Source organism: Arachis hypogaea, chromosome 14 (assembly GCF_003086295.3).
Source record: "Arachis hypogaea cultivar Tifrunner chromosome 14, arahy.Tifrunner.gnm2.J5K5, whole genome shotgun sequence".
NCBI lineage: Eukaryota > Viridiplantae > Streptophyta > Magnoliopsida > Fabales > Fabaceae > Arachis > Arachis hypogaea.
This window is the reverse complement of record NC_092049.1, coordinates 1054404-1113241: the sequence shown is the minus strand read 5'-3', so window position 1 is coordinate 1113241 and position 58838 is coordinate 1054404. Positions and strand designations below refer to the sequence as shown.

At 31.7% G+C, this 58838-nt stretch overlaps 3 protein-coding genes across 11 annotated transcripts in view; all 3 read left to right on the top strand.

Annotated features, from left to right (window-relative positions):
• The first annotated feature begins 3248 nt into the window (after positions 1-3248).
• Positions 3249-34025, top strand: LOC112740840 (serine carboxypeptidase-like 13). Of its 7 annotated transcripts, none has more exons than XM_025789491.3 (14): positions 3249-3381; positions 3631-3778; positions 6769-6914; positions 14666-14862; positions 21068-21170; positions 21255-21292; positions 21477-21578; positions 21805-21891; positions 22647-22763; positions 23412-23483; positions 24682-24800; positions 25394-25507; positions 33585-33642; positions 33769-34025. In XM_025789491.3, exons 2-14 carry the CDS (start codon positions 3645-3647, stop codon positions 33850-33852), a joined length of 1371 nt encoding a protein of 456 aa, XP_025645276.1. In that variant the 5' UTR covers positions 3249-3381; positions 3631-3644; the 3' UTR covers positions 33853-34025. The 7 variants fall into 7 exon arrangements, with proteins under 7 accessions (XP_025645276.1, XP_072069636.1, XP_072069633.1 ...); XM_072213536.1 differs by having other exon boundaries at positions 3276-3381; positions 14651-14862; XM_072213531.1 differs by having other exon boundaries at positions 3296-3381; positions 3608-3778.
• A 14459-nt stretch (positions 34026-48484) lies between these two features.
• On the top strand, positions 48485-52711 carry LOC112740838 (probable serine/threonine-protein kinase PBL2). 3 transcript variants are annotated; one of them, XM_025789487.3, is made up of 7 exons: positions 48541-48705; positions 48819-48843; positions 49276-49586; positions 49689-49824; positions 50682-50818; positions 50927-51050; positions 51939-52711. In XM_025789487.3, the coding sequence occupies exons 1-7, from the start codon at positions 48682-48684 to the stop codon at positions 52319-52321; spliced, it is 1140 nt and encodes a 379-aa protein (XP_025645272.1). In that variant the 5' UTR covers positions 48541-48681; the 3' UTR covers positions 52322-52711. The 3 variants fall into 3 exon arrangements, with proteins under 3 accessions (XP_025645271.1, XP_025645272.1, XP_072071476.1); XM_072215375.1 differs by having other exon boundaries at positions 48553-48705; positions 48819-48991; XM_025789486.2 differs by lacking the exon at positions 48819-48843 and having other exon boundaries at positions 48485-48705.
• Positions 52712-55335: 2624 nt separating this feature from the next.
• LOC112740837 (transcription factor MYB33-like) overlaps positions 55336-58838 on the top strand; it is a 3819-nt gene continuing 316 nt past the window's right edge. The window contains exons 1-4 of the mRNA XM_025789484.3: positions 55336-55599; positions 56085-56449; positions 57353-58136; positions 58744-58838. The exon at positions 58744-58838 is cut by the window's right edge and continues 316 nt beyond it. Of these exons, the coding sequence (XP_025645269.1) occupies positions 56099-56449; positions 57353-58136; positions 58744-58838 (1230 nt within the window). The 5' untranslated portion in view covers positions 55336-55599; positions 56085-56098. The remainder of the gene's footprint in view (positions 55600-56084; positions 56450-57352; positions 58137-58743) is intronic.

The following is a 58838-nucleotide window of genomic DNA, read 5'->3' as shown; positions in this document are numbered from 1 at the left end:
CTATAGCTGCTAGGATTCTATGTTTAGCTAGCCAATCTGGTAGCTTATTTGTCTCCCTTTGAAACAAGTTGAACCTAACATATCAACCCTACTGCAATTTTAGTTCAGACACCTTTTTGACTAAATCCAAATACGCATGAAATCAGGTGTTTTCCAATTATTCACTAAGAAAAAAGTTTTACTAGAATATGTCTCACACATAATCTAAGTAGCTTGCCAATCTCTTACCAAAATCAAATCACACCATATAGTCCATAATTCTGTTTAAAGAGGATTGCTTCCAGGGACTTTTTCAGAGCTTCTGCGCAACCAATTTTCAAGATGGTCTCAGATGAAGCAAGTAAAATGATTACTCATTATTTCAATATTTTCAATATTAAAATCAAATTAACCATTGGATTTAATGAATTTTATAAAACTTTTATTGTAATAACTACTATGTGTGTTTTCAATTTCTTTTAAATTATTTAATTTCTTTTATATATTTTTGCATATGATTCCGTCCAGGTAGGAGTGGCAACACTACCCGAATCTATGGGTACCCACCTCGCCCCTACCTGCTTGGGGCGGGTAATTACTCGTCTTCGCACCAGGACGGATTTTTAACGAAGCGGATTCTTGGGCGGGGCGGGACAAGAGTCGGGTTTAGGTTAAACCCGTCCCGGTATATATACTTTTACTGAGTTAAACCTCAAAGTGGTCCTTGATGTTACACTCGAGTGTCAAAGTAGTCCCTGAATTTAATAGTTACCCAATTTCATCTCTGAAGTTGTACGCTGAGACCCAAAGTCGTCCTTCTAGTAATTTTCGTCCACCTGGCTCCACCGAAAAGCTGATCTGTACTCCTTTGTGACACGCTAGCAAAGAGGAAACAATGTAGTATTGTTGTGGCGCATAAATGGAAGAAAACGACGTCGTTTCTCTTTCAAAACCCCACTCCCTCAACGTTAAATTAACATATTGCCTCCCCCTCTCAAAACACAACGCAAATAGAGCTGTTTTCTTTTCCCCTACCCTCATCAATGGCGTTTGGGCGATTGTTGTGGCCGCAACGATTCAGAAGGTGGAGACTTCTTCGAAGAAATGAAGACTCCTCCGAACTCTGAGGATGAGTTGGAGGAGGTTGATTCATATGAGGTCTTTTCTGTGCTCAGAGAAGGAAGAAGGTTTGGAGAGCTTACGCTTGAGGTTGAAATGACATTCACTACAAAGATGGAGTTCAAAGAGGCTATGCGTGAATATTGTATTCAGAAGGGTAGGAGAGTTTGGTTTAAGAAGAATGATAATGTAAGAATGAGAGCTGTGTGTAAGGATGAGAGTTGTGGTTGGCTGGTGTATGCTTCTAATAATACTGAGAATAATTTCTGGCAGATCAAGACGTTCATGGATGACCACACCTGTGCAAGAGAGACTAAACGCGAATCGCTGCAGTTACAACAATCGCACAAACCCCATTGATGAGGGTATGGGAGAAGAAAACAACTCTGTTTGTGTTGTGTTTTGAGAGTGGAAGGTAATACGTTAGTTAAACGTTGAAGGAGTGAGGTTTTGAGAGAGAAACGACGTTGTTTTCTTCCATTCATGCGCCACAACAATACTTCGTCCTTTTCTCTTTGCCAGCATATCACAGAGGAGTACAGATTAGCTTTCCGGTGGAGTCAGGTGGACAAAAATTGCTAGAAGGACGACTGTGGGTCCCGACAGATGAAATTAGGTAACTATTAAGTTCAGAGACTACATTGTGACTCGAGTGTAATTTCATGGACCACTTTAAGACTTAACTCATATATGTAATATATATAAAATAATTAGTAAAATAATTAATAATATTATATCATATTTAAATTTTTACTTTAATTTATATTATGTATGTAATGTTGGTTATATAAATTTTAAAATTTAATTTTATTTGTTAAATTTTAACAATGATAGGAGCAGGTAGGAGCGAAGCGGGTACCCGCAAGGACGGGTTAGAATTTAATTTTTTACTACCTATGGATAGAAATGAGACGAATTCGATGCGAGTTATTATAGGACAGAACAGGGTCGGATAGAGCAAAAACTCATCCCATTGCCACCTTACGTAGAAGTTGGGAAAACTCAACACAAGTTTAAAACAAGAACCTGTCTAACAGCGGAAGCACCAGAAATAATTTTTCCACAACCTGTGCGATTAAATGGACATACCAAAGATACTCCAAACAACAAATATAATGGCAGAAATTAAATAATCAGACACCAGAATTTTAACGTGGAAAAACCCCCAAAAGAGGAACAAAAAATCCACGGGATCTACTCCAGTAAAATCGTCCACTATCAGAATAATGGGTACACAAACAGTCTTCCTAGTGACACTAGGATATCTCAACAATCAACAAAATACATCATCAAAACTGATGGAATCAACATAAACCCTCCACTAAGTGGGTATCTCAAATTAGGCAAAAGAGAAAGCAATACAACTAGCAAGTTATATCCTAACGTTCATCTCTATACCAGAAATAACATACTAAAATTTCGTAAGAAATGGAACAAATTTACCCGTTCAATCGAATAAAAAATAGCTTGCCCTTTTCCCCCAATTTCTTCTTCTCCAACGCCGCTGAAAACCCTTCTCTCCCTTTCAGCTTTTTGGCGTGCTTCTCTCTCTCTCTCTCGGGTAGGGTTGCCAACCCGATCCGCAACGGGTAGGGTAGGGTGCGGGTAGGGTTCTCGTGCGGGTCGGATAGGGTGCGGGTTGAGCTTCAACCCTACCCGACCAACCCGCACTCTATATATGTTTATATTATATACTTATATAAAAATATGTTTTAAGTGGATGTTGAATCAAAAACCTCTCACTAAATGCAAAAGATCCTTAGCCACTAAAAGAAAATCATTAATTGATAATTTAATATATTTTTTTACATAAAAATCAGTTATATTTTAAATTATCATCAAGTTATATAATAATGTTGTATATTTTTTGTAACCCGCGAGTAGGGTCAGGTACCCGCAGGTTAAGAGCGGATAGGGTTAGGGTTGGGATATTCTCAATCCGCGAATAAGGTAGGGTTGAGCTTATATAAGAATCTCAACCTGCAGGTAAGATTAGGGTTGAATCCAAACCCTACTCTACCCTACCCATTGCCACCCCTAGTCTCGTGCTTCCCGTGTCTAATAGTCACTTTATTTCTTTCTTTTCTTGTTTCAAAAGTTGTGGGTCCCACTTGAGATTAGGGACCCACCAACAGTAGAGGACACGAGTAGATATGCTATAGCTGACAAAAATTGACAAGCAAAGTCATTATCTTCTCTCCATCCAGCTCGTCGTTAAGCTGAGTTCACAATAAATCCACTTTGCTTGCTTCAACTTCTGGTGGAAACTCAGGAACCTAACTGGTACTTGTTCAGTCTTCGCTCTCTATTTCTATGTTCCTAATTATCCATATTGTTCAAATAATGTTTCTTATTAACATACCCCTTTTCTATAACGAATCTAATATTTGATCAACGACCAATCTTGTATCTTTTGTAATTAGAATTATTGTCAAAATTCAGATTTTTTTACAATCAAGAATAGTAATTTAATTAATTATATAAAACCTATGTATAAATAAGACAAAAGCATGGAATGTTGATGATGTGTAGAGATCGAAGGAGGCATGGGTTGGAGATGTTGGTGTGTGGTTCTGGTTGTTCTTCTTCTTCAACCCGTCATAGATTCTGCTTCTGCGAGCTCTATTGTTAAGAACCTACCGGGTTATGACGCCCATCTTCCATTCAACCTTGAAACCGGGTCAGTACTTATAATTTATTTCAAGTGATTATCATAATAAGAAAGTATCGAGCCAACATTTTTATTAAAATTTATTCGGCATTTAATCATTAAAAAAATATATATAATATAATTATATATTATTAATTGTAATTTTATATTATTAAAAATATTAATAATAATTAAGTAATAACTATAAATTATAAAATTTTATTAATTTCTGTATTACAAATTTAGTGTGCTAATAGTGTTATATTTGTCCCTGTTTTGCAATACTTTTTCAAATTTTTCTTATATTTTTAGAATAAAAAAAAGAATATAATAAATTTATCTTTTAATATATATTAAAAAATTACTTTTAAAAGAATAAGTTCACATTTTTAATACAAAATTGGTGACAATTATAAGATATTCATCAAATATTGAATTAGTTTGAGAAAATTACCTACTCAATTTTAATGAACTGATCCAATTTTTCTATCGATATTTAATTTATAATTTATTTTGGTGATCCAATTTTACTTTATTTCATAATTAAAATGTCAATGTTTAAACCGTTTATAATAAAAATAATAAATAATTTATTTTTAAAATATATTAAAAAATAATACAAATATTATTTCTAAGTGAGATGAACAAATTATATTTATGACAATACAGAAAATTGACGATATGTTAAGTAGCTATACATTTGGATTTTTTAAAATAAATAAAATAAATATAAAATTTACATATATAGACAAAAATTTATGTTTTTCTGAGAGGACGATCATAGACGACATAATATATAATAAAAAAAGAGGAGTGCTACACATACAAGTCATTTTTGTTTACAAATTTTACAAGTTTGGTCTAACACACGCGTTACTGAATTATCTTCGCGTGTTTCATCTTTGTTTCCTTTTTTACGAAAAAAAAGAAGAGACACAGAGAAAGAAGAAGAGGCACAAAAAAACGTGAAAACAGCATGAATATAAATGACTTGTATGATTTATATGGAAAAGCGTTCACTCTTTGCCTTCGATCTCCTTCTATTTTTTTCGATTTTCATGGTTTCTGAAATCAAGCTTTGAAATTGTTTTGAAGATGATGGACTTCAGAAATACACCCGAACGATTACAAAAATACACCCAAACGATTACAGAAATACATCCAAAGGATTACAGAAATACACCCAAACAGTTACAGAAATAAACCAAACGATTACAGAAATACACCCAAAAAATTTAAGAAATACACCCAAAGAATTTAAGAAATACACCCAATATAGGGGGAGACAGTATATTTCTTTTTGAAATCTTTTAATGTTTTGCTGGTTAAGGATTAGGTACATGACAGAGACAATCTATAAAAAAAATCTAGAAGAACAGTAAAACAATACCTTGAATAATGTTTTTTTCGTTTTTTCTGGTGATTTTGATGAAGGAGAAAGAGAAAACGAAAAGAGAAAAAGAAATTTCAATAAAAAAAGAGGGAGGAAGAGGTGGTGTTGATGACGATGATAATGAGAAAGAGAAATTACGAAAAAGAAGAAAAAGAGACACGGAGAAAGAAGAAGAAGAAAAAAGAGGCACAAAAAAAATGTGAAACAGCGTGAATATAAATGACTTATATGACTTGTATTGAAAATCACTTGTACGTGGAGAATTACTCATTAAAAAAAACATAAATTTCTCTTAGCGTATCTATGTAAATTTTATATTTATTTTGAAAAATCCAAATGTATAACCACTTAACTTACGTTAATTTTCGGTATCGTCGTAAATATAATTTGTTCATCTCACCTAGAAATAATATTTGTATTACGTTCTTCACTCTGAATTAGGTTGTCAATGGGTAGGGTAGGGTAGGGTTTGGATTCTACCCTAATCTTACCTGCGGGTTGAAAATTTTATTAAAACTCTATCATATCCTATCCGTGGGTTGAGAATCTCTCAACCCCTAACTCTATCCACTCCCTAAAATTCTAAACTCTATCCTACCCTACCCTACCTGCAAAAATATCAAATTTTTTCAAAGTAAATATAAAATTCAATTATTTCAAGTTTTATACTTATTAATAACATAAAAAATAAAAAAACTAATACTTTAAATTATTAAATTAACTAATTAGTTTAGTGGTTGTTCACTTATTGTAAGTCATTACATAAGAAAAGTTGTGGGTTTTACTCTCACTTCCTTCGTTATATACCTATTTTTTAATAAAATATATATTATATATGAAATGCGGGTAGGATAGGATACGGGTTTGGATAACCTATCCTACTCGAACAGATTGGACCGAATTGGATACCCGCGAATAGGGTATGAATTGTCGGCCCTACCCATATCTTGTAACAATCCAATTTTTCAATAAACTGATTTTTGGGCTTTATATACTTTAATTCGCAAAAATCTGCGTGATACACTTTGCCCTAGATTAACTAGCCGGATCCGAATCTACAATAAAAATATAATAATAAAATATTATTAAAAAATTAACAAATTGGTCAAAAAATCAAAGATGATATTTTAACGAATTCAAAATTCAACCCACCACAAAAATTATTACCAGTATATTTTGAATAGTGTAAAAGAAATAGAATAAACTAGAGAATATTCTAAAGTAAAATTATGATATCAGGATTATTTATATTGATATATTAAATATTTGATCTGAAAAAATATATCTATATTTAATAATTATGATATTAGTACATGCAAAATTTTTTTGGAAATTTATCTTGTGTGCAATGAAAATTCGTGTTTTAAATTTTTACACGTATTTTGTTAACCGTACAAACAAAATATATCCATAATTATTTTGTTTTTTATACCAATAAAATATGTAATAAAGACGAAAAATATAATTATTTTTAAGTGTGTATATATTCGTAAATATTATATTTATTTTATTATAAATAAAAAATTCTCTATTGTGATCCTAAATTGTTTGATGCAAATCTTTTTTTGTTTAAAACAAAGAAATATAGGTCATGGGTGCAAATATTCAAGTCATTTTGTGTGTGTAGATATGTAGGGGTTGGGGAGGACGAAGCTGTGCAATTATTTTACTTGTTTGTGGAATCTGAAAGAAATCCTTTATTTGATCCACTTCTGCTGTGGTTTGTTGGAGGTCCTGGTTGCTCTGCATTTTCTGCATTCTTTTTCGAAAATGGTAAGTCACTTCGATTAAATTAGTATTTTTTTTAGTTAATAATATTAAAAAAATATAGCGAATGAGTTAGAACTTAAATGTCATAGTCTTTTCATACTTAATTAAGAGTTTGTGGGTTCGAGTCTCCTATTTTTGGTAAAAAAAAATATATATATATTAAAAGAATATAAATTTTTTTAAATTGTATCAATTTTATTTTGATATTATAGATTATGACACAAAAAAAATTTATAAAATCAAACTATTTTTATAAAAAAATTGTAAAAAATAAAAATTTTTGTCAACTTAGAAGATTAAGGTTTTTGTATATAAAAAATCAAATAATAAGATTTTTAATTATTATTTTCATATGAAAGAGTTTAATTTTTTACTAATAATTAATTTTAATATTTGTTATCTAAAACTTGAAAGAATTTAGTTATTTAATTGTTTATATTTGATTAGGTGTTAAATTTGTTGCACAAATAAAAATAATTAATTTTCATACTTGTTATTTAAAAATGATATTTTTCTCTTTTTCTATATATAAAAATATAATTAGATATTAGTATAAAAAAATTATATCAATAGTTATAAAATTAACTCAATTTTTTTTAAAAAATAATTGAATTTTAATTCTAATTATTAATCACAAGATTAGTATTCTCCCTAAATTATATATAATAAGTATATGAAAAAAATAAAAATATAAATTAAAAAGATAATTGATGAAAATTTAAAACTAAATTTAACCAGGAACTAATTTATCCAATAACCCATAATTTAAAAAGTATTTATACACTTCATATTACGTTAAAGATAAAAAGTCTAAGTCCACTAACACAAAATCCAATCTACTAATTAAATGAATAAAATAAAAATATATATAATTAATTAAATATTTTAATATTTAAAAATATAAATTAATAACTGCAAAATAATCCTTATATTTCTCATGTTATGATTTGAAGTACGTATTATTTTTCTCTTTTAAAAAAAGATCCATTTTTAAATCTTGTGGTTGAGAAAAATAGTGTAAAAAAAAGATGAATACAAAAAATAAAAGACAATTTTTTTTTCTTCTTTTTTTTGGTAAGAATGAAATCAACAAGATAGTTAAATATGGTATAAAGACAATAATAATAATAATAAAAGACAATAAGGAGAATATAAGGGCTGGAAAGAAGACGAATGATGTTTGGAACACTGGAAATTTTTATTTTATTAGGACATAAGAACAAATACAGACTAATAAAAATTAATTTAATATTTGAAATCTAATATTAAATGATAAACAAGAATAAAGTATTAAAATTAAATAAAACATATAAAATAGAATAATTTTATATCATTTAAGTTTTTTTATTAATCAAATTTAATTAAATTGGTCTAACATAACAAAAATCAATTATAGCTAATATTATTCTAAGTTTTATTATTTAATTTGGTTGGACTTGATTCATAAAAGAACTTAAATACGTAAATTACTCATAAATAAAATAAAATAGATTGATTGAAATTGAATAGAAAGGAATTACTCTTCTTTTTATACAATTTTTTGATGTAGCAATACTCATGCAATCTCACTTATCCACACTATAATTTGGAATAAATTAAAATTAGAATATATATCTAAATAGGTTCCTAGAAAATTTGTGCTTATTTCGTCCCCCAAAAAACTTTATTATGTTGAGATACTTAAACTTTACAAAAATAAGATATATAAGTCATTCCGCCATCACACTTTTGAGAGTCTATTTGACCAAATAAAAATAACAGGTTTGACTAAGGTAAGAACTTATATATTTTACTTTTATAATATTCAAAAACCTCAATATAATAAAATTTTTTTGGGAATGAAAACGTCCGACATAAAATTTCTTAAGGACTTATTCGAATATATACTCTTAAAATTAAATGGAAAAAATTACTCTATCTTCTATTTAATTTTCCAATATCACAAGAAAGGAATTCGTTCAATCTTACTTGTCCACATTATACTTTTATCATGAGACCAAAAGAGCTTTTTCACTCCTCTAATCTCTCTCTTCTCTCTCTCTCGGCTATAATAATTTAAGAAGTATTTATACACCTCATATTAGGTTAACGATACTCTAAGCTCACTAATAACATAAAGTCTAATATATTAACTGAATAAATAAAATAAAAATATAAATAAAATTAAACTGAACATTTTAACACTTAAAAATATAAACTAATACCTATAAAATAATACTTGTATTTCTCATGTTATGATTAGGAAGAGAGAGAAAAAAAGAGTTAAAAACATTATGAAAATTTTCAATATATTAAAATAGAGTAAAGTATCATTTTTGTCTCCAACGTTTGGGGTAAATCCTATTTGTGTCCCTAACGTTTAAATCATCCTATTTGTATCTCTAACGTTTGTAAAAGTGATTCAATGTTATCCTGCCGTCAATTACACATCATGAACGCTTTAGTTTGAGTTTTAAAAATCTCTTCTTGAAGTTAGAATAGAAATGTCTGGGATAGAATCGATAATCCACTCCAAAAAATAGCTCATCAAAAGTTAAAACTAATTCCTACAACATTTACATAATTCACTTTTGTAAAATTAGTAAAGCTAATTTTAGAAAATATATAAATAAATAATAACTAAATAAAATGAGAGGTAATAAACAATCTTAGTTTATAACCTTAGAATTTTAATGGTTGAAAAAGAGAAAAATTATATACCTCTAATTGACGGATGGTTCATATTGAAGAGACTCACCTATAAATTGAGCTTTTCTTTAATTCATTTCAATCAAGTCATCCAGATAGAATAACATAATATTTCTTTGAGTAGTTTTCTCCTATATATAGAGAGAGTGTTATTGTAATCTCCTTGTGATAGAGAGAAGTTGTAATTCTCAAAGAAAGTTATTCCATTGTTTCCATATTTTATACAAATTTCTAATTTTTCATCTCTATATTTTGCTGTGTCATTTGTCTGGTACCTAACAGTGGTATCAGAGCCAAAGGTTGCTGATTAATATATTTTTTTTTCGCTGCGAGTTACCGTCTAAAAAAAAATGGCAGCAAAATATGAAATTCCGAAATTCAGTGGGAGTAATTTTTCCATATGAAAATTGAAGATAAAAACCATTATGAGAAAAGACAATTGCGTGACAGCAATTGAAGGTAGACCCACTGGAATTACAGATGAAAAATGGAAGGAGATGGACAACAATGCTGTTGTAAACTTACACTTGGCACTAGCTGATTCAGTTTTATCAAGTGTAGCAGAGAAAAAGACAGCAAAGGAAATTTGGGATGCTCTCACCAAATTATATGAAGTCAAGTCACTTCACAACAAGATATTCTTGAAGAGAAGACTTTATACTCTTCGAATGAGTGAATCCACACCGGCAACGGATTACATCAACAATCTAAATACGTTATTTTCCCAACTCTCATCGTTGGAATATACCATAGCGAAAAACGAATGTGCAGAGCTCTTACTTCAAAGTCTACCAGATTCATATGATCAGCTTATCATTAACTTAACTAATAATGTTTTGACTGGTTATCTTTCTTTTGATGACATGGCTGCTGCGGTTCTTGAAGAAGAATCTAGGCGCAAGAATAAGGAAGATAGATTAGAAAGCTCAAAACAAGCAGAGGCTTTGTTGATGACAAGAGGGAGATCAATGGAGCGTGGTTTCAGTGGGAGTCAAAGTAGACCAAAGTCACAAAGTAAGAAGCAGGTCAAATGCTACAATTGTGGTAAGAGAGGGCACTTCAAGAAAGATTGTTGGAATAAGAAGAGTATAGAGAAGGTTTCAGAAGGATCAAGTTCTCAAGGATGTGTTGCAAGTACCTCTGATGATGGAGAAATCCTGTATGGCGAAGCAACAATTGGTTCTAAAGGCAGTAAACAGCTCACTGATGTTTGGATTGTTGATTCAGGAGCAACATGGCACATGACTCCTCATCGTGATTGGTTTTGTACATATGAACCTGTCTCGGAAGGATCGGTATTTATGGGAAACGATCATGCCTTAGAAATTGTTGGAATGGGTACTGTCAAAATAAAAATGTTTGACGGTTCTATTCGTTCACTTCAAGGGGTAAGACACGTGAAAGGCTTGAAGAAGAATTTGTTGTCGATTGGACAATTGGATGAACTTGGATGCAAGACCCATATTGAAGGTGGGATCTTGAAAGTTGTTAAAGGAGCTCTTGTGGTAATAAAAGCAGAAAAAATTGCAGCAAATCTATACATGCTTATGGGAGATACTTTGCAAGAGGCAGAGGCATCAGTTGCTTCAACAAGCCAAGAAGAAATGACGATGATATGGCATTGCAAACTAGGCCACATGTCAGAACGATGCTTGAAGATTCTTGTAGAACGTAATCTCATTCCCGGGCTCAAATCGGTAAACTTACCATTTTGTAAGCACTGCGTTACAAGCAAACAACATAGATTGACGTTTGGTAGATCAACTGCTCGGAGCAAGCACATATTGGAGTTGATTCATTCTGATGTGTGGGAATCGCCGGAGATATCCCTAGGAGGAGCAAAATATCTTGTATCATTTATTGATGATTACTCTAGGAGGCTATGGGTGTACCCGATCAAGAAAAAGTCAGACGTGTTTGCGATGTTCAAAGAGTTCAAAGCAAAGTTAGAACTTGAATCTGGAAAGAAGATCAAGTGTTTAAGGACAGATAATGGAGGAGAATATGTCGATGGTGATTTCCTAACATTTTGCAAGCAAGCAGGTATTCAACGGCAATTCACAGTTGCATATACGCCTCAGCAAAATGGTGTAGCAGAGCGGATGAATAGGACTCTCCTAGAAAGAGCACGAGCTATGTTGCAAACTGCAGGTTTAGCCAAGTCTTTTTGGGCAGAAGCTGTTAAAACCGCTTGTTATGTGATAAATCGGTCACTATCAACTGCAATTGGGTTAAAGACACCAATGGAGATGTGGCAAGGTAAGCCACCTAATTATTCTTCTTTACATATATTTGGTTGTCCTGTGTACGTGATGTACAATTCCCAGGAAAGAACAAAGCTAGATCCAAAGTCTAGAAAATGTATATTCTTGGATTATACTGACGGAGTTAAGGGGTATCGCCTGTGGGATCCCACTGCCCGCAAGGTAGTTGTCAGTAGAGATGTAATATTTGCAGAAGATGAATTGCAAAAGGAACAAGAAAATGACAGCACTGTTAAAGAGATAACCACTGTTCAAATAGATGAAAAATGCAGAGAAGATGATCTTTTTGAAGTAGAACCACAGCACGAAGAACAAGAAGCAGAGGCCAATGACATAGAAGTTCGTCGATCCACTCGACAAAGAAGAACCCCATCATGGCACTCAAATTATGTTTTAACAAACCATGATGCATATTGTCTTTTGACAGAAGATGGAGAGCCAACAACTTTTATGGAGGCTATGCGCATTCCAGACGCTTCTATGTGGATGACAGCAATGCAAGAAGAAATTGAGGCATTACATAGAAACCATACCTGGAAACTTGTTGAACTTCCAGCAGGTCGGAAAGCCGTTGGTAACAAATGGGTTTACAAGATCAAACGAGATAGTAATGATCAGGTGGAACGATATCGTGCAAGATTGGTTGTCAAGGGATATGCTCAGAAAGAAGGTATTGACTTCAATGAAATATTTTCTCCGGTGGTGAGACTAACTACTATTAGAGTAGTTTTGGCTATGTGTGCTACATTTGATTTACATCTAGAGCAATTAGATGTAAAGACTGCTTTTCTTCATGGAGAACTTGAAGAAGAGATATATATGCTCCAACCAGAAGGTTTTGAAGAACAAGGAAAAGAAAACTTGGTTTGCAGGTTAACTAAATCTCTGTACGGTCTAAAGCAGGCGCCAAGGTGTTGGTACAAGAGATTTGATTCTTTCATTATTAGCCTTGGATACAACAGACTTAGTTCAAATCATTGTACTTATTACAAGAGGTCTGGTGATAATGATTTCATCATTCTACTGTTGTATGTGGATGACATGTTGGTGGTAGGTCCCAACAAAGATCAAATCCAAGAATTGAAGGCACAGTTGGCTAGGGAGTTTGATATGAAAGACTTGGGACCAGCAAACAAGATTTTAGGGATGCAAATTCACCGAGACAAAAAGGATAGGAAGATTTGGCTAATGCAAAAGAATTATTTGAAGAAGATCTTGCAACGCTTCAACATGCAAGAATGCAAGCCAATTTCAACCCCACTTCCTATTAATTTTAAATTATCCTCAAGTATGTGCCCTAGTAGTGAAGCAGAGAGGATGGAAATGTCTCGAGTACCGTATGCATCAGCAGTGGGAAGCCTTATGTATGCCATGATCTGTACAAGACCAGGTATCGCTCAAACAGTTGCGGTGGTAAGTCGATTCATGGCAGATCCGGGTAAAGAGCATTGGAATGTTGTTAAGAGGATCTTGAGATACATCAAAGGGACCTCGAATGTTGCATTATGTTTTGGAGGATCGAAATTCATTGTCAATGGATATGTCGACTCAGATTTTGCAGGTGATCTTGATAAACGAAAATCTACTACAGGATATGTATTTACACTTGCAGGAGGAGCTGTGAGCTGGCTATCTAAATTACAGACTGTTGTAGTTTTATCTACTACAGAAGCTGAATATATGGCAGCAACACAAGCATGCAAGGAAGCTATTTGGATCCAAAGGTTGATAGAAGAACTCGGGCACAAACAACAGAAGATTTCTGTGTATTGTGACAGTCAAAGTGCCTTGCACATTGCAAGGAATCCTGCCTTTCATTCAAGAACAAAACACATTGGAGTACAATATCACTTTGTTCGGGAAGTAGTAGAAGAAGGAAGTGTTGATATGCAGAAGATTCACACTAAAGATAACCTAGCAGATGCCATGACAAAACCAATCAACACAGAAAAGTTTGAATGGTGTAGATCCTCATACGGCCTAAGGAATACATGAGCAACATAAATTTTGAAAATTTATCAAAAATTAGCTTTAAGTGGGAGATTGTAAAATTAGTAAAGCTAATTTTAGAAAATATATAAATAAATAATAACTAAATAAAATGAGAGGTAATAAACAATCTTAGTTTATAACCTTAGAATTTTAATGGTTGAAAAAGAGAAAAATTATATACCTCTAATTGACGGATGGTTCATATTGAAGAGACTCACCTATAAATTGAGCTTTTCTTTAATTCATTTCAATCAAGTCATCCAGATAGAATAACATAATATTTATTTGAGTAGTTTTCTCCTATATATAGAGAGAGAAGTGTGTTCTCCTTTTGTCAAGAGAGAGTGTTATTGTAATCTCCTTGTGATAGAGAGAAGTTATAATTCTCAAAGAAAGTTATTCAATTGTTTCCATATTTTATACAAATTTCTAATTTTTCATCTCTATATTTTGCTGTGTCATTTGTCTGGTACCTAACAACTTTTTTAGGGACATAATTGAATCTAAACACAAATAGTGGGTATAATATTAAAATCGAACACATCCAAATGAGAACAATTGAAAAATATAATCTGATTTGTTAGTATAATTGATAATAGAATAACATTGAATCACTTTTATAAACATTAGGGATACAAATAGGACGATTTAAACGTTAGGGACACAAATAGGACTTATTCCAAACGTTGGAGACAAAAACGATACTTTACTCTACCAAAATACATGAAGGTCTAACTTTTTAAAAACTTATCTTGTGTGCAATGAAAATAGGTGAGCTAATTAATTTGCTAATAGGTTAACCATTTGCAGGACCTCTAAGAATGGATCGAAATATGAGTGGAAATATCCCAAAACTTGAGCTGAACCCATACTCATGGGCCCATATGTTGAACATGTTATACATAGATATCCCGGTGGGCACTGGATTTTCTTACTCAAAAACGCAACAAGGTTACTATAGCAGTGACACATTATGGGTTGAGCATACGTATGCTTTTCTACAAAAGGTAAAGAATTCTTATACATTGATACTTCATAAGAATGTACCTATGAAGCACGTACACTTCGCTAAGTTATCGTGTCTGTGTCGGATACATTTCAGACACGACATTTACTGACACTCGTCCGACACGCATATCTGCGGTGTCCAACCGTGTCTTAATAAAAAATAAAAAATTTTTCTCCGGACACGCCTGGACACACCTAAATACCATCACGTGTCCGCGTGTCCAGTCTTATTCTTAACATATATTCTTAAAATAAATTTATATATAGTATATATTATTATTTATTAAAATAAAAAATATTTTAAATACTTGATATAATTAAAATAAGACATTAAAAATAATTAAAAATTTTAATTTATATTTTAATATTAATAAAATATCAAAATATCATTACAATTTATCTAAAAAATACTTTATATTTTATATATATATGTGTGTCCCCGTGTCATGTAAGATTTTAAAATTCGCGTGTCGGCATGTTTCGTGTTGTGTCGTGTCCCGTGTCCGTTCATCATAGGAATGTACATAATTTGGCATCTATTTATAGCAGGATACGTTCATATGGATTTGGATCCTCTAAAGTTTGAATTTCACTTTAAAGAGTAAAGTGTGATCTTTCACCATTAATTTTATAGATGGAACCGAGAATAAATATAAAAGAGAAACTATTCAAAGATAGAATATCACACTTTACTCTCTAAAGTAAAATTCAAATTTTAGAGGATCCAAATTCATTCATATGGTAGGATCATCAATACTATGGTTGAATGGAAAGTTAAGGATGAATATAAAAAAAAAAATTAACTACTTTTTATTATGAAAAAATTAACGGTATACCTACAATTAAAATTTATTTGAAATATTAGAAATAAAATTTAATCATCTTAAATATTAGGAATAATTTTATAAAAAAAGTTAATTAATAAAATATAAAATTTATAAAAATGTGTAATATACTAATATGTAAAAAATTACTATTTTAAATAAATGTTACACATCTCGAGTATATAATTTCAAAAACTAATAAAAACACAAGACGGGTATTATGTATCCGAGACATGATATAAGTAGAGGAAAAAAAGAAATTAGTTGCACTTGCATCCAAGATATGACATAATTAGGTTGTTATATATAAATCGGGTGTTGAGTACTCGATATATGATCAGTTAAAAATTTACGCAAGTGTATCTAAGATATACATATAATTATCTAAGTGTCTCTGTATTTTAGATAACTACATAAAAAAAATTTATATAAAGATCTACTTGGCTCAATCATTAGTCACACTATATTCATCTTTCTACTCTATTTTCCTTATCTTTTTTTTTTATACACATGGCTAATAATCAATTTTTTTGTATGTGGTAATTTATTCCAATAAAATAATAAAAAACAGTGAAAAAGAATGATATTTAAGTACAATTTACCTGTGATGTTGTATACTTATTATATTAATTTTCTAGATGTACTAAAAAATGTCATATTGTACAACGTGGGGGCAATAAGTTACAAGGAAATTGGGAGAATTGCATATAAATTTCTATCAGCGCTGGCAAGTGGAGGGTTTATTAACATGACATTTTGTGTCGAAGATAACCAGCATGTGAGGATAATGCTCGACGTATATGTTAGACTAATGCCGCCACATGTGATGGAGTGGTATGCTACGGAGGCGTAGCCTTCATTCTACTACGCTACGCAAAGGTTACCTCATAATCACTGCCAATTGATGGTAACGACGAGACAGACAGAACTGAGCCTGCTGGTAAGGGTGGCGGGTCATAAGGGACCGATGGAAAGGACTCCCAAGGGGAGTTTGATTCCCTCGGATGAGACGTTTACTGAGGATTGGGAGGACGACTATTAGCAGCAGAGACCCTTTAGCCCCATTCAAGCAATAGGTGGCGATTGTAGACTGTCCCCTTCGGTCCTGCAGGAAGTCCTGGCAGGAGCAAGACTGATTCACTTTGCCAAACCTCGAGATAGTGTTTAAGAAGACGAGAATGAGTCTAATTCGGATTACATTGCCGAAACTGGGTCATTTAAAGAGAGTGATTCTTTTGAGGAATATGTGCCAGAAACTCTAATTAGTGGATGTGCTCGGTCTCTTCTTCCTCTTTTTGCCATTCAACAATTATCAGAAGTTCCAAGCTATTATTAGACTCTTAACTTGGATGCAATATAATTAGATGATTCTTTTAACCTTGGAGAAGGAGAAGATTACAACGTGGATGGCGGCATAGAATTTCGGATAGGCCATAAGTTTAGCAGTAAAGATGTTGTTCTCATGGCACTAAAAAATTACAGCATTCGAAAGAATGCTGAATACAGAATTTTGGAGTCAGATAGGCTGAAATAATACCATGGTCAATGCAAACAATTTTCTGCTGAGTATTCATGAAGTCTTATCACTTCAGCAAAATTCGAACTACTGCCCCATGTGAAATATGTGAAACCCTATTTACCCTGTTTCTAAGTCATGTCATTCTCAAACTAAAAATTTGCTTCCTATTCTCTGGTTGTTGGGAATTTTTTTGTGTAATTTGCAATCGGCTCATTATCTGTGTACAAACCAATAGTAAGCAATATCGTGGAGCATAATAGTGATCTAACTCCACGTAAGGTAGAAACTGCACGTCTCAAACTCCTATACCGCTCAACAAATGCAAAGAATAAGACATTATCAAACATAAAATCACTTAATTTTACTGTGTATCCGAACCTAATTTTTTTAATGTAAGATAGTAAAATATCTGACAGAAAATAGTGTCACACGTAGGGCTGGAAGTGAGTCAAGCCAGCTCATGAGCCAGCTTGAGCTCGACTCGTTAACAGCTCGATAAGCTAAGCTCGTGAGCTGGTGAGCCAAGCTTGAGCCTGAAATTGAGCTCATAAATTAAATGAGCCGAGCTTGAGCTTAGATAAGCTCAGCTCATTAGCTCGTGAGCTGGCTCGATATATATATATATATATATATATATATATATATATATATATATATATATATATATATATATATATATATATATATATATATATATATCTTAATTATTTAATATTTATATTTATTTTTTATATATAATTTTAATATAAGACATAAATAAAAAATTTATAATTTATTGATAGATAAACAATATATAAAATTGATCTTTTTAAATATTTTTAAAAATATATAAGTTATAATTTATTATTATAAAATTATAGATTATGTATCTATGTTTCTCTTATTTGAGCCAGCTCGTGAGCTTTTGGTGAGCCGAGTTTGAGCTTAAGAAATAAGCTCGATTGTTAACGAGTCGGGTCGTGAGCCAAGCTCAATTTTCGTGAGCCGAGCTTGAGCTTGGTCTAGCTCGGCTCAACTCGGCTCACTTCCAGCCTAGTCACACGACATGACAAGAAAAACTAAAGCCTCTATAAGAAATTAAGAATAGCAATAATCAGTATTTCTATACTGACATATAACAATACTAGCAATAACTAATTATACATATTAACCATAATGTAATTAAATATTAAAATTATGTAAATAAATAATTTTATTAAAAAATATTTTATTTTATGAATATAATCATATTACAACATTAATATTAATTAATAATATCCTAATATAATAAATATTCTGTTAAAATAAAACTTCATGTAAATTTTAAAAATTAATTAATCATATTCTAATGTTCTCTACTAACTAATTATCTTCTAACTAGTTTCATAATTTAATTAAAATATATATATATTTTATGAATATAATTATATAACAATATTTATATTAATTAGTAATATCCGAAGTATTCGGTAAAAAAAAAAAGAACTTTAATACTCTATACTAACTAATGGTCTTTTTACTAATTAAGTCCAACAATTTTAATTAATTAAACCAAAATAATCTAACAGGCCAATATTTTAATATGTCCCTTAACTACTTAGATCAAATTATTTTAACATGTCAACTAAAACTAAGTATTTTATCGATTTTTAGTAAATAGATGGTGGTTCGATTCTAATGGTCTGGGAGCGAAACCGATTCTTCTTTTGTAAGTACCAGTTTTTTATAAGTGCATTAAATGTTCTTGAATTAGATGAGTATTAAGAAAGGAAATGAGTTCAAAAAGTGCAAAAGGGTAAAAGAAGTGTAAAATAAAGGATTCGAAAAGTAAAATTGACTGAAAACAAAATGGTTTGCATTGAATTTTAAAGAAAGCGATAAAGATGCCTTTGATTAAATCGAAGGACTTTGGACACAGAAATTAAAGGTGTTGGAATGTAAATTTAAACATGAAAATTAAAGTTGTTTAAAAGATAAATTAAACATGAAAGGTAAAGTTTACTAAAAATCATAAATTGAAAGATAAAGACATGGAAGGAACCCTACAGAAATCAAACTCAAATGCAGACTCAGAAATTCGTTGAGATATGAGTGTGTTTGAGTGTATTTCTGAAAAGAAGTTCCAACCTTTATTTTCTAAAACTTACTAATATTTATAACTCACTTCCATAACCGGCCATTAATTACACGATGTTGCCTTGTATGCGAATTCCTAAGTAACCGTTTCCCCTCTTTTGCTAATGAGCGTTACCAGTAAATTCCTAACTCAGAGAAAGCCTTCGACTTCCCTACTCGTGTAACTGCTCGATTCTCCATTCGAAAGACTATCCGATTTTCATTCGAGTAATTGTTCGATTTGTTAAGGTATTGAAATTGAGTCTGTGTTAAATACTTTTCACTTAACGCTTGCACGTGCCTTTTTTCGGCCTCTACTTCCTTCCTGACCCTTCACCAGCATTTCGAATCAACTTAATTTTTCGAAAATAATTATTTCGACTAACAAATTGCCCCTTAAGATTAATGTGTTTGCCTTCGAAGTCATTTTTTGGAAGATGAAACACTTAATCTTAATCCAGTCATCAGTCACCTTAACTGATAATAATTACTATTTACCTTCTCCATTAATTCTGACTCGCCTTCTTCACAAAGTTACCTCCTTTTTTTTAAATTCTCTCTGTAATAACGGCTAAACCAAAACTCCCTTTAAATTCAACACTTCCATCTTTGTTCAACTTTCTCAAATCCCTATTCTCTTAATTTTTCTTGCATTCCTCTCTCTTATATAACTTCCAAAATATCAACTAAAATTAAATAAATTAAAATATATGTAAACTAATTAATTACTTAATATAAAAGAGATAGAATCCAACTTTAAAATCTAATTTCCAGGTTACGTGCCACATTGCATTCAACCGATTGATGTCCTGTAACTCACGTATTTTCAACAAGCCATGTATGCTTCTAGAACTAAACTAAAGGTGTAATCAAGTTTCCAAAACTTTAAAAACTTAGCAAATGATTGTTGTTCTCGGTTGCACCAAATATATATAACTTTTTATGTATATCTTGTGGGATTATGATTATCTCTTATAGTGGTCGAGCATAAATTTGTAGGATCGGGACATGAGGTTGAAGCCGATTTTCTTATTTCAGGTCGATATTTCTATAAGGATAGTGTGTACTTACAAAAAATTCTGACGCTCAAGTCAGTATAGCCTAAAAGGTATAAAGATTAGAGTTAGAAAAGATACTTTGGATGTTTTGTCATGTCCTATATTTCGAATATTTTGTCATGTCCTATGTTTTGTCATGTTTTGTCATGTCACTAATATCAAGTTTGCACTATATGAGGCTTGAACCCAAGACCTCTTGGTAAGAAGGAGGAACATATGCCACTTGAGCTAAGATTCATTGGCACGTGGATTCTCGTCTGAATATAATTCAGAGTATATTTTTTATGGACCGACGTGCTTCTAAGTGCAGCATTCTTGGGCTGTATATGACATGAGCCCAATCTAATGGGATTGGTCCATAACAATAAATAAATAAATAAATAATCCATACATTACCAACGCAAGTTGGTACAGATAGATGAGGGTCTGTGTCCCTTAACCATCTCTTCTGAGTTTGATACTCACTGGAGGATGGGAATAGAATTTGCTTGCTTGCTTGGGAGGGTCGCCCACTTTGTGTGCCTCTGCAGTACCCGAAGAATTAATCATTGGGCTTCCGGCCTAATAGATACCCTGGTGAAAAAAAAAAAAAATAATCCATACATTGTTTTTGGTTAAAAAGTAGTTGTTTTACAATTGTTTCAAACATGCTCTTAATTATGATGCATTGTAGTTTGTAGATAATGATAGGTTTCAATTTCTAATGCAGTGGTTTATTGATCATCCAAAGTTCAACTCAAATCCATTTTACGTTGGTGGTGGCTCGTATTCAGGAACTCCTATTGCTCCTCTCGTTCAAAAATTATATGATGGTAAATACGGTGAATGCTAAATTCTGAACAGCTATTTTAATTTATTAACTCGGTTTGATTCATTCAATTTTTCTGAATTCGCAGGTTACGTAGCAGGTGGTGTACCACGCATTAATATCAAAGTACAATATTCCAATAAATTCAACACATTTTTTGTATTTAATTTTACTCTTTGTCTGTCAATGTCAATGAGTAATAGCTCAAATGACATAGTCTCCCCATACTCAATTAAAAGGTTGTGGATTCGAGTTTTCTATGTTTGGTAAAAAAAAAAAATTTTGATTTTGGTCCAATAAAATTTACCAGGGATATGTGATTGCAAGCCCAGGGGTGGACCTATATGAGACCCTGAACTCGAAAGTGTTGTATGCATACCAGATGTCTCTTATACCAGAATTACTCTATCAGGTAATTTAATTTACCGAAATATTTGGTAACCAAAATATATTAATAAAAAATAATCACAATTTATCTTATTTAATATTTATAATTATTATAATAATTAATAAATATTAAATAAAATAAATTATAATTTTTTTTGTTCTTTTAATATTACTGTTAAATTCATGCTTCTTTATTTGCTGATTTTGTTGCTTCATCTCGTTTCTTTCCCTTTTTTTTTTCTTAAATACAGTCGATAAAAGAACATTGTGGTGGTAATTATGTAAATATTGATCCAGAAGACACAAAGTGTGTTTCCGATTATGAAGCTTATTCCGAGGTTAGTACGATATGTAACAACTGAGTACATTATATTTTTTCTTTAAATTTTTAAAAATTTTTTAAATTATTCGTAATATTTTATTTAATTCAATTTTGTTTTTTATATTAAGAGTGTAAAAGAAAAAATTATCCATGCAACTTGTATATTTAATCTGTATCCGATCTAAATTTTACAAATAATATCTAATTTATTAGTCTATTTTAGGACAGAATTAAGGTTAAAATAGCGGAACAATGACCCCTTCAAATTAAAAAAATTTATGTATAAAGATCATTACTTTTTATATTATCCTCTCTTATATTTTTTTTAGAATTATATTTTTATATTAGTCTCTCTTAAGAATTACTCTAACTCTATCATGATCTATTTGAAATACGGTGGAAATTCAGGTACAGTCGACTTCACGTGAAGATGGTAGTTGAGAGCCGTTAGATAAAAATTTAGTCAAATCAATCAAATTATCTAACGGCTCTCAGGCTCTCAGCTAACGGCTTCACGTGAAGTTGGTAGTTGAAAGTTGTTAGCTGAAAATTTAGTCAAATCAATCAAATTATCTAACGGCTCTCATCTACCAACTTCACATGAAATCAACTGCATCTGAATTTCCACCTTGAAATATTTCAAAAACTTTATTGATAGAAAAGTATTGTTTACCACTTTATCTATATGTAAGTTTTTGGGTCTCGCAATTAATATTAAGTCCTAGTACATAAGATATAATTAAAATAATCATGTAGCTTATGGATTTGCAGTTAGTTCGTTACATAAATCCACAACAAATTTTGGAACCTTTCTGTGAAACGACACCTGCTGTGAATCATGGAATTTTACAATCCTCACTTCAACATGGTTCAGAATTTTGGTGTAGAGTTAAGTACATTCACTTTATTTATCTTTACATATCAACTTATTTATATAGTAAAAACTCAGGTGCAGTCGACTTCACGTGAAGTTGATAGTTAAGAGCTGTTAGATAATTTGACTGATTTGATTAAATTTTCATCTAACAGCTCTCAACTATCAACTTCACGTAAAGTCGACTGTATATGAGTTTTCACCTATTTATATATATGTAGGTTAATATAATAATAAGGACTAAAGAGATAGTTATTTACTATTTAAATGCTACTTTTGGAAAGAGTATGAGATATTAATATTAATGAGCTCATGTTGATAGAAATAATAAATCCTCTAAAACAATTCCTTCATTTCAATCAAATATTCTTAAATTTATAGAACTTTATAAAAAGAACATTTTGCTCCCCTAGAATGTTTAATTAATTCAAAATTTTAAAAAGAACACTTCCATTTATTTTATTTTATTTTTTAAATGAATGCCTGATATATGTATATCTATATTCCTAAATTCATTCTCATCATCCATTTATATTGGAATACAGAAATGTCATGCGACATATATAATTCATGTAGTTTAATAAAAATACTTTTTCTTGTTGTTTTTATTAAGAGAAAATTAACATTTGACCTAACTTGATTATGCTAACTGTCTATTTTAGAGTTATGATCACATTCTTGTGAACACATGGGCAAATGATAAAAGTGTGAGGAAAGCCTTGTATATTAGAGAGGTAATAATGCTACATACTTTGAATAATTTGATAGGATAATTAGTTCGAGATATTATTGTATTTTAGTTTAATTATTTTGTTCGTTCTATAGTTTTATTAAATTTACAATTAGATTTTTATATATATTTTTTAATTAAATTTTTATATTATTTTTAATTTGTAAAAAAATATTCAATTAATTATAAATATTTTTAATTTTTAAAAAGTTATTCAATTAATTTTAATATTTTTATATTAAAAAAATTAATTATAAAATAAAAAATAATATAAAATTTTAATTAAAAAAATATATAAAAATCTAATAAAAAATTTAATAAAATTATAAAAACTAACAAAATAATTAAACTTTGTATTTTCTGTTGAGTTGCATTTGCTGAGACAGTATTATATCTCAGATTTATTATGTCTGTCTTTGTTTTTACTTAGCATAACTAAAGACGTTTGTGTTCTATCATGTCATGTATTTTATGTTTTTCCATATTTATCCATGATATATATATATATTTTATGATATATATATATATATCCATGATATATATATATATATATATATATATATATATATATATATATATATATGGGTATATAGATTTATTAATCTGCCTATTATTTAAACATATTTGTTCATGATAACTCAATAAAATATTTATATTTCATATATATTAATTAATTACTGTATGTAAATAAACAGATTTTGTTTTTGATATTGGAGTAACATCGGTGTTTTTTTAAAATGTGGATTGATAGGGGTGCATTCTCAAATGTGAAACCGTTTAATTAGATAAACAAAAATCGGATCATCCAATTTGTGAGAAGCACAGAAATCGAACCGTCTGATTTGTGAGATACAGAAATCGAACTGAGGAATTTGTGGAATCGGACCGAGAGATTTGTGAGAGTACAAAAATCGGACCGAGAGATTTCTATTAAAAAAAATTAAAAGATTTGAAGTATAGAAATCGAATCTTTCGATTTGTGTATCTTTCATACTTTTAAAAAATATCAAAAATTACAATATTAAAATATATCACTACTTTTATTTTCATATACAAGAAAAAAAAATCGTAAATGAAAAGTTTTTTTCTCTTACTATTGTACAGGTTATTAAAAAAGCTATCTTGATGGATGTATATAATTTTAATATAATTAATAATGAGTTGACTGAGAATTAATTCCATTAATATTGGGATGTAAATAGGGAACTAAGGGAGAGTTCTTGAGATGCAACAAGACTTTGGCATATAACATGACTCTACTCAGCGTTGCAGGATATTATCAAAATCTGACCAAGACCAACATCCAAGCTCTAGTTTACTGGTTAACTTCTTATATTATTAATCTGACTATATCACGTGTATATTAAAATTATAATATAAAATATAAAAATTATTTAAATAAAAATATTTAAAATATATTTTTAAATATTTTTAATAATTAAAATTTAATATATATAATTATTAAATTATATTATTTTTGTTAAAATTAAATTAAATAAATTGATTTGAGAATTCTTTTTTTTTCTATATTGTTATGAGAGTATTTTAATTATTTTTTATAATAAAATTATTGTAGTCATTTTCTATAAAAAAAAATATTAATTTAGATCTGTTTAATATTTAATTTATCGATTTTTCGGCCAAATCAATTTATTTAATTTAATTTTGACAAAAATAATACGATTTAATTTATTATATGTATTAAATTTTAATTAATAAAAAATATTTTAAATATTTTTATTTAAGTAACTCTCATAAAATATATATTAAATATAAATATATATTAAAAATAAATTAATATATATATATATATATATATATATATATATATATATTGTTACTAATTTTAGTAACTATATTTTGTATTTTTTTTTAACGAGAAACTTTAATTTGTGTTGTTTTATATAATTGCAGTTCTGATCTTGATATGTCAATACCACACATAGCTACACAAAATTGGATAAAGTCATTAAAGCTTAGCATATATGACAAGTGGCGTGCATGGTTTGTTGATGGTCAAGTGGCCGGGTAATATATATTAAAGTTTTCTTTAACTTTTTTATATTAATTGGTAAAATATCATGCTAAATGCTGCACAGATAGGTTGAGCTCCTCATTTCTATATGAATAAGGAGGAAGAATTTAGAGTAGAGAGAAATTAATAGTATTAGAGATAAATAAAGAATAATAAGAGAAAATTAAGGAATGAAGAGTTAAGGGGGATAGATAAAAGGAAAAGATAATTCTATTAATGAAAATTTTCAAAAAGAATATATGAATTACTAATTTTATACTTTTTGAATTAAATTGGGTTGGTCTAGTAATTAATTTATTAATTTATTTAAATAAATGTCAAAATTTTAAATTTTGTCATGTGTATGAAGTAACCTATTAACCAATAATAAATTTTTAAATGGAGTTCTAATCTATAACGAATTAGTTCTTAACACCCCAAATTAAAAAATGCCGTAAAAAACTAAAAAATAAAATTTGTGTTTTTTAATTCTATCACTACTCTATTTATAATAAATTCTACTCCTATAACAACTTTTTAATTGAGTCATAGGGCCAATCTTTTTACGCCTTACATACTCATCATATATATTAGGGTAGCTGTTGAGAATAAGTGTGTTTGGATTTCATTTGCATAGAATTGATTTTACAAATTTGATTTTGATGAAAAATAAATTTGTGTTAACGTGATTTATGTTTGGCAATTTTTATGTCAAAATGGATTATAGTAAAGTAAATGTTGTTTAGATTATACTACTCAAAATCACTTTTAGATGAAAAATTACTAAAAGAGACATCAATTAAAATAATTTTTTATATTATTCTATTATTTTACTTTAGATATTTGAATAAATCTTATTAATTAATTTTATAATAAAATTAATATTTACTTACTAAATTAAAGTAACATATAAAAATTGACAAAATATATTTTAATACATAAAAATACTAATAAATATTAAATTAAAAGATAAAATACTAATGAAATACATAAAAGATAATATCTTATACAAAATTAGTACATAAGAACACTATTATTTCTACTGCATGTGATTAATAATTTGATCCCTAATCAAATCTCGAACACGGTCCATTTCTGCAGAAGAGCTAATGGTTAGAGTTTGATCTGAGCTTTCACCAACATAACTATTATCTTCTCCATCAAGAATGTTTGCATGTTCATATTGATTAAACTCGGTATCTGTTTCAGAATGTCTTCTAATAAAATTATGAATAGCCATTGTTGCACACACTATCTGCACTTGAGTTTCAATTTTGAACTTGGGCATGTGTTGCAAGATAGCAAATCTATTTTTCCACACTCTAAAAGTCCTTTCTATTGTGCATCTTAAGCTTGAGTGATAATAATTAAATACTTCATTATGATTTGTAAATCCAGAAGAACGCCTAAAATCTGCAAGATGATAGCGCTCACATTTATATGGACCAATATATTCTTTTGGTGTTGGATAACCGGCATCTACCAAATAATATTTACCTAATGAAAAAAAAAAATAGTTACATGATAACCAAGTAAATATAGTTTATTTGTAAGAAAATGATAAAAATTAACCTTGGAGGAGGATGCGAAAAATTCATGGTAGGAGTTGTAATAGCATTATCAAATATACGAGCATCATGCGCAGTGCCTTCCCATCCAGGGTAAAGCAAAAATAAAGCACATGTCCCAATCACATTCAGCAATTATATTTTGTGTTGGATATCCTTTTCTTCCAATAAATTTGGGTTGATCACTTGGGCTAACCACACATGGGATATGAGTACCATCAATTGCTCCTATAGCATTTTTAAAAAATGGCCAATATCGTTGGTCATTTTTTATTTTGCTATGAACATTCTGAAACTTAGGATCCGATGACTTAATATATTTAATAGATAATCTCAAGCAAGCAACCAATACCTCGTGAAAATGTCTACTTACTGTTTCTCCAGAATGTTGAAACCTTTCTTGTATCATCCTATTACCCACTCCATGACCAACCGTATTTAAGAACATTGCAACCATTTCCTGAACTCCCATTTGTCTTGTACATTTTAATCCTTGTTCAACTAGTTCATCACAAAATTGAAAAAAAAACATGTTTTTCCATCCGAAACATTTCATAACAACGAATGCCATGGTCACATAAAATTTCTTGCACCCATAAATAACCTGTTTGTTCACTAGTTCTACATGATTTTTTGCACAGATAATTGACTGCATATTGACCAATTAATGCAGAAATATTTTCAATTTCATCTGTTTCTTCTTCTATAATGGAAAGTAATTTTGATTTTTCATGTTGTTCCTTTTCATACTCTTCAAATAAATACTCCATGTTCATTCCAAATTAATTAACAAAAATTAAGTCCTACATAAGAATATAAATAAATTCTTATCAATACCAAGCAAAAAAATAAATTATATATAATAAGAACAATAATTAAATACCACAAATATTATATAAAATGATAAATAACTAAATAAGCAACACACAAATTTTTTTATTGTCTTATCCTAGCATAACAAAATATTCATGGACAAATTAAAATGGAGTATAATAATAACTTAACTAGTTTTGCATGAAAATCACAAAAAAAAAAATATTAATTTTGCATGAATGGTAGTAGATTATATGCTGCATGTTTGAGCCAATCCAACAATCTTTGCTCATATTCTTTTAAGGATACAAACATTTCTCTAGCAGGTTTAAACATCATTAATTGACAACAACGACTATAAAAATTGGGATCACTAGTGATCATTTTCATCTTTTGAATCTCAGCCATTATTTCCCCAATAGATGCACCGGGTACTAGAAAAGTGGACACAGTAGTTGAGCGTGATTCAGATGCAGAGGCAATTCTACTTATTGCATCCGCAATTTGCTTTGAGGCAGCGACTTTAAAATTTTTCTTCTGTTTTGTTGTTTCACAAACCACATCTCTCTTTCTTTTTTCCGTACTCTTTTGACTATTATTTTCTTGAGAAGAGCTAAGATTTACGTGTTGAAATTCAGAATTAACTCCCACAGTAGCACCTATACCTTCTTCTATATCAACATGACCTTCCTCAAAGTATGGTCGATATCCATCACCATATTCTTCTATGCCACTAGGTAACATCTCAGATGAGAGAGCCCAAGCAAATTTGCCATCGGCCATAACATCTTTAAATAATATAGTTAACTCATCTTTAAAAGGAAGTCCTTTATTTCTGAATTTTCTATATAAGGGATTTTCCTACATGTGTACAACTAATCAACACAAGACTTATTACCAAAATTAAAGTTAAAATTTTTGCTTTAATAATAAGTTACTACATACCAATTGTTTTCTCTCCCACCATTCATTTGGTGCATCAACGGTATGTTTAGTATAATCCCATCCTAAACCCGTTTCTTTGTCAAAAAACTTTACCATGCTGACCATTCCTTCTTAAGATTGTCTCACTTATTTTTTAATTGAATCTTATCATATTGTTTTCCAGTTTTTTCATTAAATATATATATAAAAGAATATTTAGTCAAATATTAACTTTTTTTAAATTTCAGGTAATAACGTGAGAATGTTAATTTAATATTATTTTTATACCGTACTCTCAATAATTTTATTTTTATAAGACTTTTTTTGGCATCCAACATTCATAATTTTATTAATACTTATGAATAATTTTTTATTTAATTTATCTTTTTAATGGGATCAATTAACCTATATTATAAAAAAGTTACAATAAAATATAATATATGAGAATTATAATTATAAATTTTACATAGTCGAATAAAAAAATAAAAAATTTCAGCCGAAACAAAAATAAAGTATAATAAAATATAAAATGAGAACTCACGTAAATAAAAAACGATAAAAATTTTATAAAACCAACAATATATATATCATATGAATAAAAAAATATAATAAAAGATAAAAAAAATTATTTGAACTATATCAAATAAAAAAATAAAATAAACTTCGTATAAGATATAAACACAGTGCATAAAAGAGAAAAAAATAGAATTTATATGAACAAGAAATAATAAGAATACCATAAAAAAAAGTAATAACATACCTGGGGATTAGAACACTGAAAAAAACAATATAAAAAAAAGTCAATGATAAAAATAAGTAAAAAATAAGAAAGAACAAAGTCAAATAAAAATAAAAAAGACACTTTACATATTAAACATAAAGAACAGTAAATAATAAAAAAAATTCATATGAACTAAAAAACAATAAGAAATAAAAATATAAAAGGGAGTACTATACATTTTATAATATTAAACAAAAAATATTTTATAATTTATTTTAGTGTCGTTAGTACTCTTTAATTTAGTATCATTTATATAAACAAAAAATAATAAAAGTATTATAAAAATTAATAAAAATAAAAATTTATATCAACAATAGTTATCATATAAATAAAAAAATACAATAAAAATATAACAATAAAAAATTAAAAAAATAACATCAGAATACTAAAAAAAGATATGAAAAATATTTATCATATAAATAAAAAATATAATAAAAAATATAAAAACCAAAATATGAAAGAAAGAATTAAAAATAATAAAAAAATTAAAATATTTACTTTGGCAGTGATAAAAATAAATCTGAAAAAAAAAAATCTATAAGGAAGAACATAAGAGAAGAACATACAGAGAACTAATGGTGAAATGATGTGGTTATGTGCATCCTTTTTATAGAAGAAATGAAGGGTACAGTTGGTAGATATGGAATAAATTTTTTACCTAATTCCTTCAACGGTAATTAATTTTCCCAACGTGAACGCAGAAGTTTGAATTTGTAGCTTCACGTAAACGTACGTTCAGAGGTGAAAGCACTTTTGGGTTAGGAGTTTCAAAAAGTTGCCAAACATGATAATGGAATGTTCAAGACGCTCAAACGGACTTTTCTATTTCTCAACGTGATCCCCAAACACACCCTAAGTAGTATGACTACAATCCAATCAATCACGTGTGAAATAGTTTGTTATTGTTATTATATTAAAATATTAATATAATAAGACCTTTGATTAAATTTAGAAATTTATCATTGTGATAGTGATTATAATATCGAGAGATAAATTTTTTATAATTTAATTTAAATTATTCTTGGTCATATGATTATTAAAAAAAACATTAATAATCCAAAAAGATCAAAATATATATATATATATAATGGTCTTCATTTGATGAAGATTAATAAATCTCATTTATTAAATTATACATATAGATGGTGCATATAGAGATATGATCATTGAACATGATTATAAAAAATCTAAGCAACCATTAGATCTATCTTTATAGAATTGTATCATTATACAAATAGGATACTTTTTCGAAAAGTTAGTTTGACGATGAAACCTTATATACTTTCAGAAGAAAGTATATCCTCTATTGAGTGGTGTTACGATGGGTAACCGGAGATTGATGGGCTGGACTCGTTGGGCTGGCCCAATCGTCTGAGGAGGGAAGCCTTAGAACGGGTTCGCGTCTTTGGGGCCTCCGTCTGACTTGTGAGTGTGAGTGAATGGGGGGTGGTACCTGTAAAGACACTCCGATGCCTAAGTCAGTAAGGGTGTAAGCAGGTTTAGAGAGTATTGGGACTTAGAGATACCTGAGGGGTGTCAGTTTATTTATAATGGAGAGCCAATAACCACCGTTGGAGTAGTTCCACCTTCTAAGGTGAATAACCGTCCCTTTATCTTAGGGAGGTTGAGATATGGCTCCTGAAAGTGGGTAACCGTCCCTTTATCTTAGGGAGGTTGAGATATGGCTCCTGAAAGTAGGTCGAGAGATTTTAGAGGTAGTTATTTTAATATTATCTGCCAGCTAATCCTCGTTTCCGACTTCCTTAGAGCAAGTCATGGTAGGCACCGACTTCCGGAGAGAAGTCGGTGTGGAATAAGGGCCAATTCTTGGGATTGGGCTTTTCTTTTAGACTTGGGCCTTAGCGTTGGGCCAGGGTATGAACAAGTGGTATACAATTCTAATAAAAGTAATTGTACTCTCACTCTTTCTTTAAGATGAAATCCCTTTTCTAAAAAGGAGTTTAACCTCTTATCACAAACACTTTGTCATAAGAAGAGTGATAAAAATAATTTCATTATTTTTCTAGGATAACCAATAAATCTTATTTATTGGACCTAATATCAATTCTATTGTTATGCAATCTCTTAACACATATAAGATATCTTCAAACTCTAATGTTCTTGAGTTTCAGCTTATGTCTTTCCATATCTCATATGGATAAAAAAAAATTAATTTAGTGAAAAATTTGTTAATTTAGCAACATTTTTTAAAATGTAGTCCAAATATTTAACAAACAGTGATCTCAGCTAAATCAAATTTCATGTTTCTTTAAACATGATGGAGTACATGGAGTACTAATATTTATGCGTTGAGAGAAGCTCATTCTTTATTCAATAGAATATCAATTAGATGTTAGCGATTTTATTTTAAGCTCTTATAATAAAAATACTCAATATCTTTATTATTGGTCAAACCAACCCTTAAAAGCAATTTTGATTCACATCCTCAATACTCATATTGAATTTTTCTAAAAGATCACAAACATTAATCATATTAAGGCCAATTATAAATTGTTTGTAACAAAATGAATCTCCAAAAATGTTTGCAAGAACAATTCTCGCTAAAACCATTTACCTAATGGCATTCTAACTTCTAAAGGTTTTTAATTCAAAATATATTGTCCAATACTTCCACTAGTTTAAACAAAATTTTTGATAGTCATACTATCTTACTTTGGACACCATACATCTTCTCAAGATGTTCAGTAATAAATAGTGGAGAAATATCTTTAAACTTAGAAATTATGGTTGTCAAAACAACCCATGTAAAATAATATTACAAATACTTCACAAGTTCTGACCATTCCAAAACCAATTTTATTCGAAGATATTATTTCAGTAGGATTATCATGGACATGTCCATGATAATCGTTTCGTACATAAGAATAATTTTCAATTTGTAGCTAACTTATTACTTTCAAGTATGCCATACAAAATATGGACATATTAAAAAATTTAAAATATGAAAGTAAACAAGAAATCTATATTTTTTGCAAAATTATTTAGAATTACAAATGAGTATCTTGGTTGTCAAGTTGTTACTCATACCTATTCTAAATAAACATGATTAAATTGTATCCCATACAATTATAATCCCAAATAATTATCTGGTTGTCAGATAATTATTTAACTGAATTATATTTTATACTCTTAGGTTGTCTAGATTCAAGTATAAAATTAATTCTCATTTATACATCATCATATGCATAAATAAATTCTATCTTTAAGTACAAGTCTCCTAGTTGTCAGGTTACTCCTTGTAAACAAGAGATAAAATTTATTTTTTTTGACAATCTCCTAACTTTTAGGATTCATATCCATTGTTAGAGAATTTTATAATCATGTTCAATAAAAATTGTCTTTAAAATAAAATTATGCACTATTATAGATCTTTAGGATTACCTTCTTTTCTTGCACTACATGTTATGAACACATGGTAATCCTTCGGTAACACTTTTTTTTTTTTATCTTTTCTTTTAAATGAATAGATGCAAATTCTAACAATAGTTTTGTTGCATTGTATACTCTCTCAAAATTAGTTTGCCCTTATTAGGATTCAAGAACTAATTTTGATTGAAATTATAGACATTTTTTTTAACGGATTAAAACTATATATTTATGTTCAGGAAACAAAAAAAATTGCTAATGTTCAAACATATACCAAAGGGGAAAAAAACATATCATTTAGTTACCTGATTTTTATTGTAACTTCCTTAAAGGTCCTATCGAAATAATATAAGTTATGACAACTGATTATTGGTATACAAAGCATTTTATACAAATTATATAAATATTCTATCATAAGTATCTAGCTAGACTAGACTAGTAAGTAGTAAGTATATTATTTAATTTTATTTATTATTCTCCAATTTATTTATATATATAATAAGTTATACCCAAATCATATTAGTTTTTCATAGCTTTTAAAATTCTATCTTTTTCTATCAATAAATAATTTTGTGCATTCACATCACAATTTACATGCTTCATTTAATGTTTACACAGATTTACAGAAATTTACAAAATGAAAGAAGATCATTACTTAACATATGTGTCAGTAAAGGTAAGTTACAATGCTATTTTATGTTACATTTAATTTGTCAGTTTAATAATGAATTTGCATTTTTCTTAACTAAAATCACGTACACTTCACTAGATGCATGTATTTATTATTGTAATAAAAATGCAGGGTGCTGGACATGTAGCCCAGAAATATAAACCCAAGGAAGTTTACCATATGATAAAGAGGTGGTTTTCATATTCTCTTATATAAGATTATATATGCTTCCATTATTGAAATCAAATTTAATAAGAGGAAAAACTTGATTATTGTATTTCAATCAATTGTGACACCATTCAAATATCTCTTATAGTAGTTGATTCATAATATGCAAGTCAAATTCCAATTCCAAGGAGATAGAATTGCTATTTACATGACAATGTTCTTATGAGATTATCCTAAGCTAGTTAGTAGCAGAATTGTCTTCTAGATATATATCTCAAAGACAAAAGAAAAAAGATAATAATAAATAAATAAATAAATAAAAAGAAGGTTATGCTTTCAATTTTTTAATATAAAATAAATATTAAAATTTTATTAAGTGCAAATATTTTCTATGAATTTAACTCTGTTAACATAATTTCTCGATTTTATCATATATAAAATAAAAATTCAAATAAATTTTGGAAATCAACAAAACAAAGTTTAGACTACTTTATCACAAATGTTAGAGTCAATATTTTTTATGGTTATCAGTGACTAAGAGAAGGGGGTTGAATCTTAGCCCCCTTTTTGCTGATTAAAACTTGCTGCCCTTTTAAAACGCTTCAGGAGATATTTCTGCTTTTTGTCTCGTCACTGGTCAAGAGACTTTTTCTTTTTGTCTCGTAACCAATTAGGAGATATTTTTCAATTTTGTCTCCTTCGAACAGAATCAGAATTTGAGTAGAGTAGAGAGAGAAAATCACACCCAAAAGTATCCTGGTTCAGCTGCTAAGTGCAATGCAGCCTACATCCAGTCTCCACCACAACAATGATGGAATTTCACTATAATCATCATGATTACATACACCAATTCTCCCTAGGAACTACCCTTCCTATCCGGGACAAGTCCAGAATCTAACCCCAATCCTGAACTTGACTTGGTTACCTACCAAGCTTTCAATTGCTAAGTGCTAACCCAACTTGCAAGGGAATTCTCACAGAATCATGAAACACAATACAGATGTACAAAGGATCTCTAGGACATCTATGGCTTTTTCTTTTAATTTTGTATTCTCTGCCTTTTTTCGCTCCATGCATTTTTCATACAAACCTCACTGTTTGCCTTTTTCCATGAGACTCAAGACAGACAAAACTAAATAGAAAATTACAAAATAGAAAATATTGAAGGAGAAGAACTTCTGTTAGTTTGGGTAGCTATGAAAACTCTGTGTTTTACACTCTTGACTCCTTACTTCAAGCCTTGGCTGTCCACCCTTATTATAGAAGGGGAAGCCTCCAAGGTTGAAACGGTCCAACCGAGCTAAACTTCTTCTTCTTCAAACGAAACCGGTTCGGCCAGAGAGAGAGGAGAGGAAACTGAACGCTAAAACTAACATGCAATTACCTCTGTGTTACCCCTTCTCACCAAGCTTCATCAATCCGGACCTTCCATCTTGACTTGCTCACCAAGAAGGATTCCTGGTCCTTGATGAGTCCTTGATGCTTGACAGCTCCTCCTGCTCTAATCTTCTGCCTCTTCCTCCACATAGCTACAGTAGCTACCTCCTGTGATGGTTGAGCAAAAGTAGAGACGAGTCATGCTTCCAAGGGATCTTCTTCCTCTGACCGAATTGGATCTTCTCCATTTTCGGGTATGGAGAGATTGAGACTTCCTCACCACTTCTTACCATGAGTAGCAAAGATCATAGCCACACCCTACTGTGGATCTTCTTTTTCTTAATGCCATCATCACAATGGCCTCTTTCTTGCAACTAGCTTCTCTGTGATTTTTACTGATAGCTTACTTCATCCCTCCTTTCCTGCTAGATAAGACCGAAAGAGAGAGGAGAGAGAACAGAGAAAAGCAAAATAAAAATGAGTTGTGTTTACATTACCCATGCCTAGCCTCTGCTTCTTTCTTCTGATTACTTGCTTCTACCTTCTTCTTCTCTGACAGTGAGGTGACTGAATGCAAAGAGAGAGAAGAGAAAGTAGAAAAAAGAAAAGCTATGGAAGTAATGTGTGTTATCAAATAAAATCAATTAAAATCAATTTCCATGCTTTTTGCCTAGTAACGTGTAATCTTCAATTAATGCCATCAAATCACTTTGCATTTCCTCTTTCATGTTACCAAGGCAATTAATGATAATTCATAAAATTTGAATTCCATCACAAAATGAAAGTGGCATCCGTTGAAAGCATGAAACTTTGCTTTCTTCCAATATTGGTTTCGGACCAAGATTTGGTCTTTGTAGCAAAGACTTTAAATGGGCTTGTTTCAACAATGTACAACCCAACTAGCCAAGCATGGATTCAGCCATAATAATTAAATATTTTTGTACCAAGGCTGAATCTAAACTTCTCATTTCGGCTTACATTTTTTCTTTTCGACCCATAACAAAATCTGCAAGCAACAAAATCATTATTTAGCAAATGTTAATTAAAAACCAAATTAATAATTTTATAATTAATTATTTTAATAATATTTGATCATCATCGAACTAATTTTGGAGTTTTCTAAACTCATCAATCTCCCCTTGATGACAAACATTATTAAAAATTGAAATGGAAAGTGTAAGGATTAAAAGTACTCCCTTTGAAAATTAGGATTCCTCCCCCTTTCCAATTGTTACATAGCTCCCTCTAAATATATGCCATTTTACCAAGGGAAGCAATACTTGTAACATTTAAAATCAAGCTGATAGCCACCATGTCTTCAACATATGGAATATAAATTATGTTGAACAACTTGATTTATGAGCAGAAGTAAAGTGATAAACAAAACTAATTTGTTATCATATAAATGATTTTCTGCTCAATAACAAACAAAATACTTGAGTACAAAGTACATAGCTATCAAAAACACATTAAATAATTCCCAAAAATTTTCTGCCAAATCATTTGATCAAATCAATACTTTCAGCCATCATATCAGAGCAAAAATATTAGATTTCAGCAACATGGCAAAAAATGTCAATCAAACAAAATTATCCAGCATTCACTCAACATATCAGAGTTCAAGGGAATTATCAAAACATGAATAAGTTCCAATGCAGCAAACAGTTCAACATATTAGATAATGCAGCAAACAGTTCAACATATCAGGTCATAGATTATAAAGCATGACCATTGGAACGTGGATCTTATGCACATGGGTGATCATGAATTAAAATGATTTCAGTCCGTGTTTTTCAATTTCAATTTTTCTTGATTTTTCTCCCCCTTTTGTCATCAATGGGGTCCTGCAAAACAAATGAAAACAACATACCAAACAGTAGAATATTTTGTTTTTCACCAAGACACAATGGTCCAGTCAGCACACATGTATTTAAGTAAATGACAATCAAAGCTCAACTCAAAATTAATCTACTAACACAAAGTGCTCAAAACAAAGCCAAATCAGAGCATAAAATAGAGCAAAACAGGTCAACAAATCAATGAAACATAACAGTTTTAATTAAGTTCTTTTTTTTCATCACGGAGAGACCCTGCAAAAAAATGAAGAAAAAACAAAGCAGTCCATAACAAAACAGCATCTTAGTTAAGTTTGGTACAATCTTCCAAGACAAATGAAAATAGTTCCATTGAGTCAAATACACAGAGAGTAAAATAACTGAGCATTCAGCAGCAGCAGCAACAGGGAGCAAACTTAGGCATCAAAATTTTCTTTATTAGATTCCAGAACATCATCTTCTTTCTCGAAAGGAGTCATGTCCTCATCAACTGAATCCAAATGCTTTAAGAGCAAGTTTATCCTTTCATGAGATTTTAGCCAAGCCTTTTCATTTTGCAATGCAAGATTTTTAGCTTCTTTGCTGGATTTTACTATTTGCTTAGACATAGTAGCAAACTCCAAGAGAACTTCTTTACCTTTAGCATGTTGCGGTACACCACCACCTTTGATTGTGGACACTTTATTCTCAACATGTTTGTTACTCAAATCAATATTAAAATGCTCAATCAAGCAAGTCAAAAATATACCATATGACAAGTTACTCCTTTTTATCACTTTTCACACAGTCCTGCATACAATGAATCATAAAGTAAGCTAAAGATATGGGGATGGAGTTCTAAATAGCATAAAGAACAAGGGTGTCACAAACAGCTACCCTCTGATATGATCCGCTTTTAGGAGTAAAAGAACTGTCATTAATGCTAGGAAGAAACCTTCTCTTTTAAAGCAAAATTATTAATGAAAACGTTTTTTTTTTAATTAATTTGAATTTTTAAAACCATAAAAACTGAAAAGACAAGTCATGAGGAATGATAAAATATTAAAACTGTCATGACTTGAAATGGAATGAAGTGATGACATGTTGAAAAATTAATTTCAAAAAAAATTAAAAGCATTTTATGATTTAAAAAAATAATGAGCCCTTATCATGTGAACAAAGTTGGTCTTACATAGGCCCAAAAGGTGGTTACAGCATGCTGGACAATAGGCACAGTTCTCCATGTTTAATCCACAAATTTTTTGAGTTTTATACACCCTCCTTCTCGCCAGTATTGAATAAAGAATATAACACCCTCTCTTCAATCCATGAGCCCACTGAAAATTTCCAGGAGCAAGTTCCAGCATGACACCTACACATGAACTACAATCTCCAGCCTCCTTCCCTATAAAAACAATGTTATATATTTAGTGAAAAATGATAAGATTGTAAAAAACATTAAATATCTCATATGTCATATACTCAAAGCTGACCCTTCACAGATTTTTGTAGAATTTCAGAAACAAAGCACCTAGTTCATAAGAGCTAAAATGCTAGAATCGAATTTCAGTAAATCATCTCAACTAGAGAAAATAGCACATGGTTCATAAAGTATTAGTTAATGACAATATATAAAACTAATAAGTAATGAAGAAGAACACATGGTTCATGGAATTAATAAACAAACATAGATTACAACGGAAACAAGTTTGGCCATCAAAACTAGGGCATTCAGTTTTATAGCACACAAATCTCAAATCCGGCATTTAATTATATATAAAATGCAGTTAAATATACTTTCTCTAACAATTAGAACCTAGAACCCTAACAATCAGAAACATACCTGCTCTAACAATCAGAAACAAGACACATTCAGAAGCTAAAACCCCCAAAATTAAAAACCCTATAATCGCAAAACCTCCCCAACTCATATAACCAAATTTAGGAAAAATGAAACATACCTTCCCTGTCTTGTTTGGCCATTGTTGTTTATCATCATCATCATAGCCACACGCACCTTCTTCGACACTAAAATGAGAGAGGGAGTGAGGTAATCAGCGAGAAAGAGAAGATAGAGAGTGAGCCAGAGAATGATTACCTAGTGAGCGCACGATGGTGAGCGACGATGGGAGGAAGGGGTTCGGCGCTGGTGGGAGGGGCTGGGTTTGGTGCTGCTGGGAGCCTGGGAGGGGTTTCTTTTGGCGCCGCTAGGTTAGAGTTTCTTTGAGTGCATCTGATTTGGGGGTGGGGTAATGGCAAGGGGTTGGTGGTCTAATGGTTTTTTTTAGGATTTTTAGTTGACCGATTTGGTTCGGTTCGGTTAAGATTTTTAGTGTCAAAACGAAAAACGAACCGAACCACAAAAAATAGCAAAACATGAATTTTTCGATTTTTCAGTTTTTGATTTATTCAGTTTTTGGTTTTTTTTTGTTCGGTTAGTCGGTTTTGTTCGGTTCAGATCGGTTTTAAACACCCCTATTTGCGATGGGAGTTAGGAGACAGAACACAGCCCTTTCGAAGACATAGCGACATGATGATGCTGCCATGTGCGGAATGGTGTTGCCAAGAAGAAGTTCGTAAGACAATGGTAATGTACAGCGGCAATGGAGGTGGAAAGGAAGATACAACACCAGCATGGAGGAGGGTGTTGTATTGGATGGGGATAGGGAAGATGATGGTTTCGGGTCAAGTCCGCATAATGGGCCTGGACCCCTGTCGAAAAAAAAGGCCAAATACAATTTATTTTGTTTATAATGTTACCCAACCCTCCCGTACAACTAGTCAAGTAGCACTTCTACATGGACATGTATTTGGAAAAGCTTGATGCAGATGTAGATACAAATGTTGTTATGTTGAACCGCAACTTATTTCAAGATTAACATTAATGTGGGAGTTGGTGTATGAGAAATATTTGTTTGTTCTTTTTAAGTTTCTGTAATTACACGAAAGTTTAGAGACATAGAATACAGAGGAGTAATAATGGAGAAACCTACTGAGGTAAAATAGTACTAGTTAGTGTAATGTAAAAAGAAGGTTGCATGTGGATTTCATTTTAAGTGAGCAAGTTGGGACGCGATTTAGGGCATAGCAGAAGCCATGAACATTGTACGCAAACAACACCCCTACGATAGGTGGTTAATAGTAATTGTATCAAGAAACGTAGTACATTGTTTGAGCAGGAATGCGTATATTAGGTAACGGAGTTATCAAAAAGTGTTACACCAATATAATCCACAAAATACAAGTTTGATTAATAAGTTGAGGATAACAAGAATCAGCATCTCGCAGCTTCGTTGCACCATCGGACCTGCAGTACTGTGACTGGCTCAGTTGAGATGACTTCGAAGATCCCCACACCTCCGGGCTCGAATTTGCACAGGGTAGCGAAGTCTGCCCAGCCTCCAGAGATGACCCCAAAGCTACCGTCACGTCTCCCACTAAATTTGGTGTAGGTGGCCTCCATCTCAATGTGGCCGTGTGCAAGGATGAGTGTGTGCCTCTGACTAGTGAAATGGCTCAGATGAAGGACATTTGGCTGATTGTAGCATAAGAACACATCATTAAAAGAGATAAACTACTGAGGAAGACACGTAGAATAAAACTAGTTGGTGCAGGTAAACAATGCTGGGAGAGTCGTATTAAAAGAACAAGTTGCATTTAAGTTGCCTTACCAACAGGTGGGAGGACAAGACACGATTAGTGAGGTCCATGACAAAGAAGGGCCATTTGGTCTTGTGTTTCTCAGCTATCGCTTTTGCCTTGTCTGAGAAAGGATTGTTGACACAGCGGGCACGCCGGTAAGTACCTTTCTTTTCCTACGGCGGTTCCTCGAACGTTCGGGGCTGGTATGTGTTTTTGCGGCCACCGAAGTCGAAGATACGTACTTAGAAGTCAGAGTTGCCCTTGTGTTTGAAAAGAAGCATGGAGTCTAGATTTATTCGATACGTCTCAGGTCAATGCAATGCTGCCATTTTGTTGTTCTTTCCAGAAGCACCGAAAGCCGATATCCCTTCCATCAGGGACCACCAGGTTTATGTAGGGGGTCCAGTTCGAGAGTTCGTCTGGTCCGATCGGGAGGACCTGCGAAAGAACAGGCAAATGTGGTCAACACATTGATCATTCAATAAGTAATAACATTAGGTGTCTTGTGATGTACAGGTCAGGGGAGGTGGCTTACCAGTTTGAAGCAGGCGGGCCTTATGATTGGCTTCAGAAAATGCAGTCGTAGGTGTTGTTGGTTTCGTTGAGTGCCTGTTGCAGGTCGCTTGCCCTTGTTCCTGGAGGAATACATGTTCACCTAATACAGAACAAATAACAACCTTGAAGATGGTAATGTAGTTGAGGTGAAATAGTATGACAAACAACAAAACACAATAGTGGAGCTCCGTTATTGGATTGTCAAATAGATAAACATTTTCACAGTACGCGGAACAAATTGAACAAACCAAAACCATCATTAGGGTTTAGGGTTTCGTCTAAGAAGGGGGAAAAATGGAAGCAAACAACAGAAAGATGCGCAAAAGCTCTGAAACGAAAATCAAGGGGTTCAGAACTGAGTCATTTTTCTGCGAGTGCAACTCAGTGGTTCTACACAAGAATCGCGAAGTAAAGCAAACAGTCAGGCTCATCATGGGACTAAGGAATGATAAAAAATCGTCAAGATTGCAGTTAAATGAAACATGCAGAGAAGGTAGCAAACGCAAGATAGTAGAGGCAAGGTAAGTATTCCACAAATAGTGCACCCCAAGGAAGGAATACCACCAATAAGACTAATTAGGGTTTTCCGTATCGTCGAATCAAAAGTTCCATGTAACAAGAGTCATGATGCAAGGAAACATTTTTATTTTTTTTCTGCAGGAAAAAACATGCAACATGTACCGACAGAGTCGATGGTTGATGATATTAGTTTCACACAGTTAGATAGCGGGACTCCGTGAAGCAATCAATAGACGGACTAAATCAAAGTGAAGTAAGGGAGTCGGGACGGATTACCTGGCTTGTCTTGGTGGTTGTGTCTGGATTGAGGAAACTTCATCCGGTAGTCTTTCGAGAGACGTGTTGGTGGTTGGATGCAAAACGACGAAGGGGTAAGGGTGTTATGGTTTCGAAACCTCTCGAAACAGTTCAAAAACTCTCTTGTATAAACCGTCGCTGTGAACTACTCAATGGCTTCGAGTTTTGTTTTTACTACAGGTTCTCCATATGCAGACTTGTAGTCTACCACTAATACTCTTCTTCTCATGAATTCCAGGTAGTGTTAGAAGTGCTCCACAAACTCCCTCAGATTGTACCCGTTGTGTATAAATTTTCCAATCTGCATATTCAAAGCCTCGCACCTCGATGTTATCTTCAATCCTGCGAAGAATTTTTTTCAGATGTGCGCATTGGACTATGAATGCTTCCTTGCATACATGTAAGCTATCCACGAGTGGTTCTCTAACCCGAACTCTGCCTCGCTATCCATTCATATTCTCTCAAATTTGTCGACCTCTAGATCGCCCATCAAGCATAGACGGAGTTTCCGAAGAAAACCGGGCCGTCCAACTCTAGCAGTGGCGTTCCTTAGCAAGTGCCAACTACACAACCTGTGATGTGCATCGAGAAAAACTGTACTAACGACACTCTTCATGGCAAGATCCCTGTCCGTCACGATAGATTTTGACTGTTTTCCTTTATTGCATCAAGGAATGACCGCAACAATCACACATAGCTTTTTTCACTCTCGTTGCTCAAGATGGCGCAACCAAACACAACTGTCCTCATATGACGATTCACCCCTGAGAATATTACCAACGGACACTTGTATTTGTTACGACCGTATGTTGCGTTAAATTCCAGGACATCTCCGAACACATTGTAGTCATAACGACTAGTACCATCGCACCAGAAAAGATTTTCCAGCCTCTTCTCACCATCCAACGAGTACTTCCAGAACATTCCACAATCGGTAGTCCTTAAAGTTGCCAAGAACTTCAACGCGGCCTCAGCATCTATCGCGCCTGCCCGCTTTTACTTCTCTATTGCATTATAGATATCCTTTATCTCGAACCCAACAGTCTCGAATCCCCCTGACTGATTGGCAAAGGCTCAGAATATCGTCGGCACTCGCAACCCAGCTTTCCTCATCGAATTAATTTGGTGCAAATCACCTTCCTTGACTGCTCTGTGTGACTGCATCAGACCCCTAAACCTGGAATCCAGCATGGGATGATTATGGTTATCACAGAATTGTTCAACAAACCATCGCCCACTGGTATCATCAACGTGCACCTTAATCCGAGCTTCACACCCGCACCGTGTGATCGGTCGTGGATCCATCTTCCTCTCTCCCCGCTGCATGTGTTTTCCATCTCACTCTCCTTCCCTCGAGCACCCGAATATCTGCCAAATGATTTCACCCTCCGCCCCTTGCTTGGTTCCGCGACCCACCTTCGACCTCCTCACCGAGAATCCCTTAATGCGACCATATTCGTTATAGTAGCCATAAGCTACCTGCAAGTTTATGAACTCCGTCGTTAGAATGTCCTTCGTTGTGAGGGCTGAAAATTCAATTGCGCCAAACGATCCTATCCCGTCAACAATCCTCACTGATGCTTCTACATCTATGTCCCCATCTACGGCGGACAAATCCATCGCTTCTGCTTCCTCCACCGACACGGTTTCGCCGCTCATCCCATCCCCCGCATTCAGCAACAAACAAGATACGACATGGTGACAACATGCGGTGTGCCACATCAACAAAAACCGGTCAACAAAAAATTCATAAAATGAGTAACACACAACCTGTGGCGCATGGACTCAGTCAAAATTAGATGAAAACTCGTAGCTTCGTTCCACAAATCCATTCGCCTGTCACAGTTCAAATATCGCACTGAGTGAAAATTGGCATTATCAATCATAACTACGAACACGCAACTATATCCCACACCCCCTAAAATAAACCCGTACATATGCCGGATCAAACTAAAATCCATTCAAGTATAGCGACCAACCCCAATTTCAACAAACATTTTAATAAGCAACAATTCAAATTCGTCCGTGTGCCGCCCTAAACGGCAACCACGAAAACCATTTCCGGACCATACGTCCACCAACCTCCCTGAAGAAACACTGAACGGTAACTAACTCAGAGTCATCGACATAAAGTACCTGCGAATCCGGTTGTCCCGTGTATTCTATTGCCTTCTCTTATGGTGAATCACAAGTCGCCCAGATCTCGATTTACGCTTCCGTGCCGCTCAATAGCGCGTTCACCGCCGCCTTGAAGCATCGTCTCCTTCCAAGTGGTCCAAACAAAACTTCACAGTGACCACACCGCATCATAGCCCTCCATATTGATCGACTCTGGTGCTATCCTGTAATTAAAAAATTTCGTCTCCTTCCTCTTTTTTTCTTTTTTTTTTTCAAAATTCACCCTCAACTGCTACTTTACTTATTTGTGAACGAACTTCATATTTTTTCTTAATTTATATCACTACCTAATTCACGAAAAACCAGAAAATATTTTTTTCACCGAAAAAAAAAAACCCTGTAAAACAATCATTTTCTTTTGTTCAAAATCTTATCCTAATATGCCACACGATTGTCAATCTTTTCGCAGTACGCATTTATGTCCCCACCTTGCAACTTCCTACGTCACAATATTTGAAACAAAGTGACACGTTGAAAATTTTGTAAGAAGAAACTTCCCAGTCTTTTCATTAAGCTCGAACCCATATGTTGACCAGTACACTGGTGTTGGATTATACTAAGTTTTAAACCCATTTTATCATCATACATTAAATTATTTTCGGTTCTTTTGAATACTGTACTCTTTGATTTAGGTTTTCATAAAAAAATATAGTTATAAACTACAATCTTAAAAGTATTTAGTCTTGATTTCTATAGTAGTCTCATTTAAATATGAGCCGAAAGTTTCCAAAAATATTTCACTTAAGACTTTGAGTTTTTCTTTAAGAAAATAATAAAATAATTTATTTTATGACTAACAAACTATTATTTGAAATTATTTAAACTAAATTACCATAATATTTAATAGAATTAACGCAAAGAGTAATGCTAGATAAACAAAAAAACAACTAGAACTTGTCTTATTTAGCATTAATTAATTATCGCAACAATTAATGAATGCTAAATAAGGCAAGTTATGACTGTTTTTGGCTGATTTTCTTTGGTTACTAAACATTTTTAAAACGGAAATATATTTTAATACGAAATTGATGACTTCACCAAAATATATTAGGAAATTATCTGAATAAAAGTTCTATGAAGATCAAAATTAAAATTCATTTTTTATTAATTACAAAAATTGATTAAAAACCAAAATTTGATTGTTTTGCATTCTTTTTATATATAGAATTTAGTTAATATATACTTACGGATATATGATAAGATTACTATTCATAAAATATTTTAAATATTTTTATTTAATAAATAAAAAATAAATACATTAAAAATTTAAATTTTTGTATTTTTAAAAAATGAAATTTTTTAATTTATTATCTTAAAATGTATTTTTAGAGTATAAATTAGATAAAATTTTATATATAAACCATAAAAACAAAAGGTGTTGAATGAATATTAAAGGATATTTTTGTTAAATGAACTAAATTAACTCAATTATTATTAAAGATGTACATGTTCTTAAGATAAAATATATTATATAACTCAATTATTAAAGGATTTTTTTTAAATGAACTAAATAATACCTTTATTCTAATTATGTAGGAGAGAGAAGTGTATATTTTTTTTTAAAAAAAAATATTATTTAGTATCTCAAGAAAAAAGAGTATATTTTTTAAAAATAAATAAATAAATAAAATATTGTTTACATGCCCGGCCCCGGCGGTTGTTCTTTGAACGTTCTAAAGCGCAACTGCTCTTTATTTTATTTTCCCCTAATGCAGCTATATTTAATTATTTTCTACCGAGACAAATTTAATTATTTTAGTTAAAAAATATAAAGTAAAGTTAAATAAATATTTGAATATTTATATTTTGAATAATTAATTTTTAAATAAAAACAGCACTAATAAAATTTTTTAGAATAATAGATATCAGTGGCGGAACTTGAAACAAAATTTTGGGGGGGCCAAATAGAAAATAATTGTCAAAATATTTTTTTATATGGACCTCATTTAAGATAAGCTCGTCTAATCTCATCTCTTTGATTTGGGTGATACTGCCAAATTTAAAGCCCTTTTTTAAGATCTCGTTCCAAAAAGTTAAAATTAAAGTCATCAGATATAACTTTTTGAAATTTTGAAGGTTATATCTCGCTTTCTTCGTGATTCATTAAAGTAGAAGAACTATCTACATGTGTTGATATTGTAAAAGTTATATGTTCTCTTTCTTAAATATTAGCCTTCCTCTTAAAAAATATATCAATTTTTTAATTTTTCATTATTATTTTATATAAAAATTTGAATATATATCTTGTAAAATATATAAAGAAGAAGTTAGAAGGACAAATATTAAAATTTATAATATTTATTGAATTTTTTTTATCAATTTATACAAATACAATAATATTAATACTTTTTGAATATTCTATTATTTTTTATCATATAAAAAATTAAATTAAATAAATAATAAAATATAAAATAATATTAAATTAAATAAATAAAAGATATCTAATTTTTTATATTTGAACCTAAAGATAGAGAGAGTGTTGTTTATTGAACTTATTAGATACTTTAAGTCATAATAAAGTATTTAAGTCAATTGAATTATTTTTTATCTTTTGAAAAAGTACTACTAAGTTTTTTATAAAAAGTTTGGGGGGGCCATGGCCACCCCTTGTCTGAACTAAGCTCCACCACTGATAGATATGGATATATTATCTTTAAATTAGATCATATATTAAAATAAAATGTCTTAATTAAACTAATTTATTTACGTTTGTTATTCTAAAAAACTTTATTAGTATTTTTTTAATTTTAAAAGCTAGTTTGTCTGAAAAATATATAATTAATTTAGTGCATGATTGATTATGACTTTATATGAGTGTACATGTAGATGAAAATTCATATATAATTATCTTCATATAATATATACAATTATATTGATTTAGTGCTATGATTCGGAACACCGCACTTTTGTTTAAGTGGTGGTGACGTGTTGTGAAGAAAGAGTGCCTTTTGTGGAAGAATGTGGTCTGTTCATGTAATAACTTGAGATCGGATGAGTTACTGTCTATGCAAGTGCTCCCTACTAGAGGAGGTCCTTGGAAGAATATCTGCCAAATAGAATTCAAGGAGCAGTATCTGAGGGATAAGATGATTACAGGTCTGGCTATGAAGGTTGGTGACGGACGAAGGACTCGGTTTTGGGAGGATGTTTGGTTGCATTGTGACTCCTTGAAAGATCGATTTTTCAAGCTCTTCTCTATTTCAAACCAATGTGGGTCGGTTATTGGGGATTGTGGGTTTTGGGATGGGCTAGAGTGGGTTTGGAGCTTCCAATGGAGGCGTGAGCTTTTTCAGTGGGAGGTAGAATTACTGAGTCAGTTACATGAGGTGTTGAGACCTGTGAGGCTAGCGAATGATAGGGAGGATAAAGTCGTGTGAAAATATGATAGACTTGAAATTTTTTCGACTAACTCCTTTGTGCAGGTGCTATAAGAAGGAATGCTATCAGAAGATGTTACCAGTTACAGTTTCACGAAGACCATCTAAAAATGGTTGGCTCCACCAAGAATAGAGCTGTTTGTCTGGTTTGTCCTGATAGGCAGGGTGAATACAAAAGAACGGCTAAGCCGTCTGGGAATTCTTAGCCAGGATGATAAGCAGTGTGTCTTGTGTAATAAGGATGATGAGCACGTCCATCACCTGTTTCTCGGCTGTGATTTTGCTTGGTAGGTGTGGAGTGCATGGATATCTGTGTCTGACCGATTCTGGGTATTCCCGGAGCGAGTGAAGGACCATTTTTTGAGTTGGACAGATGAGCCGAGAAGAAAAGAAGACCGAAAGCAGCGCCTAAGATGCTTCTGTGCGATTGTCTGACACATTTGGATGGAGCGAAATAGGAGGATCTTTCAGAATGCGGGTAAAGGTGTTGACGAGTGGAGAAGTACGCATCCCTAGAATTGTTGATGGCTATGCCAGAGATGACGTGAGGAGGTTGGATCGTTGGGATAGGTTTCTTTGAAAGAAGTCTAGTTTTTAGTTGGTTTGATTCTGTTTGTTCCACCTTAATGTGTTAAGCTCTCTCCTTTAAAAAAAAAACAATTATCTTCATATAAAATTACTAATATTAAATTATTTAATATTTTTTATTTTTTATAAAATTAGGAGTCAGAATCGAATCCACAAACTCTAAGTAAATATAAAAAAATTATCATTCAAACTCTAATTTAACAAACATCAATCTAAACGCACACTATATCATTTAAGTTATAATTTATTACAAAATTATTTAACGTTTTTCAACTAACAACTTCACCCATGGATGTATCACTTTTTAAACTCAAATTGACCACGCTAGCTCCTGCGTCCTGAGACCTCAGCTAAGGTATTATTATTATAATATAATAGGACTATAGGTGCTATACTGCTATGCCGTGAACATTTTCTTCTTGCTTGGCTCACACAAACACCATAACATATAGCGGTTCATGATTTGTTCCGTGTAATAACAGCAAAGACCGTTATGGGAAACGCATGTGGAAGTGCCAAACCCGTTGCTCATGTCTCTTCTTCTAACTTTTCCGGTAATTTCTTTCTTCTTTGCTTCTTTCGCTGCCTTCGTTTGAGTTATTGCTTATAAGCTGTTCCGTTCCTGAGTGAGTGCACTTCTTTCCTCACAACAATGCCCAAATTGAAGGTTCTGAGGCTGCTTTTCAATTCAGGTTGCAAAGAATCTCCAACAATAACAGCTTTTTACTCTTCTGTCTATCTATTCAACATTCAGAAAACACTCTAATCAAATCAAAGTCACCTAGAAACTACACAACTGTTGCAGCCCCAAAACCTCTTGGTTACAGATTTTAGATTTAAGTTAGATACTAGACTTTGATTCATGTTTTGTTGCATTTTATAGAAGAGGAATGTTAGAGGCCATCAGAATTTATTGTTTTTTGCCATCAATTAGCGATCAATATTTAAAAGTACGGGATAAAGTATTTTGTTGGATAATTAGACTAAAAGAATTGAGTTGATGGATAAGTGATGGATAAAAATAATAGATTTTGATGGTCTTCTGGCATTCTCTTTGTAGAAATTGACTTGAAGAAGGTAGATGTTGATCTTTGTTTCTAAATTTGTGTCTGATTTTGTAACAGGAAGTAAGAAGCCTGTAAGTAAAACGAATAGGAGTCCAAACTCTAACATGCGAAAAGGCGATTCGAAAATATCCGAATCAAATGCTGGAAAATTGATCTCCACTAACCTTAAGTCCTTCAGCTTCAATGATCTAAAGGAGGCCACTAAGAACTTCCGGCGAGAAAATTTAATTGGAGAGGGAGGGTTCGGGCGTGTGTTCAAGGGATGGATTGATGGGAACAACTATGCTCCAACGAAACCGGGGAGTGGGATTGTAGTGGCCATTAAGAGTCTTAAGCCAGAAAGCTTTCAAGGTCACAAGGAATGGCTTGTATGTACAATAAGGACCTTAAATTATAGCTTATATTTTCCTTTTAACTCATTGATCTTGCTTCAGATTCGATTTCATTGATTTGCATCCTTTTGTTGACAGGCAGAAGTCAATTATCTCGGGCAGCTTCACCATGAAAATCTGGTGAAACTTATTGGTTATTGCTTGGAGGGTAAAAACAGACTTCTTGTTTATGAGTTTATGCAGAAAGGAAGCTTGGAGAATCATTTATTCAAAAGTAAGTGCCATTTCATCCTGTTATTTGGCCTTTCTGTTGGTCCCCTTTCTGCTTCCCTAAATGCAGAGAATATGCCAATGTCAAATGTGAATGATTTATATCAAATGATTTGTAAACAACTGTGTTGTTTGATCTATACAGTGGTGGAAGATGGCTCAATCCTTTGTTCTGTGAGTTTTTTTTTGGGGGTACATGCGCTGGAAAAACAGGTTTTCTAGAGGTCTAGTAGAAAAATCCTTTTTTCTATGAGTTCTATTTTCGCATCTTTTTTGTGTTTCCGCCGTCTCTTTTCTTTCGTATTTCATATTCGTTCATAGTTTCTTATCACATGACTAATGGAATAAGAACATTAAAGCTTGTATATAGTTGTTGAATATAAAAGACATAGGATAATAATTAACTGTCACTTGATCAATATATCAGGCATGTTCTGTTACCAAAAGGATCATTTTTAGGCAGTAGATACCAGGACAAATCTTCAAAAGAATGATCTTAAACTTTGGTGGAAACTTGGATTTCACGCTTGTTTCTGAAAAACAGTCCAGAAAAATGTTGTTTTCGGAAGTAGTTATAGTCTTTATGAAATCATGTTCAAACGGTGATTTATTGATCCCTTGGACAACAGAAAGAAAATTTTCCATATTTTTATCTCCTTTATTTCCACTATATTTTCTAATTCCATCTCTCAGTTGTCTTTGCTTGTCTGAATAAAGCATAACAATGTCCTTATTTCTAATGAAGCAAAAAATGCTATAATCTGCTTCATCATGTTTGTAGCATAATTACTTCGAGCTAAGCCGTAATTTCTGTTTTTCCATATATCATAGTAACTTAAATTCTGTCTTTTATATCTGCAGAAGGTGTTCAACCTATACCCTGGGCCACGCGGATCAATATTGCAGTTGGTGTTGCAAGAGGATTATCATTTTTACATTCCCTGGATGCAAATGTCATATTTCGTGATTTAAAGGCTTCCAATATCCTACTTGATTCAGTAAGGAACATTAATAGTTGGTTCACTTGATATATAAAGAGTAAAGACTACATATTCTGATTTACTTTTATGTTTCCATTCTAAAAGGGTAGCCTGGTATTTCTGTAGGATTTTAATGCAAAACTTTCGGATTTTGGCTTGGCAAGAGATGGTCCTACTGGAGATAACACTCATGTTTCAACCAGAGTTATTGGAACTCAAGGGTATGCTGCACCTGAGTATGTTGCTACAGGTATCGTTTCTAACAGAATATCGTTGTTGATTAGCTGATATCTATTGTTAGTGTAAAAAAGCATTAAAAAATGTTTGGGAGACAATAGCAAATGAACCCAAAGCTACCCTATTTTGCATTTTTTAATTACCGCTGGAATAATTGGATAATATTAGATGTAAGAAGTGTATATGATGGATGTTATAGGTATGATATTATGGATGTTAAGTTAAATAAGATAACTGAGTTATTGTCTCCCTAGCATTAGGTATTATTTTGTCATCCATAATGAGCTATCATATTTATTGAGTTTGACAACACGAGATGTCAAACCTCTTTTCATATTCTTACTTCATTTTTAACTGCAATTGAGAAAACACATTTTTTAATGTAGTCTTTGACTTTTGAATACCCAAGTTGCAATGCTTTCCTCATTTGTGGACTTGATTAAAATTGATTCTGGTGTAACTTTGTTATTTTGTTTTGATTTTTGACTGACTTATTTTACTTCAACTTTTTGTTTGAAAATGATATGTGAACTTCAAGAAACAGAACTATAAGACATCATTGATTTAGTATTCCATAATTCTGCTATGCAACTTATCAAAATTATCATAAGTACACCAAGGTCAGGTGTCTGGCCATGTTCTTGCTCAAGATTCCAAACTCCAGAGTTAGGAACTCTTTTCTTTTTGGCCATAAAATGCCAGAGTTCGATAATAACTCCTGCTCAACCACTTACATATTCAATGACCACTAATCACTAAATTTTCAGAGTATCCAATCAAAGCAGGCAATAGTTCTTGTGTTACTTTTTTCCTTTAATTGGAAGCCATATCATAGTTTCTGAGTTCTCATATAACTTTATCGATCCTTCGCCTCGTTCTAAGTCAGCTTTTCATTAAACAGGTCATTTGACCCCAAGAAGCGATGTGTACAGCTTTGGCGTTGTCTTGTTAGAGTTATTAACAGGGAGGCGTGCACTAGAAGATGATAGGCCTGGATTTTCAGAAGAAACTCTTGTGGATTGGGCGAGGCCCTTCCTGAGTGATAACCGAAGAGTACTGAGAATCATGGATACTCGGTTGGGTGGTCAATACTCCAAGAAAGGAGCACAAGCTATGGCATCACTCGCCTTGCAATGCCTAAACACTGATCCAAAACTTAGACCACCCATGGTAGATGCTCTTGCAACACTAGAAGGACTCAATTCGTCGAATTCAATGCCGAGGACGCCACGATTAGGTACAGAGAGTAATTCAGCCAACCACTCTGGTTATTCGCACAGGTGAAAAACCGAAATACAAAACTTCGGATCAGCATCTTGTTTTGTCTTGTTTTGTTTTCTCTTTTTGTCTCCATGAATGCTTCAGCATCCCTATATGTGTTTCAGTTTGAGGCTTGAGTTCCGAGAGTAGGAAGAACAATAGAATACAGTTAGATTGTAAGTTTTTTGAGATGGGTTATGTGAACAGTGAAGTATACAGAAGCTGCAAAATCAAAACATAGCATATTTTTTTTCTTTTCTTTTTATAAGGTAACGAAATAGCTCTATGTATAAGTTCTGTGAATACTGTTTTTCTTCATCTATGTGCTATTGTCCAGAAAGTTTGGCCTATTATTAAATTTGATTTGAGGACGCTGAAATCATTTATACAAGAAGATAAGAGCTCCAAGCACAATAACAGAACTCTTCTAACATAACAACAGCTAACTAACTAACATCACTAACAGTGTAACTAACTATTGAATTAATGATGCCCTATAACATGGTAGTATGGTACTGGTCAATTTGTTTATATCGCTCATTTAATGTACACAAACACTGAACAGGTTATAACATAGTATGATTTACCTTTTTTTCTTTGGGTCGGATGGATTGGACAGTTTTCAATTTTAGGCATCAAACACACATTTAATGGTTCTATCTACTATTTGGTTACTGCTAAGATTCAAATCGAAGTGTAATATACTAAGAGGTAACATATTTAACTACTCAATCAGTGTATGCTTTGGCCGATGGGTTAGCCTTTAAGTATGGCCTTGTATAGCCTCTATTGAAGAGCAAATAATCGTTTCAACAACCCATGATTGAAAGAGCCCTTAAGATATCCAAGAAGGTAATGATGAAGAACATGCAAAATGAGAAAGTCCAAGGTTGAAAATAAAAGGCTCAATAAGGGAAATTGATTCTCTCAATTTTTTTGAACACTTGAGGGAATAAAGTGTGATCTCTCACTATTAATTTTATGAGTCTCGCTAGGGACACAATGGCTTATTTGTACAATGTGTACAATCGGCTATATAAATTACAAAATGAACATCTTCCATACTATCTGAATAACCATCTGAGTACTAGGGATAATAAACATCTTCCCAAAAGCTTAAACTGATTTTTAGATTCACCAAGGATCAAACTCTTGACCTTTCGGATCTAAAGCTCTAATACCATGTCATGATACCACTCATCCCAAAAGTTTCAGCTGATGGAAAAATGTAACACTAATGATTATATCTCTAATACTCCCTAAACCTCCATTGTACACATTGTACAAATATTTCATTGACTCCTCGTACTTTCCCTAATTTTATAAGTGGGATAAAAAATAAATATAAAAGAGAAAGAGCAATGAAGGGTTAAATTAAACAATTGACACTATCCAGTCTTTTCTCCACTAGAGAGGATCTGTTCTCTCAATAGGTTGCCTACAAAGCCAATGGTTGTACCAAAGTCCAAATATGGTTGAAAAGGGTTATCTACTCATAAATATATATATATAGAGAGAGAGAGAGAACCACATCCAGTCACATTTAATTTAGAGTAAAACATCATCTCGATCCTGATAATTGTACGAAATCACATCCCATTTTAACCCTTATTTATCACTTCTGTCGAACATTTTGATAAGATTAGATAATTATTTAAGAATATATATAAGAAAACAACATTTAATCTTGTTAAAAATAAAGAGAGAATAATTACAAATATTTTTTTTATTATCTTAGATTAATATATTTTTTATGAACTAATAAATTTATTAAGAATTTAATATATGCATGTATATCGCTGTATATTTCTAATTTTTTTTAATTACATGTAAATAATTTGAAGGGCAAATTACTTATATAAACCATAAATAAAAAAAATTAGGTGTATTCTCCAAATTGTAAAAGGTTACGTCAATGTCTCAAGTCTTATTTTTATGTAAATCAAATTGAATAAATTCGATTTAGGACACGATTTGATACTAATTGATTGCTCCTATGGTAAATCGAAGCCAATGGTTTTGATTTGATGGTTTTCATTTACATGCAACATGATTTTATGCTAAATCGAACTCAATGGCTTCGATTTAGTTGCAATGCAGCTATATAAGTCGAAGCAATGTATAGACTAGTTTGATAAAATTTTTATTTTAAAAATGATTTATTAAATTAGTTTTTAAAAGATAATTTTTAAATAAACTTTTAGTATTTATTTTTGATAAATTACACTAAAAATAATTTTCAATAAACACAACTAATAAGAACAAATTAATAACTTGTAAAAATATTTCTACAAGAGAGATAAATAAAAATATATTATACCCACCTTATTAAAAATTTAATCAGTCACTTAACATACTTTTTTAGTACTCTTTTTAAGTATTTTTAATAATTTTATTATTATTATTATTATTATTATTATTATTATTATTATTATTATTTACTTTATCTAAAAGGAGTGAACAATTCATATATAATAATTTTATTTTTGAGAATACTTAAAAAAATTACTAAAAAAAAAAGTCTCATAAATATTTGTTACATTATATAATAAAATTTTAAAAGTAATACTATATCTAAATTAATTGAAATAAAATAACTTTTAATTATATTCAGTATACTGGGTCTTCTCTTCCAATCTACTTTCTCTCCTGATTTTCCTCTTCATTTGCCATCAAATATTCTCCTCCTACTTCTAAGGCACCATCCAAACTCAAATTAAATTTACATTTTAAAGAAAAATTAAATTAACAAAATTTAAAATTCAAAACTTATGAAATAAAAAAATTAAAATTCAAAACCTAATAATAATCATAATAAGCTCAAACATTTTGTACTGCAAAAAAAAAAAAAGCTCAAACAAATTAAAGTACTTCCATAAATAAATTATTTCTTTCTCTCTTGTTACTTTTCTTCTATGTGTAAGCTCATACTCTATCTTCTGTCTCTATGTGTGGATCTACACTTGACTCTCTCTTTCTTTATTCAATGATTAAAAATTAAAAAAAAAATAAAGAAAAAGAAAAACACCGGCAATTTCAAGGTCATTCCTCGTATCAATTTTCTTCTAGGTTTCTCTTTTTTTTTTTTTTTCTCCTTTTTCAGCATTGTGATTCCAAATCTTCTTAATTATCCTATGGCTCTCGGATTAAAAATGAGTCCTTTTTCTTAATGGTTTATTGGTTATTCTTACCTTAAAATCTCATAGTAGCTAAGTGATGAGTGAATGTTAATTTGTGCTGGTTATAGATATTGCGGTTCTTTTGTTGATGAGTGAATGTCAATTTTTTGGAGTTCAATTCAGGTGAATCCTCTTGTTGAAACAATTTTGGTTATTTGATCCTTAACATTCAATTTTTTTTTTAATTTATTGAAGTAACGGACTCTTTATTAGATCTTACATGCTCCAGATCATTAATTAACGATGGATTTTCCAAAATTGTGAAAGTAATAATTGCATCTTCAGCTTTTCATGATTGCAGACCTGAGTAATCATCTTACTCAATTTTTTTTGTTTAGATTAATGAATATCAGAAATTTGATTTTGAGTTGCAATCTATCGAATTTGAATCTTTTAAATTTTGAATTTTTATTTTAGAATATAAGATGTGATTTCTTACTTTTGAATAATTTTTTTCTCATATTTTCCCTAAATTTCACTTATGAAATATCCTAATTTCACTTATGAAATAAACAGTGAAAGATCGTAATTTTTTTAAGATCAAAATTCCAGATTCTCTACTTCTTTACTGACTTAATTGTGGGTAAAACACTTGTACTTTTTTGTAGGCACATTGAGAGCCATGAGTAGCATGACGAACATGGGTGATGGTCGAAAAGTACCCAAAAGTCGTCGGTCACCATCATCAGTTGAGGAGCCTACGACGGAAGGAGAAGGTCATTTCAAGAAAGGCCCTTGGACATCAATAGAGGATGCAATTTTAGTAGACTACGTTACGAAGCATGGAGAGGGGAATTGGAACGCTGTTCAAAGGAATTCGGGACTTGCTCGATGCGGTAAAAGCTGTCGATTACGATGGGCAAATCATTTGAGACCAGATTTGAAAAAGGGAGCATTCACCGAAGAAGAAGAGCGCCGGATCATTGAGCTTCATGCTAAGATGGGAAACAAATGGGCACGGATGGCTGCAGAGGTTTGTAATCTAAAAAAATACTTGTTGATGAAATGAAATGTGTTATATATCCCAAGTTTTGTTCTTAATATATGTTAAGAGGAGAGCTAGGGGCACTAACTTTTGTGATTTGTAGCTATCAAATAGTCATCAATGATGATTTTAATAGTGTGAGATTTCATCTAATGGTTCACTTTTCTTTGCTGGTTACATGTTGGCCAGAATTTAATAAAGTTGCTGGCCCTAGACTTTTCCCATGTGTTAATCTAAATATCTGACATCAAAATAACACAAAGCCGAGTTGTAAATCCATATGTTGTGTTTGATCTTAACATTCATATCATGCAACTACTGTTGCATTTAGTTTTTGTTTCATTTTAATAAAAATGTTGTGTGTAAAGTACATTTTTAAGCTGAATTCTCATGAACCAATACTAAATTTACATAGAGAAGAGAACAAGAAAACTAAGGTTTGAATATATTTTCTAGCTTTATGATAATAATTTACTATTTTAATTTTAGTGCCTTTAATCCTAGCTTTCTTGTTTTCCTTTTAGCTTTACTTTTCTAGCTTTTAATCCTTCTATTTTCAATATTATGTTTTCTTCTTTGCTATTCGATGTTTGTGAATATTTTGAAATATATATGTAGTCTTTTCGAATAATGAATATATGTTGTTGATGTTTATAAATATTCTAAAAATATTGCTTTGGTCTATATATTTGTATTATATAAACCAATAAAATTTAGAGTGAATACTCCATCCGATCCCTGACAATTACCTCGAAAGGACAATGAGACTCCCAAGATAATTGTTTTTTGTCAAGAATCTCGTCTTTCGAGATAATTGTCAGCGACTGTTTTGAGTTTTTTTCTAAAATTTATTATTTTTTATTATTTAATTAACAAAAAGATTTGTTTCAGCTGCCTGGGCGTACGGACAATGAGATAAAGAACTATTGGAACACAAGAATTAAAAGAATGCAGCGGTCTGGTTTACCAATCTACCCTCCTGACATATGCTTGCGGGTGATGCATGGAAATCAAGAAAGTCAAAATGTTGGCAGGTTGACAGACGGAGTCAACCAGCATGACGATCTTTCACAAACAGACACGTTGAATATACCGGAGTTAGATTTCAAACATGTTAAGATCCCCGAGGATCCATCAATTTTTGACATGCCTGAAAACAGCATGTTTGAACAGAGTTCAGATTCATCCTATGGTTACAACATGTTTCCTATCATGCATCCTGCGAAGCGCCTTCGGGAATCAGCAGAAATAATGCAGTATGCACCGGTATATGAAGAAGATTACATGTCTGATGAAATTACCAACCAGTTTCATGGCGATCCCTTAAATGGCAATACTTGTTGTTCTTCTTCATCTTCTATGCCTCTATCCGGAGGCATGAAGTTGGAGCTCCCTTCACTCCAATACTTAGAGACTCAACAAGGCATTTGGGACACACCTGCTTCCCCACTTCCTTCACTTGAGTCTGTTGATACCTTGAGCAGCGGTTTGTTGGAACCAATAATGTATCAGTCAACAAAGCATTTTCAAGTGCAAGAAACACCAGATGAAGCAGTCAAGTGTAAGCCGGAATGGGATGAATCAGGGGAGCCGTATTCCCCCTTGGCTCAATCTTCTGCTTCCGTTCTAACCATGTGCTCACCGGACGGACCTCAATGGGTTGAAACTATTCAGGGTTAGTTCGCATAGAGTAAAGTATATTTTTTGTCTTTAAGGTTTGCGATATTTTTCAAGAGGTGAAAACTCAGGTGCAGATATTTTTACATGAAGTTGATAACCGAAAGTTGTTAGATGATTTAACAAATTTGACTAAATTGTTATCTAACGACAGACAGTCGCATCTGAGTTTTTACCTTTTTAAAAATATCTTTAACGTTTAATTTCATGCAATTTTGTCCCAAATGTTTTTAATTTGTGTCAAAACTATCCTTAAAAATTTTTAATTTTGTTCCTAAAGTTTTATATGAAATTAAAGTTCATTGGTAATTTGGTGGAACTCAGGTGCAGTCGAACTCAGGTGCAGTCGACTTCACGTGAAATCGATTTCACCTGAGTTTTCACCTGGTAATTTTGACACATATTGAAAACATTAAAGAAGAAATTGAATAAAACTAAACGTTAAGGATATTTTAAAAAAAATCGAAAATGCTGAGAACAAAAAACATACTTTACCTTAGCATATATCATTATTTATTAGTCAAACCCTTTTAATTGTGTTTGTCAACATGGACTATCTGTATATGCACTTATTTAATGAATAAATTATGTTCTTGTTTTGGCAGATCATAATATAAAGCACGAACTAGGCACAGAGTTCCCAACTTACTGTTCTGGGAAGGATGAAAAAAACATGAATCAAATACACGTGACAAGGCCC

Coding starts and splice junctions, on each gene's coding strand:
- LOC112740840 (XM_025789491.3), top strand. CDS start 3,645: ATGGGTTGGAGATGTTGGTGTGTGGTTCTGGTTGTTCTTCTTCTTCAA. Junction 21,892..22,646: donor ATTATGAAGCTTATTCCGAG/GTTAGTACGATA, acceptor ATGGATTTGCAG/TTAGTTCGTTACATAAATCC. Junction 33,643..33,768: donor TAACATATGTGTCAGTAAAG/GTAAGTTACAAT, acceptor ATAAAAATGCAG/GGTGCTGGACATGTAGCCCA.
- LOC112740838 (XM_025789486.2), top strand. CDS start 48,645: ATGGGAAACGCATGTGGAAGTGCCAAACCCGTTGCTCATGTCTCTTCT. Junction 49,587..49,688: donor AAGGTCACAAGGAATGGCTT/GTATGTACAATA, acceptor TTTTGTTGACAG/GCAGAAGTCAATTATCTCGG. Junction 50,819..50,926: donor CCAATATCCTACTTGATTCA/GTAAGGAACATT, acceptor GTATTTCTGTAG/GATTTTAATGCAAAACTTTC.